Raw genomic sequence first — 71,537 nt, 5'->3', positions numbered from 1 at the left:
TGAACGGCTCTTTGAGGACATTTCTTTGGCCAGAACTTAATGTTTACTAAAATCTCAACACACTGAAGAGGAATAATGATCACTTTATGATCTCGACACTTAGGGTCAGTTTACACAATTCACACATTTTATACCAAATGTGATAAATGTTCACAGGATTTGTCCAGTAAAAATATAGAAATCATACATCAAAAGATGTTTGTGATAAAAATAAATGGAAGCTTCTTCTTTAATATTATTGATAAGACAGTAAGCACTTTTTTTGTTTGCCACAAGTTATGGAATCTACCAGGAAAATTTGTCTAAAGTGCACAATAAAAAACAGGAAGAGTATAATTATTAGGAGTGTTATTATCATATTTTATCAGTATTTCACAATTAAAATCATTCCAGAGGGAACAATTTAGTCCATGCACGCAAATACTTTTATTATGAAAGAGCTGAAAGCCTGTTTGGAGACGTGATAATGGTGCGATATAATGCCAAGGCAAAACTACCACACTTGTTTATACTGCATTAAAATTTAGCCAGCGGTTCTTAGAATGAGCTCCTTATTGGAACTTAAGCTATTCAAAAATATACTGTGAGCCAGTAACATTTTGTACTTTAGCTTCACTGGGAAGCATTGCTCTGAATGAATTCAGTTTATTTTTATCTGATCAAGCAGTGGATGGAATCGAGTTATTTGTGTGATTAAAAATGTTGGATTTTCAATGAGCGAAAAATGTTTTGAAGCCAATTCGAATACATCTGTGTGATAAATTATTTAACGTTTCATTCGGGTTGCTCTTCAAAAGGCACACCATCAAACATATTCCATTTACTCTAATCAAGAGGCTTTTCAGGTCCCAGAATGAAGAGAGAGATTAAGTAGAACCATGTGTGTGTTTATGAGAGGGGGTATGGTAAAGCACCCCAGAGTTGGAGGCTTGTTTTAGAGTTCTGGCATTTATCCCTCACACTGTAATTTTGATTACAAAGACAAACCCAGGTAAATTAAAAACGTGGCATCAATCAAGAGTCTCTACAAAACAGCGAAGGCGCAGAACATAAACTGGCTGCTTTGGCCAACTATACTGTTACTCATGACTGTTTTGGGTGGTCTGGCTGTGTTGGGTCCTTTGTTTAACTCAAGCTCAAAGCAAGCTTGGCTTTGTTATAAAGTGGCCAGGAATTGTCCAGTGGGTAGCTGGCCAGATAATGACAATGACTCACGTTTTTGCAAATTCGTTCAATATGGGGTTCAGTGTACGTCAGGTGAATGTTTCATTTCCAGCAACGTGGAGAAAACTATTTCTGCTTCTCTACAGCACCCCTGTATGTTTCTGGTTGGTTCTGCCTTCTGGTTTCAATAGGGAATTCTAATCACGTTAGAAAGCCATTTTAGGGAAACAAAACGGCAACTTTCCCCCCTAATGTGACAAGTTCCTGGCAGAGACAAATAATCTGCTGAATTTGAAAACATCAAGTATGCCTTTAACCTTGGCTCGTAGGAGAATTAAAGTCTTGCCGCCTGTGGTTAGTATGCATTTGGATTTTGGCCACATCTGTCTGGCCCTGTCAGTCCTTAAAGATTGGGCTCAGTGCACACTGGTTGAAGGGAGAAGCAAGGGCATGAAGTCATATGGTGATGCTGTAAACCTGTAAAACTGACTATTTAACACGAGTAAGGCCACTTTAGTCCATTGGATCTTTAGTCAATTAAAATCTTAGACAACAGTGTGAAAAAGCCTACGTGGCATTGTAAAAAATTATTTGCCCAATTTCAAGTTTCTAATTCCCCAAAAAGCAGTCGAGGGCTCTAATTAGAAAATATGATTTATGAACAAGAGGAATTAGGGCCAAGAGTGCACTAATTCAGGCCTGCTGTTGGCAAACACCCTAAAATGTGCCTGGATAATGCATCGGCTCTGCTCAGGAGACACACAGTAAAGTCAAATGCAGAAAGAATAATACTCATGTAAGTGGATGCATACACAAAGTCATGTTCTGGTTAGTGAGACCATATGCTGGAAGGGATTCATGTTTGCTTAAAACTGATACACCTCAAATATTTTATATAGCCTAACGCCAAACTACAAAAACATGAGGTTCAGGTCAAGATGGCACGCAGATGCGTGAGTGGATGTTTTATCGTCAAACATATCTTAAAGCCTGTGAATACAGAAAAAAAGAAGTGATGAAGCAGGGAGAAAAAAAAGTTATCTTTTTCATGTCAGCATGGGGGTCACCTGGAATGCATATCAGAAAAGCTGTGCAAGTGACTCATTAATCATGGCAAAGGGAAATGTCACTGCCGGTCTATCGTTGTGCCAAGATGTGTGGCAAATTTTATGGTGTTTCTAATCTTATTCCTTCATTTCTGTCTTAAATTAGCTCCAGAAATGAATTCAGGAAAGAATTAAAGCTTTCAAGGCCTCCTAGTGTGAGTTGAAGAAGGGGGGGTTATGAAGGAATAAAAAGTATATTTGAAAAGATTTTCCAGCTGAAATGTGCAAAGACTTTTCAAAGAGTGCAAAGCAGGTCCCGAGTTTGATGAATTATTCTCAGGTGCACCTTTTTTCGTGCCTCAGTCTGTGCCTCTGCTTCAGATATAACGACCAGCCACACATCATCATCCTGCAGCTGTGAAACTCAGAGATCGACATGAGCAATGACGGAGATTATCATAATGAATGTCTTCTTTTCTTTCTAAGAATCCCCCTGAACTCATGAAGACCAGCAACTGCGCCGTGACTGCGTGCCAGAATGCTCAGAGGCAGGTTGAAAATGACCTGTAAATGTTCATTTCCAGTGGGACCGAGAGTAAATTAGGAGAAATTAAGACAATTATTTTCAGTGCCTGTAGGATACTTTTGAGGAAAATGGGATTTTTCAGGGTCAGCAAAATGCAAATTTGTATAGGCTATTTGCCCGTGAATGAATGTCTTTCAACATACAACTTAGGAAAGCCTTGTAATATGACTTAAAAATAGCATAACAGTGCCAATTATCCCAGAGAAACACCGAGTAATGTGGTCAAGTGCCAAAATTATGTGGGTCGCTGATTTTTTGTTTTTGAAATGGATAGGTTTGAACCAATCATTTTTATCTAAACATTTCTATCATGATGCTAGATCGTGAAAGGCTTTACTTTGGGCCGCACAAGTGAGACGGGACTCTTCATCTAGTCATCTACTCAAATCTGAAATGATTTTAGATTTGGCATTGCTGTTTGATCTTGCGTTTGTATTTTTCAGAAAGTTCCATGTAATTCTCCCCAAGTATTTACATACAACTTTATATACTTAGTTTGTATTTCGTCTCCTCTCCCGAAGCTCTCGTGCTTTCCTCTTTCCCTTCCCACCCGAGCAGATGGCTGCCCCTCCCTGGGCCTGGTTCTGCTGGAGATTTCTTCCTATAAATTTTGATTAAGGGACTTTTTCCTCTCCGTGGGCTTGCTCATATGGGGCTGCTTTACTGTTGGGGTTTTCTCCTGAATCCTTAAGGGTCTTTAACTTCCAGCATAAAGTGCGTTGAGATGGCTGCTGTTGTGATTTTGAGCTATATAAATAAAACTGAATTGAATTCATTAAGTTCACTGAGTAAGTCCCTGTTGTCACATTTGCTGGTGCTGGACTCTGAACTGTGCAATCAAACAAGTGGGTTTATTTACAACACTGATGATATGTATATACAGTGAGGATGGGAGAAGAGGGGTCCAGGGATTCCAAGGGCAGGTCCAGGGCTGGGGAAAAGGGGAACACACGCTCACACTCCACTATGTACAGTCCAAATCCAGATTCCGCATCGTCCGCTCACGCTCAACTGGGAAGGGTCCAGGAAGGTCTATACAAGGGAGATGGAGAAAGACATCAGAGAAACACTCAGGAACACAGGGAGCTCAACAAGAGACTGAGTCGAGTTACACTAACCCTAGTGAGTACAACGCTCCAGCGAGGAACACCACTCCAACCAGGCCTTAAGTATGGTTGGCGTTATTCAGCCATGATGAGGCACAAGCGCATGCGTGAAGATCAGTTGACCACTGGAAGGCAGGCACCGCACCCCAGGACAGCCACTCGTGGATCATGACACCTGTGGTATGTATCGCACACTAATGCATACTTGGCAAATATGTATTTTCAGTACAAACTGCTAATAACTTTGGCTTTAAGTCACAAAAAAATTAACAAATGTGTATCTGGTTTATGTGTCGTTTTGGAAATGACAAAAAGACAAAAGAGGAAAAGGAGTTCATTTTATTACTGCACTCAGTACAGGTTGACTGAACAATGATTTACACATCAGTTACTTGTAAATGAGTACAAACACAGTATAGATTATAAGATAATTGTTAAATTTCATGTGAATCCTGAAATTCTGAGGGAATCTGACAATTTGTTTTTGCCAGCTTGGCAGATCAAAGCCAACTTTGCACTTATTTCCTTTAGATGTTGTTCTGATGTTCTGTTTAATTACTGATTAAGAAGAGAAAAGAAATTCTGTTACGATGTTGACAATGTTTCTATTATTCTGTTATTTTCTGGCCAAATGATCACAGAGCTATGTTCGTTTATCAGTCACAACCACGTTGATTAAACCATGCTGAATGATGCCAACTGAACATGGGCCCAAATATTATATTGTGCTTTATGAACCTATTGATCAAAGAGTGAATAATTGCTGGAGCACAGAAGACTCCGATTGCATTCCTCATGTTTTACATCTGTTGCGTGCTCAGAATTATAATTGAGAAACCTGAAGGGATTTTGTGGTTTTGGAAATAACACCGAATCTTTAAGTGGATGTATGTTCCTCTGATTGTTTTTAGGCGAATATTGTTTTATGTGGTCTTACGTTTTGAAGCAAGAAATTCCTATAAACTAGACAAAGTATGATATAGAAGTTTGAACCATTGCAACAGGAGAGATTTGGTTTATTCACACTGATCACAGACATGGAAAACAATACAGAATAGTGCAAGCAAACAGAACTCAGCAGCCTATTGTAACCGTTGATGCCATATATTGAACACAATGAAGCCAAGTGTCAGTTGGCAAGGCTGTGGTTGTGAGTCAGAGTTCCCTGGACCTCAGGGGGACCATCCAGAGGCTACAGAGATGCTATTCATTTGTTATGAAGTCTTTAGAGGTCTTCTGGCATTATGGGTCTCCTAATGGCAGCCGTTCCTTTGAGGCTCTCGTCTGCTTTCTGTTACTAAACAAGGACCAGCTTGCACAGAGTCATGAACTGCATGTAAGGCAAGCAGCAGCTTTGTGCAGAAAGATGGCACTCATTAAATCAGCTATGGTAATGGCTGTGTGAGGCTGTACAGGCTAGTTACAATCAGTGGTTTCCAAAATTTTTTCTGCCCCTTTCAAGGCACACCTCCATTTAAATCTACATAAGTTAGCCTCAGTGTCATCTAACCAGAGTTTTGAACGCTGGACCTACTGTGATACCTGCAAATGTATCTCTACTCCAGCAGCATAGAACGCCACCCCATCACTTTAACGCCAAGTTTTCCTTAGACAATAATTTGCTTTCTGAGGGGTTTGCAGTATTAATATTAGCCATATTATATTAAACGTTTTGGCTGCAGGCTGTTGACTTAAAACAGGGAGCGTTTGTAACAGACAGCTTTTCTCTTTTCTTTATATAGTTAATTGTCTGCACTGGTGGCCAACTGTTTTGCTCCACCACAATAAAGACATTGGTTTACCCACTTGTTAACCTCCTGACTGTCAGCTAGGGTCTCTCATAAGGTCCTTTATACAGAAACATTTTAACACATTCTTTAGGGGAAACGAGTGTATGCAAACTACTGATAAAGCAAATTAGGAAATCATTAAAAAGATTTTTGTTCATATGTCACTGCACCATGTGGAAACCACTGGGCATAGCACACGCCAACATGCTGATAATGATAGTGCTACATGTTTAATAACTGACTCCAGGCACTTAAACTTGGCATTTTTGCATTGCTGGTCAGTTAACAGTGTCATCAAGCATAGATGACAGAACAGAAATTTACAGTGTTGACAATGTTTGTGCCGAATTACGGGCAGAAATTCTGAACCTATTTAGTAGAGATTGAATACAGAAATTCAGGAACTGCTCATCCCATAAATATGATATTTTTCTTTCAGCTAGAAAATAGTAACTCTAACAGATCCAAAGATGTTCGTCTTAGTTTACACAGTGGTTTTGTGTGACCTTATTTTCTGTCTCCCTGGGGCTCCATAGCGAGATCTTGACTGATGAATAATTTTTTCATGTTTGCCGGAAACTAAATCCCCCTGCTGACACAAATCATCTTTGGTGACTCAGCTGGGAAAGAACTTGTCTTTAAACATTTGTTTAAAAAAAAATAATGCTGAATTGGTGAAATCAAAAAGTATTTGGGGTAAGGGGTATGTACTCTTCCATTTAGCCAGTACTAATTTATGACTATGATTTGAGGATCCCGTTATTAGGTAGCGTCCAGGCTCAAGGGTTTTTATTCATTACGACATCACTAAAATCTGCCTCACCGAGAAAAGCCCTTCTGGGATCCCTGCTCAGATAGGTGAGGGTAGCTTGGTTTAGAAATTGTTTTGGTCTTTGAAAGTTACACTTGATTAACTTCTGATTTGATTCAAAGGTGCCAGCCAGCTGGCATTTCCTAATATTTCAATATTTCCAGCTCTTTAAGTTAAACTAGATTAATGTTTCATGTATTTTATTAATAAAAACACAGTAAAGACATTATTACAGTGCACTTAAACTGCATTCCTCAGACTATACAGTTTGCTCACTACTGATGCAGATGACACAGAGCAGAGCTCAGCTGTGTCTATTTTGGGTGGATACCGATAAAGATAAAGCTCTATGAGAAAGTGCAAAAACTATTGCACTGACAGTATTTTTTTAACCTCAATCTCAAAGCCAATTTTAAGGCAGTGTAGCCAAGCTATTACTGTTGGACATAAATATCAAACATATGCTCTGTTTAGTGTCGAGAAATCTCCTGACCCATGCGTGTCTTAATGCGAGTCTTGCCTAAAGTAGAGGAGTAACAACATGGTCCAAAACTTGCCTGGTTTAATCTTACGAGTCAGAAAGATTTATGTTAATTATCATGTGTCATTCCAATCGACGACTGAAAACATCACAGACAGATCTTTTTCAGTCTTCTAATCTTATCTAAATTGCAAGCAATAAAACCTCCATTACCCCTGGATAATTAAATTTAAAGTCAAATGATGCTTCGAAACATAAAATATATATTAAGATTTGATATTTATTACTAAAGTAATATTGCATGTGAGTGTTGGTGGGAACTTTTCAGCCACATGAAAAAATATTTAGGCTATATTGTGGTTTGGAGCTTTGCCCTGGTTGGCAAGTGTCCCATTTCTCGCTGATAAATGTCCCTGGAGAGGTAGGTGGTCGAGTTGTTGGAAAACCCACAACTTTAGCCAGAGTTCCTTCAACCCGTGACGCGTTTATTTTAAATAAATTATGATTGATGTGTTTTAGCTGGGAACCTGGGAATAGTCCTGGAGTCAAGGTCATGACTTGGTGCGTTGGGAAACAGTTTTGGGAAATGAATTTATGTGAAGACTTTGAATTCCAATAAACAGCATTCCAGCTACATGGTGTGGCATGCCACAAAGACCAACAGGCTCACCAGTAAATGAACAAAAGTTTAAAGACTATCAAAAAGAGAGTTTCTAAACCTTAAACTTCTAAACAAACTTCAAAATTGGGAATTGTGTTTACAGTTGTGGAAATTTTACTTAAAAAACACAGTTTTTTCTAAAGAATTTCCATTCACTCATTTATTCACTTTTTGGCTGACCGATTTTATAGCCAGTTGCCTTTCCAAAGAAATCACCTACTGTCAGCATTATTTCTGTTTAGAATTTATTAATCACAGACAGGATTTGCTGCCAATGACAACAATCAATTTTGTTTCCTTTCGAAACAACCCAGCCTCCTCGTTGTGGAGACGACACATCTGTTTTAAAAGAATTTGAAAATGTCTAGAGGTGGGTGAACAGTTCACATTCAACCCTGTTACCGCAAAAAAGATCGAAAGCTAGAATTCACAGAATTATGACTTTTTAATTAATGTTGTTACGTCAGTGCACACTAGTCATTTATTTGTTTCATGCAGCCTGCTGTGCCTTGATTTGTTTTGATTGCACGTGTTCTATTTGAGAGAGGTTGTGCCTTGAAAATATTATATAACTTTATGAGCTATGGGAGTTTTTCCATAGCACAATTATGGTTTTATTGACATGAGAGAAAAAATATAACCATTCAATAATATATTGATTTTAAAGACATTATGTACAGAAACAAAGCGAGAGAAAGGACTATATAGTATATACTCAGGAGACTAGGTGAAGACAGTTAGCAAGACAAGAAGTAAAAACTGAAACAAAACAAAACCAACAGTCGATGTAACGCTACTTTCAGCTGCTCCTTTATTCACAAGGGGCCACTAAAGCAGGTACATAATATTGCTGAAGGTTTTACTCACCCATCCAAATCACTGAATTTGTGATTTCCAATCAATTCTATGACCACAAGTGTATAAAACCAAGCACCTAGGCATGGAGACTGCTTAAACAAGCATTTGTGGAAGAATGGGTCGCTCTCAGGAGCTCAGTGAAGTCCAGTGTGGGACCGTGATAGGATGCCACCTATACCACCGTGATGGGATGCTCCTTCCTGATCCAGCATGACCTTATACCAGTGCACAAGTCCATAAAGACATGGATGAATGAGTTTGGTGTGGAAGAACTTGACTGGCCTGCACAGAGTCCTGACCTCAGCCCGACAGAAGACCTTTGGGAGGAATTAGAGTGGAGACTGCGAGTGAGGCCTTCTCATCCAACATCAGTGTATGACCTCAGAAATGTACTTATGGAAGAATGGTCAAAAATTCCCATAAACCCACTCCTAAACCTCGGAAAGAAGAATTAAAGCTATTATAGCTGAAAAGGGTGGGCCGAGATCGTATTAAACCCCATGGATTAAGAATGCGATGTCGCTCAAGTTCACATGCGTGTGAAGGCAGACGAGCGAATATTTTTGGCAATATCGTGTAGCTCTGCATGTTTGATTTGGCTGACTTTTTTACACAGGATGTTCTTCCTGACACAACCCTAAAGGGATTTGTGTTTCCTCTTTTTCTCAAACTCAGGGCTTTTCACCTGTTAGGCAAATATGTAAATCATCACACTACTGAAAGCCAACTGTTAGACAAACAGGAAATAACCAACAACAAATACTAAACAGAGACAAGAAGACTCACATTACACTAATAACAGAAAGAGGGGAATGGACACTAACAGATGATATAGACTGGGACATACTGGGAAGACTAAAATAACAACAGAACTCATGACAAAGAGGTAAAAACGAGAAACCAGAAGGGAAAAATATCTGAAGCTTAACATGACTGGAATAAAAACACAAATAAAACTTAGCAACAATGAACAAAAAACCTAAATCAGACAAAACAGTGCGACATATACTTTCTGTTGTTCAGGCTTTCTGTTGAGAATTTTAATGAATTGTTATTATGTATTTATTAGTGTCTTTTTATTGTCTATTATGGCATCTAATTTTCTTATTTACCTTACTTTGCTTACTTACAAAATAATTTTAGTAACTGCTACAATTTTGTTGCATCTTGCCTGATAAAGCTTGAATAGACGTGTTTATTGAGCCTGGACGTCTATCTGACTGTGAGTCAACTGCTTTCAAAAAATTATGATTTTTTTTTATTGTAATACTTGTACTGATTTTCCTAAATCTTGCCTGTGACATATGCCCTCCAGAGGCAGAGCCAAAGGGTGGTAAACTTAACAGCTTCATATTTAGTCGCCCTTCTGGCCACCCTGTATCAGCAGTGGTAAAGAGTCTTACACGTGCTCATATAATAAAATACAACAATACAACGATTGTTGACTTTTTTGTTGTTGTTGCCTGCAGCGATTTTCCACATGAGACTTTGTGTCCCACCCTAATGTAAGTAATGGTATCAGACAGGATATTAATATGAAAGCAAACTGCTGTAAAAAATATGTGGCTCCTCAACTGAACCCCACAGGAACATGTAACAGACAACAAAACGTTTCATTGTAGCTACCCTGTTAAACTTTTCTACACAAATACAGCATGCTGAAAAACCACTTCTGTCATATACCAGTGGGGGGGAAAAAAGGAGAACTAAGAAATGAAATGAAGCATTGTAAGGTAGGACTGAATCCGGGAGGGAGCTTTGGCTCTGTCTTTTATCAAAGCCAGGACGCCCGATTCACAATGATTAATGTCTTCTTGCTCATGAAGCCATGCAAACATGGAACTTGGATACTATGAGTTGCTGCTCAAATGGTCAAACAAGCTTTATGTTCTTCATTAGTTTTTATGACATTAACTGAACATTTAAAGGAAAACAAGTGTTTAATTATTTTATTAAAAGTGTAAAAGCAGATAAATACTTGTATACTGAGTAAATTACAGATGAGGGCAAACGTATCTGCAGGATATTCCTCTCCATTGTGTCCTTCACTCAACACCACTGCAGTGCCTACACCCACAGGCTCTGTTGGGCTAGCTGCCAGAGATGTCAGTCACAGAGACCCAAGTTCATCCAGAACGGATGTGGATGTCTTCATTATGGCTGTCACAGCAGCTCAGGGACCTTTCAGCACACAGACATTTTTGTCTTAATGCAGGTGTGATTTTCACTCTGGTGCTGTGTGCCAGATAAGGGGATGACATCAGTGCATTAGTTCATGTCAACACAGGAAACAGCAGCAAGTGTCCGTCTATAGTGACGTCTTGTGACTTATTTCCTCTGATGGGATTCCTCTGAGAGCCTGATATTCTTTGATCTAAGCTCTCTTTTCTTCTTTTAATGATATATGTAGAGGTATATGTCAGGTTTTTAAAATTATGTGCTTGCTTAAGATGGCATGCAGAAGGGCATGTTTTCCTTGGCCAAACTTATTCGCAAATAGTAGAATAAATAAATACCATATATATATTTATGTTTGAACACAAAAATTGCTACCATATTTTTCGGACCATAAGGCGCACCGGATTATAAGGCGCACTGCCGATGAACGGGTCTGTTTTCATACATAAGGCGCACCGGATTATAAGGCGCATTAAGCCAAACAAAACAGTCAGATAAGTCAAACTTTACTCAACTCATCTTGCTTCCTCCACTTCCGTACCATTGAGTCTTTAATGTTGAATTCTCTCACAGCTGCTCTATTGTGTTGTTGCAGTATAATGGCTAACCTCGTACTGTGGATAAATTATCTCAGTTCATCTACTGACTGAGGTTTGGTCCGTTTACAGCATCCTGCCATGCATTGCATTTGCCCCTAACCATCTGGAACCCTCACGTTAAATTTTATCGAGTGGAAAAAAGCATTCATCCTCCAGCTTCACTGTGTTTGTTATGCTAACATACCTGTGTCGCTAGCGATCACGTAGCACACCATTATATACCAGCTACCCAACTTCAGTAACCCTACAAATGTCACTGCTGTTTAGTTTTCTGTCTTCATTTATGTTGGAAGTGAAAGCAGAGCTGTACGTTTTAATTTTTCTGAAATCTCTCAGTCAGAACATGCTATATCATGTTTAGGTGGAAACTAGCGAGCTAACTTCCTGCTAACTTCTAACTTTGTTAAATTTAAGAAATTCTGTTTTCATGGATGCCTGGATGTTAAACTTAATTGTTACACCTGTTAAACAGGCAACTTAAAGATGAAAGAATTTAGACAGTTTTTACCTTTCAGTGATGCCGCAGTGATCATTTGACTTTGGGACCTGAAGCAGACGGAGTTTTGGACCCACATTACTCCCGAGTCCGCGAGGCTCCTGTAGTGTAATGCTCCAACAATCCATCAAGCGGTGCGGCTTCGTAGCTTACCGAAATCGTACTAAAACATTTTTGACAGATTTTTGAGCGCCGTGTACCACATAAAATCGGTTTGAGGTCAGTAAACACAACCAGAATTCATACATAAGGCGCATTGGATTATAAGGTGCACTGTTGATTTTTGAGAAAATTAAAGGATTTTTAGTGTACCTTATAGTGCGGAAAATATGGTAATAAGTACATTTAATGTGTTCCAAATGATTAAAAATATATGAAGACTTACAAAACTGTGCAAAACTATCACCCATCTCTCTCTTCTTTATATTTTGCCTCCAATGAGCCAAACTGTCTTTTAAATTTTTTTTAAAGTGGCCTTGAGCCTTCTTTGGAAACTGGCTGCTTTTCATTCTAGTCCATGTACCTGACCAATTTTAGAGGAATGTTTGCTTTTGGTTGGTTTTTAAGCCACAAACCAATGATTCATTCAAACATATAAAAGGCACCAAACTCAAGGACTGAACCAGTGTTGTGTCTACACGTAACAGCCAACTTGGAATCATAATAACATGAGATCCTGACCCGCTTCAGTCATGGTTTAAAGAGAAGAATTTTTCTGACTAGAAATATTGCCTCCTATTGTAATTGAACGGAAAGAAAAAGGCTACCATGATCTCCTGACCTTAGCAGCATGGGTAGCAGTGTAACTTGAACATCAGTTCTGGGAAGTGATACTGGCAAAGCCAAATTAAATATGTAACCATATGGACCTACAAGTACAGTGGGTAACAGAGTTATGGAAGACTTTCCTTTTAACACATGGAACATATTTCTACTTTTTGCTCATGTTTTCACATTGAATAATAATTTAGAGCAGCGTACAAATTACAAAAGCAACTTTTCACCTTTATAGAAATGTATTGACTTTGGCACATGATTAAGTAGTTAAGAACATGGATTTACAGTAATTTGCATGAGTGTGGAGGTTGTCTGTCTCTCCGTGTTAGCTCAGCAATAGATTGGTGACCTGTCTAAGGTGCACCCCGCCTCTTAACCCATGACCGCTGGGATATTCAGCTGAACAGCTACCATGAATTGGACAAGAAAAAACAAATGAATTGCAGTTATACATTAATTCATTTTAGCATAAATGTGAGGTATTTTTGTGTGAAACAAATCCGCATCATTTGGTAGTGTTGAAGATGCTACATTTGTGCAAAGTGGAGTATGGTTAAGTAGAAAACCAGATACATTTTAACAGCAGGTCTTTGGATACACATTTCGAAAAACTGTACTGACAGTTGGTTGCTTTTCTCTGTTGAATAAATATTTTAGTAAATTAGTTGTAAGAGGGGTAAAAAAAGGTTTAAGCACTGAGATAAAGAAGAAAAAGGTCAATGCAGACTACTGCTGGAGTTACAGGAATTAGGAAAGAGAGTAGCAGTGGAATTTAAGAGCAACTGTGAGACAGAGATTAAGGTGTCATCAGACTTCCTGTCAAAGTTGACACGAGGATTTGGGCAGAATGAGCAGAGGAAAGCGGTTAGAGTGGTTAGAGGCTGAAAACCAATTTCTTGTGGGTAGAAACAAAATGTTCCTGGTTGTTTTACAAAGTTCACACCACACTCAAAAAAGAAGTGGGTCAGTTGAGAAGTGACTCATAGGCTGGAGTTGCTGTACAGGACTTCAAAATGAAATATCCATTCAAGCTCTCAATAGGATAAAAAAGTGGATATTGTAACTATTTTGTTTTGGCAGTGTCTCTATGCCTACAGCATGCAGTTATATCCTGGAGGATATCCTGCTTTTGCTGTCTTCCTATTATTCACTGGTAGTTTGAAAAGTGGCACAGACAAATGAACAAAGCATTTAGTGCTACCAGTATGTGGTGCTTGGATGTGTTTGAAATTGCTCAGTGGTTTGCTTTTATGCCATCAGTCATTTCTGGATTAGCTGATTTCAACATAACTATAATAGCTGCAGAAAAAGAAAAGATTTCAACGTCACCACATTACTCCACAAGAGGTTTATGAAATGGAGCTGTCTTAATGACCTGTTTCCACTGATTTGATTTCTCTACTGCTGAAATGTGGGGCAGCTAATGTTGCTGTAAAAGGTTGCTTTATATTTTCAGTGAAAGTGACAGGTGTGTATCAGCCAGGGCGACATCTGTAAGACTGGCTATGATTCTCCAGAAAATGACCAGGTAGTTTTATTTTTAAAATTTTCACCATCATCAGTATTTGTGTTTTAAAATAAAATCTGTGCAACTAAACAAGTAAAGTTTTGCAGTTACCTTACACTTACACACACACACACCACACACACGATGATTTATTCTGGAACTTCCTAACACATCAACCATCTGGTCGACCATTTCTTAGCCAGCTGGATATGAATTTCATTCAAATAGAGTAAAAATTGTAGCAGCATAGAAAAATGCTTTCTTTGATCACTTCAAGGTGGAGTTAAAATGAGCTTTTGGAATGAATATGTTTTATATTGACAGAGAAAAAAGTGAGGATGACAATAGAATAGAGTTAACAGCTTGGCTTTGTGTGCTTCTTGTGATGATGTGGTTCCACAGAGTTTAACCTTTTTATATACAGCATGTCATGGTAACTGGGTCTGTGACCCGGGGTTTTGAGTGTTGGGAATGTTTAGGAGTTTTCTAGTTTGTTATCCTTATATTTTAGTTCTATATTTTGTATTTATTGTTGTTCAGGATTTTCTTTTTACGTGTTTAGTTAGTGGTCGCCATCCTCTAGTGTCTGGTTTTCTGTGTTAGTTATTTGTCTGTCTGTGAGGTCAGTCGTGTCTCGTGTTAATTTGTCTGGTTCCTCTGTTCTCTCTCTGTCCCTCTCTCTCTCGCCCTCATTCTGTGTCTTCCTAGTCTTGTCTCCTCCCTCTGTTCCCTGTGTTTACTCAGTCTGAGCCTGTGTGTGTGTTTCCCATGTTTTCCTGCAGCTGGCCTCTGTCTGTTTCCTGTTTTATTCTGATAGTCATTTGTCCTGTGTGCGTCATGTTCAGTTTTGCTTCCCCTGTCTCGTCAGTTAGATTATGTCCAGTCTTGTTCCACGGGTGTTACCTCTTTGCACTGATACATTGTGTATATAAATAGTCTGCATTTCCCTCTGTTCCTTGTCGCAATCTCCTGCATCCTCTGGTTTTGTGTTCTGTCTGCTTAGTCTATCTCGGTTTAAGTTCCTTGTGACATCATTGGTTAATGTATTCGGTAATTCAACAATGAAGCTGCATTTAAGTTTAGTTTTGCATGTGAGTCCTGCACCTTTAGGTCTATTCCTGCTTGCCTTACACTGCACCATGACACAGCAAAATATCCAGTAATGAGTAACTGTATGAAAAGTAATACTTGGGTTCAAGAGCTCAGGCTTAAGACTGTTTTAAGCACTTAGCTTCAAAAAAATGTTTTCTTCTTATCTCTGCATGTCAAAGAGAGAGGGGAAGCAAGGCTAACGGTGCTTGCCCAGTAAACCTAAAAATGGGCATTGTCTCTCAGTTATATTTCTATTACCACATGACACTAATCCGCAGTATGCTATTATCAAGCAGACCGTTCTAGCGGTGAGCTCAGAAGCCCCACCCACCTGTTGTTCAAACCTTTGATTTATGAGGAGGAACCAATCAAATTAAAACATGTCTTAAAACAAAAGGCGTCTTGGTCTTAGTAACAGTAGATGAAAAGAGTGGCTACATAAAGGCTCAATATGAGATAAATAAGGATTATTGTAAAATGTAAACTATGCAGCGCTAGTTAAGTAGCGTCCAAGACTAAATATATGGACCAGAAATAAGCACAAAAAGTCGGATACAGATTATATGAAAAGAAGGACATAAGTGTACCGAGAATTTCCTAAGCTTACCACTTTTATTGGACTTTTACTCACATTTTTACTTAACACGTGTCAGTTGCTTGATGCACCAAGATGAAAAACCAAACTCTTACATCCTCATTTGCAAAAGAGCTCACAGTGAGGCGTGACCCTGGACTGAGGACAACAGTCCACTCAGCAAACACAAGAAATAAGCAAAGAAAAGTTTATTTGAATTCTTTGAGAGTGTGTATTAAGTTGCATGCACGTGTTATTGTGTATTTATGCGCAGAACAACAGCATAGGTCCAGAAGGCCCTACTGATCCCCGTGGTGCCCCGGTATCCCCACCCTCCACCCCCAACAAACAGACATAAACGCACTTTCTCTCTCTCTCTCTCTTTTTCTCTTGCACGCTCTTGCTCTCTCTCTCAGCTATGAAGACTAGGCGGACATCACCCCACCCTTCACCCAGTGACTCACTCACAGAATATTCCATTTTCCTCTTCTTATTTCTTTTTTCTCTCCCCAAAGCTGAAGCTAGTCATTTTATTTTGCAATTGCTTTCAAACAGCTGTGGTGTAACCCATTTCTATTCTGCAGAAAAATTACATCAGCAGTTCTGAAAATACAGCATGTAACACACTGTACGTTATATTCCCACTGTATTCAGCTTTGCCTCGTTCATATTTCTAACAGAATTCAGTGAAACGTAATCCGGTTTGGATTGAAATGAAAACATCACACCACAGATTTAAGCTACGCTTCAATTGCTGCTTCAATTTAGAGATCGCTCGATAATAAAAAACATAATCAAAGGTAAACATGTAACCTAATACATTTGTGCCCTCAGTAACAATGTAGGCAACAGTAACCTAGCCTTGCCAAACTGCAGTATCTGCTCTCTGTTTCCAACTACAGTGTAGCACGCAACAACTTCAGCCACCTGTGAAACTCATTAGCTAGCAGCAAATTGGTTCCACATGTAGAGATGCACTCCCACAAATGGTGTGTCACATAAAATGGAAATCTTGGCATGAAATCATGTAAAGGAAAAAAAAACATCTACAAACTGTGTGAGAAACACAGTTGGACAGCAGCTCATGAAAGAAGCGAGCTTGGATTTTGTTCCTTCTCTAAGAAGATTTCCTGAAAGTCAGAACAGAGATAGAAAACAGGGTAACATAATCTACACCAGTCCTCTGCACTAAATTTCATTCATATCATCAACATCAGTGGATAAACAACCTGCAAACAGTTAAAAACAGCTTAATGTTTTCTGCGCACACAGTGCAGGTGCACAAGCTACAGTGTGTTATACTTAAAGCAGCTGTCCTTTAATTTTTTTTATTCTTTTTTTTAGAGAAATCCTCAATTAACCCACTGAAGAAATTCTATAGGACTGTCTTAAACCTTTCATCTTCGCTCTATGCGGGAGGTTTATCTTATCCAAGATCAAAGCCTTCATTATAGTGACACACTTCCAAGCTGCTGACAGACTCTGGATCCAGGGAAAGTTTCACCTCCACTATCTTTTTATCTGCAGGTGTGAAACTGCCATCAGGTCCTACAAGTCCTGCATTTAAAATAATGCCCCACATTTGAGTTATCAGCAAGCATAGCCTCAAGCTGCAGCTGGAGCGAGCAGCAGAAGTCTGCTACAAACAATCAGACTTTGGTGAGTAAAATCACAGTTCCACACTAAACTATCTTAACCCTCTACAGCATAGCGTTGCCCTGAGGCAACAAACCACATTTTCATGCCTTATACTGGCCCTTCAAAAAAAACCCCACTTTTTTTTTTTCAAATAATGCTACCAGACACTTCTCTTTCCAATAAAATTATGAGTTGAAGGTGGTGTGACTTTCATTTTGGGGGGGGGGAGGACCCCTTTCTGCAAGCTGCACTACATGAGAGACATCTCCATTAGGAGGCAAGAAAAAGATCACTATTTTACATGTTTATAGTGAAATAAATGTATAATAAAAAATACTTGTATGTGCATGAATATGTTAAGAAGCATATTTGATTGTTTGTTCTACTTTTTAAAATTTATTTATACAGTAAAACTGTTAATTTTCATTCGTTGCCTCAAGGCAACACTGCGCAGTTAGCCCAATTTTTTTCAGGCAATATAATGCATTTGCATATGTGTGTACAGATGTGTTTGTGTGCATTTATATGATCATAGTATATGTTTTTTACTTTACAATCTACTCATAATTACAGGACATGGATGTAAATACCTTTTATGGAAGGAAACCAAGGGAATGTGCACTTTCCGTCCTCAGAAAGTGAGGACAGTGAGCTTTCAGGGAGTGACAGTGAAGTAGAGGAGTGGATCCCTAAATGAGGTTTGAGGGACACTTAGGAGCTCAGGGGTCAGGGATCAGTTGGTAAAGTAACTGTGCCTGTGTGTGTGTTAGTGCCCACATAGCAAGCAGGTCTGGCCAGGATCTGGTATCAAGTCGGCACTGCTGGCTGACTTCTGGCATGATAAGACGTATGTCATCCAGATGTGGGCCAGGCCTGGCATAGATGGCACTGTCTATGTGATGGCATGCCATATCTGGCTTGATTGTGGCTTGGTTTATGTGGCCCAGGCCTACAGAAAACAGGTCTGGCCCAGATCTGGCATCAAGCTGGCACTTCTGACTGACTGGTGTTTTGGCAGAGTGTATGTCAACCGGATGTGTGCCAGGTCTGGCAATGACGCCACTGTTTAGGCAATGGCATGCCATATCTCAGGTTGTAGAGCAGGTTACAAACTGATCGGAAGGTTAGTGATTCGATCCCTGGCTCCTCCAGTCTGCATGTCAAGAGTGTGAATGTGTATGAATGTAGTTAGGAAGCACTCAGTTAAGCAAAAGTGGGTGAATGTGGCATGTTATATAGAGCACTTTGAGTAATCTGGGAGAGCAGAAAAGCGCTATCAGTCCATTCACTGTCTGAACAGAGTTTCGGCATGTTACTTTTGCACTGTTTTGCATGTTCTGGCACATGTTGTTATTGCATGGCTTGATTAAGGTACACATTAGGCTGACATTTGGGGCCAGAGCTGAAACCGTTCTGGGCCAGCACAGGGCCAGCAGTGTGTCTACAACTGGCCCGTGGCTGCACACCACCTACAGATGGCCCACATACCGCAATGAATGATGGTCCTTTGGTGGCCCAGATCAGGTTTGCCAGAGGTAATCCACACATGGGCCAGCACAGGACCACCAGTGTGTCTGAAACTGGCCTTGTGCTGGCCCATGTGTGGGCCACCTCTGGCAAACCAGGTCTGGGCCACCAAAGGGCCGTGATTCTTTGCGGCATGTGGGCCATGTGTAAGCACATTGTGTGGGCCTGATCCGGGCCATACCAATTTTGCTGTGTGGGTGTGTGTGTGTGTGGTCGTGTATTACTTATTGTTGTGGGGACACAAATTTCTTTACACACGCACATTGTGAGGTCTCGCCTACTTTATGGGGACAAATTGCAAGGTAAATCATCAATTTTAGGGTGAAGGCTTGAGTCAGGGTTAGGGTAAGGTTCAGGCAGGGACTTGTGATGGGTAGAGTCAGGATAAGTCTCCAGGAAATTAATGTAAGTTCATGTAATGTCCCCAAAAGTGATGGAAACACAACACGTGTGTGGGTGTGTGTGGGTGTCTGCGCGCGTGCGCGTACATGGGGTTAGGGTCAAATGTTGGATGTATTTTGGTGTTTTATTGTTCTGTGAAATGTTTACATTGTTTATTTGTTCTTTATTTATTTGTTCATCCTTGTTGTACTAATACAACTTATTATAGAATAACTTGGCATTTTACTACCCTTGTCGCACAGTGTTGCCTTGAGGCAACAAACCAATATCTTTTTTGGGGGGGGCAGGGTGTCAGATTTTATGATTGATATATTATTAGTGACCCTAAAGCTCCCCCAAAATAGGGAGAAATATTTTTTTCCCCCAAAATTAAAAAGTCATGCAGTAGAGGGCTAAGTTTGTGTTCTTCTTCTGCAGCGCAAGTATTGAGTCATGTTCCTCTCCTCCTCTTTGTTAGAACATATTGTATTATTTTCCACCCTGACACTTGTTCAGCCCACAGTAACTGTTGACATGCAGCAATATTTACTCTCCAACCAATGAACTGGCAGAACTCTGCCTCCACAGTTGACGTTAGTAAGATTACGGCACGGTCTACGGTAACTGCTCTTAGTCAGGATGTGACACATCAGCACAGATAAATAACGAAATATTTTTGGGTCGGAAAGAAAACTTTATTCCAACAGCTGCAGTGGATTCCCCACTTTATGCAAGGATGAACAGTTCAACTGACTCAGATTAATAAAACAGATTAATAATAATATGAGTAGATCATGGTGTGTTTTTGATGTGTTTATTTCATATTCTTGTAAAACTTGAGGAAATTGCAGTTTTTTCACCTCCATTTGCATCAGATGTGGCTAGAAGCATTATGTATTTGAGTTGTCCAAAATATCTCTTGAAGCCTCTTGAATGTGACCTTTAAACTTAAAAATTGAACTGTCAAGGTCATAGGTCAACAAATATGTTATTTTTATTCAGTGACTGGTGTCAAGTATTCTAAATGCATTTTCAGTGATAACTCTCACACCTAACTCCACAGTTTCACACTATTGGCTGATTAGATGAAATGAAAAGCTCCAATTTTACATCCAGAAGGTCAAAGGTCAAGTTCACTGTTATATCATGCTCTTGAAAAATGGTTTTCTGCTTGTTATTCAGCATCAAAACTCAGGAACAGAACCATTCATGCTTACATTCACACCTATGGCCAATATAGGATCACAAATCAACCTAACATGCTTGTCTTTGGACTGTGGGAGGATGCTGGGGTACCTGGACAGCACAGGGAGAACATGCAAGGCTCCACACAGACAGGGCCCAGCCAGCCACTGAAGTTTACCCCAGGAGCTTTTCACTGAGGCTCCAGGGCTAACCACTGCACTGCTGTTCTACCTGAATTATTCACATTTGCTTATGTTAGTCGTGTTTAGTTGTGTCTACTGTTTTGATTGTACTTAATCTACATAATCTGCATTTTATGGCTACGACGTCAATGGTAGCTGTGCAATTACTGTAAATAACCTATGAAAATGTGGTTTATAAATACAGTTTTGGTTGCTTTTGTGGATTTTTTGATTATCTTTTAGTGAGAAGATACTTTATGTCTCCTGACTCACACTGTATTATGTAAGTTTGTTTGGGGAGGGGGCAGTAAGTTTAAATTTTATGGAAATGACTGTTAGCAGCAGGGAAGACTCTACTAAATGTAACACAGTGGGGCTTTAAAAAATTTAAATTACAGTGAGTTTGGTGGAAAAAGCCCATTCTACACCTCTTGAAATCTGTTAATGTTGGAAGTTAACATTTTTATTTTGCTGCAGGGTTTCCATGCGTAAACGGAAAGCATTTGATCTTTAAATATTACCATCCCTAATTTAATTCAGTTTTGGCTTTGTCCCACAATGCTGCACTCAGAACACGTAGGATCTACTTTTTTCCTGCCAGATACTGCAGTATAATAAAGCTGTACTAAACATACACATGGCTGAATTTGGACAGATAAAAAAACGTAACATCATCTCTGGAAGGATGACAGCAGTATTGGATTCACTCTCATTTCCATTAATCCATTAATAACTACATTAAGAAAAAAAGAGCTGACAGTTAGCTGGCAGCCGGTGCTTCTCCCTTGAAGGAGACGTCTTCATTTCTTATACTTTGTGGTTCCATACAGATCAGAGCTGAGATGATAATTGAACTCCTTCCCATTGCTCTCAACTTCCACAACTGAAAGCGACTCTAGATGGTGGTGACACTGACCACAGCTGTAATGAGAACAGCTGTGCTGAACAGACCTCTTTCTCACAGAAATTCTTTCACCGAAGTAAAACCATATGGATGCTCTGGATATGAGAAACATGGTAATGTCAGATGCAAAGGAGGCCTGAAATCATCGCCGTCATCGGTAATCAGCCAGCGTTAAAGGGGAATGGTCTTCTGGTTGCTTTGTTGGAAAACAGCATTGAGAGATGTGTGGAACTACAGATGGCGGTGACTTCTTCTGCCATTATATATGATCAAAACCTTATGATGTGCAATTGTACACAAAACGTCCAGGATTTCTATTCTGCTGCTCTGCACTTCAGCAGATTTCTTTGAGCACTTTTTCTTGCTTTATCAGTCCATAATGCAGTCTTACACTCCCTGCAAGCAGCACAATCTGGAGAGCTGGCAGAAAATAATGGATGTGGAGCTCTTCCAAGAATTTCTGCTGTGATATATCCCAGAGTAATGGTTAAACCAGGGAGCGGGTTTTACAATATGAAGCATAGCTGCAAGGCACAATGAAGGAGGCAACAATATATGCTAAATCCAAGACAATGAAGTGAGGCAGGAAATGTAAGATATACTGGTGCTGGGATAGACTTATGCTGCTTTCATACATTTATTACAAACAACAACATTTTGATGAGCTTAAAGTAAATCCATCAACTTACTAATAAGCATGTACCCTGTTTGTGCTTATGTAGGGCTATATATAGCAAAAAAACCTCTAAATGTAATATGTAAAATGTACTAATTATAGTTGCACATCATGTTCTATCCACATTGTTCCCCTCCTGCTCATAACCTTCACATACTTTGTCATTTCTAATTATGTGTAGGAAGCTAGTATATATATTCCCTTAGTTATAGGTGTAGGCTGCTGGGGGATTCCCATGATGCATTGAGTTCTTCTTCTTCAGTCACCTTTCTCACTCTCTATGTGTTAATACACCTCCCTGCATTGAATCATACTTGTTATTAATCTCTGGCTCTCTTCCACAGCATGTCTTTTGTCTTGTCTTCCTTCTCTCACCCCAACTAGTCGCGGCAGATGGCCCCGCCCCTCCCTCAGCCTGGTTCTACTGGAGGCTTCTTCCTGTAAAAAGGGAGTTTTTCCTTCCCACTATCGCCAAAGTGATTATTCATAGGGGGTCATATAAATGTCGGGTTTTTCTCTGCATATATTATTGTAGGTTTTACCTTACAATATAAAGCGCCTTGAGGCAACTTTTGTTGTGATTTGGTGCTATATAAATAAAATTAAATTGAATTCAAATGTTTCAAAAAGTTCCGCGTTTGTCCCTTCAGTCTACAGAATATTTTCCCAGATGTCTTAGGAATCATCAAGATGTTTTTTGGCAAATATGAGACGAGTCTTTGTGATCTTTTTGGTCAGCAGTGGTTTTCTCTTTGAACTCTCTCATGGATGCCATTGTTGCCCAATCTCCGTGTTATTGTTGAATCATGAATTCTGATGTTAACTGACACATGTGAAGCCTGCGGTTCTTTAATGTTGTTCTGGGATCTTTTGTGACCTCCTGAATGGGTCATCGATATGCTAATTTTGGTAGGCTGCTCACTTCTTGGAAGCTTCACCACTGTTCCAAGTTTTCTCCGTCTGTGTATAATGGCTCTCACCGTGGTTCACGGGAGTCTCTTAGAAGCCTTAGAAATGGCTTTGTAACCCTTTCCAGAAAGACGTCAGTGACTTTGATGTTGCTTGGTGTTTCTTTAGATCCTGGTACGATGTTGCTTTTTGAGATCTTTTAGCCTGTTTCACCTGGCCAAACAGGTTTTATCTAAGTGATTTCTTGATGTAACAGGTCTGACAGTAATCAGGCCTGAGTGTGTTTAGTGAAACTAAACTCAGCTTTCTAAAAACTGTGGTTAGTCACAGTTTTATGATTTAACAAGAAGTTAAAGAATCAATAATAAAATAAGAAAAAAACTCTGTTAGTTTCTTATTGTTGTAACGAGTATGGTATAAAGGCAATATTTTTTGGCATTTTAATCTCTTAGTTAACCACATTTACTTCCTGCTTATTTACCACAAGACATATTTTTACAAAGCACAATCACATCTGTTCTGGCCGCTCCCTCTTTAATTTGGTTGCTCAGAGTGTTGTTCTGCATCTAAACTATGTTGTGATTTTGTCTGGGGATACTTTTATGGTTATGTTTACAGAAAACTGGCTTTGTAATTAAATCACAATAACAATTATGGTAAATTTGTATATATATATTTCCTTGGCAGATGCGGTTTCCGTATGACCCCGTGGTACCAAAGAAGTGGGAGGATTAACAGATTGGAAGTCTTTGTGTCAAAAACAGCTGGTTTTAGGGTAAATATTCACACAGAGACAAACAACAGACTGCATGCCTCGAGGTCAGTGGCTCCACGATGCATGAAATAGCCAAGTTACAGTACAGATAATGAAGCTGAAACCTTTGTAGGCATATAAACAAAGATAAAAGTGATGGACATGAGTGCTGCTTGGCTCAACAACATCTGTAAGCAGCAGCATTTGGTGCTTTAACTATTTGGTCTCTTTATGGTATGCTCCAGATACTCACAGATACAAACACTGTGTATACATATTCAGAGAAATAACAGCTGCTGTAAAAGTTTCCTTAAAAAAAGTTGTTTTTATTTATTTATTTAAATAAATAGCTGAAGATGTGGTCCAAAAGAGATGGACTGTCCCAATCAGGCTAATGAAACCTGACACAGAGAAGTCTGATTACTAGCATCATGGAAAGCACATCTGAGCCAACAGAGAGCACTAAAACTACCCCTGAGCTCTGGAACAATAAAACGTCCTTAAGCTGTGGAAATAAAAATATGCTTGGACAAGAAGCACAGAAATATCTGAGGTTACGTTAAGCCTGGAGTTAAGTCACGTCAAATGATCCCTGCCAAGACTTCCCAAAGACCTTCTCGAGGTCTTCGTCTCACTTCTGAGGGACTCGTTTTTTTCAGTTTTACTTTTCTCTGGAATATTAAGTCATGAGGCCATAAAGCTGACTTCATATGCTCTAGGTGTCAATAAAACTGCACATATCACGATTAATGTTAGTAATTTAACTTTTAATAAATTGATCTCATTCTACGCTTTTAAAAAACTGATAAAAAGACAATTCGTGTCTGCTTCTGTAGAGTTTTGGCAAGACATTTTTTGTTTTTGTTTTTATAGAACGTTTGTACAAAAACACAAGATTCTTCATCTTGGCTCATAAACACGACGCAATAAATCACATATCCCTCATATTTATAGAGGATTAGATTTGGCAGCAGCACCCCTGACAGGACCATGAATCTTCGCTCTCCTCTGCATACTTCTGACAAAAGGGATTAGGAATAATAATCAACAGCAATACATGTGTGACAGACAACAAAAAGTAGGGGATTAGAGACACAGGGCTACTTCCCGCTTTGCATCACAAGCTGAAGGTTAACATGATGGACATGCTTAGCAGTATTTGATTATTTGTCCAGTTCATCATGGTTTGTGTCTGTTGATAAACTGCAAAGACAGAAGAAGCAACCTTGTTGTTTGAAACATGCATATTTTTTTTTATTAGATCCTTTAAACGGGAATGTGCTCTTTTCCAATTCTGAAAAATATGGTCTGGTATCAAGATGCCGTTTCAAAACAACGTGGAACAGAGATTAGAACACTTTGTCACATGGAGCGCTTTGGTGAAGCAGAGGAACAATTTAGGGCTCTTGTTTTTGGAAAATTGGGTAATAGGCCTTTAAGGGAGAGAGATTATTTTATCTTAATTATGTTTTGATGTGTGGATAGGAAAGAGATAAAACTCTGCCAATCTAAGGAGTGAAATTCCATTCACCTCTGCGACAAACTGAGAAGCTTGCCCAGGAATAGCGACCACCGGCATGCCGTAAGTGGAAACACCTGATGTTATTTGCTCAGATTAAAAAGAGGGATGGGGGATTGTTTAAAGAGGAAGCGATGTAGAGGTGTAAACAAACAGACACTATAAGTGTCTTAGGTCACCGCATATTTGTGCAATAAACCTGTGTGATGCAGTGTGGCAACGCTTACCAGCCGTAGCCTGTAAATATGAAAAGACAGTGTGCAAAGATCTATTGTTTTCCTGTCAATGCTTTTGATTTATTCCAGACCGATTATTCATGCTACTGTAAACCTATAACCTTTTCATTTAAAGCATATAAAGATATTAAGCCGTCAGTGATTTCAAAAGTCCAAAGAAGCTTTGACATAAATGTCCGTCCTGAGGGGAGAGTGTGGCTTTAATTAGAGCCAAAAGGCTTGAAAGCTGCCAGTGTTGTAAAGCTCTGGCTTGCCAAACCTTGGCGCCTGTCAGCTCAGCACAGCCTGCAATTTGTATTTCATGTGCGCCATCAGAGCGAAATGAAAAACATTAGTTCAGGCATGTCGCATGAATAAAATCTAAAAGTTGGCTAGGAAGAAAAGGGTGTACTTGAAAGCATCAAAATGTTGGGGTGATGATTAAACCGAGTTACAAAGTACATTAAGTAGAGTAAAAAGCATGCAATTAATCTAACAAATGAAGCACAGATCTTTTTTCTGGACATAATGCAAATGCACGAAGACTGTGCCATTAGCAGCAATAGCATGTTAAACACAAAATGATGAGGAAACTGATCAAAGAACTGCATGCGCAAGAGCCATGGGACTTGTAAGGGTTTATAGCAGCGAGCGAGTAAAACAAATGCCTTATATGGTTGCTGATGACTTATATTCCACAACCTGACAAATGAATGTATTCATATTCATACTAACAAACAAGCTCCTCACGGTGATCTGGATAATAGTGTGTAAATCAAATAAAATCAACAGCAGAGTGAAGGTTATGATGCAATACAGACAGAACACAGGCATTAGCATGTCTTTATTGGCAAATAACCATGTTTTCACAGGGGACTTCTTCTTGAATAAATTATGAAACTAGCAGGTTATTTCAGAACTTTAGACAGACATTTTCTACATGATGATATAAGAGGTCGACCTGAGAAACGTGCATCTAACGAGCAATCTTCAGCATGTTCTGCAGGTGCTGACCCCCCCGACCTGTGTGCTGCTTCTTGCTCTGTAAAGGGCAGCCCCACACATGTCTGAGTCGGGTTTACTATTTACTTATTATTTGACAGGAAACCCTTCAGGTGATGCTCTGTGGGTGACCTGAAGAAGCCAGTGGAAATTTACAGCTCTGTGTCGATGTGCAGACTTGTTGCTGACTTTTAGCCCTGTTTGGGGTTTTTTGTTTGTTTTTTTAAATAAATGATGGATATGCTAAACAGGATTCTTTACTCTAAAAAACCCCACCTGGCATCTTATTTGTCACTTGAACATACAGAGAAATAGAAAAACAGGCTATGCTTCTTGTAACTATTCTTCGAGTTAGTTAAAGACAAAAGAAAAGGACAAATTATACGGCGTGATTCTACGAATAAATTAAAGTTTTGGTTATAAATGTTTTTGTTACAATAATCTTTTATTCAAATAAACTGATATCAGTAAACAGAATTAGCAACACAAATTGTGTGTTATATGCTGTTACGCGCTTATGCTTTATGACGTGTTATTTAACAAGGGACTTAACTTAAAAGCTGAGAAATGTTAAACCTAAACTATCGTTACTTTCATGTAGTACACTATGTTTTGCCGTATTTTGACAGGACATGGTTAATATTCTATTAAAAAGTAGTGTAAGGCTTTCTTTTAGGGTTAAAGAACAAAGACAAAGCAAAAATCAGCCAAAAAAGCAGTTCACAAGGTAGAAATTAAGGCTACAATGCTTTAAGGATTTTTTAAAATCTTTTTACCTGCTGAAGATCAGACTCTGACTGCTAGGCTGGGCTAAACACTCAGCTTTAATATCACTCTTGGTATAAATAAGAAAGCATGTGATCTGACACACTGAACTTTTCAGGGAAACTTTCCTCAGTTGTGTAAGTGTTCCTTACGGTTTGTAAAGGAAGTCCTTGGCAAATATAGAATTTTATAATATAATAAAACCAATAATTTTATGAAAATGTACATTAATAGTATGAAATAGTATAATTTACAGCAGTGGTCAGAAGTTTACATGTACTCATTGTGCCATGAATTTGATGGTAACTTTGAGCTTTTTATGATTTGTTTTGTTTTTCCAGGGTGGAGCATGGAATGATTGTACAGCATAAATCTTTAATGACTTCTTTAATGACTTTCAAAAAAGAAGAATTGACTGCAAAATGTTATATTTTTTTGATTTTATCTAATCTACATTGGATCAAAAGCATGAATACAGGCTCAAACATATACATATGCTCAGTTATATTTGTTTATATGTCCATTAGCAAATTGCACCTTGACCAGGACACTTTTGGTAGTCATCAAGAACTTTCTGGTATAATTGTGGGTGCGTATTTGACTGCTCTTCTTGGCAATATTGGTAGGGTTCATTTAAATTGGTTGGTTTCCTGGCACAGACTCCACTTTTGAAGACCTTGCAGGTAGTCTTTATTTGTCATTATTCTATCCACTTTGTTGCAGTGTACCAGTACCACTGGCAGCAAAACAGCCCCAGAGCACCACGTTTGACAGCTGGTACAGTGCTCTGAGGTTTTAAAGCCTCACCTTTACTTCTCCAAACATACCTCCTGTCATTCTGTCCAAATAGCTCAATTTGCATGTCTTCTCACCATAAAACTTTTCTCCGGAAAACATTCGGCTTGTCCATGCGAGCAGCTGCAGATTATAGGCGAGCTTGACCGTTTCCTTTTTTTGAGTTTCTTTCTTGGTCGGCATGGTCTCAGTCCATGAAAAAGACTCACTTCACTGTGGACGGTGACGGTGCTGTTCTTGCAGTTTCCAGTTGCAGCCTTGGTGGTTCCTGGGTTGTTCCTGAACATCCTAACCATTTCCCTCACATCTGACAATGACAGTTTGGGTCTTCCTCTAGACCTCGGCAAAGTGGTGACACATCAGAAAAACGTCTTCTTCTGTACTCTTGTTTGAACTGATCACAGGTTTTAACGATCTCCAGTTGTTTAGAAATGGCTCCAACAGAGCTTCTTCTCAGTTCTTCTTCTTAGATCTTCAATGAGTTCAGTGTACACTCCTCTTGTTCCGAGTATTGGTCAATCCATTGGGTGCTTTCGAGAAGTCCTTTTCACGATGGCATAAAGAAACTACCAGCTGTAGTCAATTACTAACAAGAGGACCTAACAATGCCTTGGCCTTGTCAAGTTACAAGATATTGTAAACCAATATATTTGAGCATGCACTGTATATATACTTCGTACCTTGTGTGGGTTAGAGGAAATCCAAAATAAATTCAAACCCATGCATCCAATTCTTGTTCTTTAAAGTCATAAAAGATGTAGACGTAGAATCATTCCACCCTGGAAAAAAGACCCAGTTCAAATAAATCACGCAAAGCCCCAAATTACCATGACATTCATGCCATGATGGGTGCATATAAATTTCTCACCCCAACTGTATGTTTTATGTGAATCTTGCCACAGTGAGAAGTGATAAATGCTTAAATCCTAACTATGTTTCCAAACAAACTACAACGCTGCACTCTGACATCTAACAGTAATACGTAAGTGTAGAGCACCAGGAAAAAGCCCAAACCCTGCACAGTAGTACTGCTGCCAGTTTTAATCCCAAAGACAGCCACCACCCTGCAGGCCATTTCCTGAATTACCGTGGTAACTGTGTTGAGTGTGTAAAATCTATTGCCAAACTCAGGCACTTACTGATCTCTTACAGTCAGCAAGAAGCAAAACCCAGCAAGTCATCTGCAAGGCCCTACATGCTCAGAAACCAGCACTGCCACTACTTCACATCAACATCTAGGTCACTTCATGACACAGTTTAGAATTCCTTTTAACAGCCACTGAACTGGGAATGAATACAGCTCATGTCTTTTTGGCTGCAGCTCATTCGTTTACAGGTATAACTTGAGCAATGGAAAACATACATGCCTGCATGACCCACATCCTTTTCCTCCTACACGTCCTGTGAGAAAAGGAGAGTGAGCAGCCGGACTCAGCTGCAGGAGGAAAGTGAATACTCTCACAGGTGTTGACAGAACTTTATGTGGGGATAATATGAGACAGAAAAAACAAAGCACTCCTTACTTCAAATCCTCTACATTGCAAAGTTAGCCGTGTATTAGTTCATGAAAGAAGAGTAAACAGTGCTTGAGCTCTCATATTTATATGATGCTAAGAGGATCTAACTTTTAAGGTTTCGTATTTGAGACGAGATAGCCAAGGATGAGAGAAGAGTTATTTCATTATTGGCGTCATGGGTGTTGTGGAGGTTACTGAGCCCAGAAATTACATGAGCAGGAAATGGGAGGCCTAACAAAAGATGATGGTAAAAATGATAAAGAGGATGGAAGGTGTGAGCATAATACTAGAATCCTCAATGGACATCCTCCTTAGGATCAGGGTGTAGGCCAAAATAGTGGCTCCCAATCCTACTCTAACTCAGTTTTCAGTGTCTAAACAACATTAATGGCATAGAGAGAGAATTACAAAGGACAAAAGAAACCCCCCCCTCACCATTATTGTCTGTAAGGAAATGCCTATAAAAGTCCATCAATTTTAAATCAATGACTATCATACCCTTGTATACAGGATATCCACATCCCAGATAATGGATATCCTGTTTAAGACTTCCTCTTACATCTCCCGCTCATTGTTTAGGAATGCAGATACATTTAAAAAAGCTAATAAAATCCTTTAAAATTGTTGTGGGCTAATAGCTTAGAGCTTGTAGTTTTCCACTGCAGTGTTCTGCCTGTACACAAACTAAAGCCTGCTCAGACATGATTGTTCAATAGATGCTGGAGTATAAACGGATTATAAATGGACCGTAAACCATAAATCTTTCTGTATCAAAATCCGTGTCCTTTTCCAGCGGATTTATCTATAATTATATGCAGATATCTGTTGATCCTTTTCATAGCGTTTAAATACTTCCCTGACTCCCTGGGTGTTTTTCAGTGTGCTTCTTTTTCTAGTTACTTTTCTGTTTTATTTTAAAGGATTTCTTCCATTTTACCGCTTTCCTTAAGTTAAACAAGTGCTTTTTTTTTCCTGCTGTGGAGAGAGGCAGTCGATCTGTACATGACTTGTACATCTCTGGTCCACTGAAAAATTTTGGTTTGGACCTCTTAAGAATGACAAGTCAATCTATAACACACATTTTGCCATGCTTTCAAATGGCCCCCAGCCCCTGTTACTCCAGCTGCAGCACCCGCTGAAGAATATTGATTTCTTTCACAACACATATGATTATATATGAATTCAAACAATCATTCAATGTCACCACATTTGTCTGGTTACTGCCCTTTAGTCTCGCATTACACTTCAAACCTACATTTTCCCTTTTTGTTTGTCAAACAACATCTGACCAGCATATCAAGCTCCTATAGTGGCTCACGCAATGTAAAGAGTGAATGACTTTAGTCTGATGGTCACAATGCGATTGAAAAAAATAACTCAAATTGAACAAATAGGCTTTGAGAACAAAGACGAAATTCAATCTGAAAATAGCATCCAGTGTTTCGCTGTAGTTCATGGGTCACGCAACATGTTTCCTCCAAGTGGTGTGAAACAGTGTGCAATCGGCTTTGAGATGTGTTTTCTCACCTTTAGTCATGCGTCAGAGGTATCACAGTGTCAGGGGTGATGCGTATTTATAACATTCAAATAAGTACACACGTCATTATTTATATAACTAAAACTAAACCAAAATGAAGAAGCAGTGTGTGAAAAACTAACAACAGCCTGTGATCCAATAACTTGTAGAACCACCTTTAGCAATAGTTTTCTGTATGACTTTATTAGTGTTTCACATCATTGTGGAGGAATTTTGGCCCACTCTTCTTCACAGCATTGCTTCAGTCCACTCCTGAGGTCCCACCACAGCGTTTCAGCCAGTTGCGTTCTGGACTTTGACTGAGTCATTGCAACACCTTCTGTTGCAGATTTTCTGCTATGCTTGGGATAATTTTACTATTGCATGACCCAGTTTTAAATAAATAACGACGCTATAAAACACGGTGTAATATGTCACGTCTTGTTGTCCATCTCTGGTTGTATTTATCTTATTTTAACACCCGCTAAGGACAAGATGATGGTTTATTATGTTTTGATATGGCAAGCATTAATTAATTGAAAGAGGATCTACTTTCTTTTTTTTACTTTTTATAAGATTGTGTAAGACTATTTCTGCACAACTGCACTTCACTCTGAGCTAATCAGCTACCCTTGGGATTCCTTGTCTGGGTGCAGTACGTTCTGTTCTTGTACCTGGGAGCTTGGAGGATTTTATGTTTCATGTAATATATCCGAGTCGTTTTTTCCCTGAGTTTGCTCACTCTCACGCTTCTTGTTAAGCCTTTCTCTCCGTGTTTCTATCATGAAGCATCACAGTGGGTTGAAAGTCATTCTGAATGAAACTTCCCCACGAATGCAAAGGGAACAGGTCACCTCACAGAGGAATTTTAGAAACATCACTTTGTAATGATTACTTTCGGGTATTGCTCATCTCCTCATGAAAGTACCACCACTGACAGTCATAACTCCAATTTAGAAACATTTTTGTGTGCGATTTATTTCCCTGCAGAGTTCTCACACAAGGCTAATGGAAACATCTGTTTGCCTCTGTGCTATTTGCCGATGATGTCGTCCTTTGGGCCACATCTGCAATCTCTGGTGTACACTTAAGAAGTTTACTGCTGTGTGTGAAGTCAGAATCACAATCACACAATCCGCTGTAACTATTATTGCCACAGTGAGGTAAAGAATAAACAAAGGCGCCAGCTGTGACCCGTTTGTTATTAGTTTGCGGCAGGAGTCCATCATCTTCAGTTTGACATGTGGCTTTCCTCTGGCTGTCTTGGCTAACAACAGATTTTTAACGTATTTTATGTAAAATCATAAACTGTTGGAGCTTATTGGCTCTTACATTATAGCCGATGTGCCAGGCCAAGTGGAAGTGCTTCAGGGGCGCCGCTTAGCCCTGACATAAAGCTGAAGCAAAATGCCCCGTCATGTTTCTGAGGTGCAGCACGTTTGGCAGCTGATCCACGGTGTGCACTGGCTTTCTAATTCAGCACTGGTTTTATAGACGTATCAGTGCAATCAAGCAGTCGACTGAGAAAAAAGTCAGTTGGGGTTCCACATTTTTTAGGACTCACGGTGATTAAAGCATTTTTGTTCAGAGCGCTATATGTACTCACATCGAACCGGTATATTTAAAAAAAAACACAAAAACAAATCTCGATGTTGAGGTTTTTCAATCTGTGGAAAATTACAGAGATATTTATGTCCATGTAATGAGAATGTTTTGTGTAGTAATTGTTTGAGTCACTGAATCATTCCCTAATATACTTTTTTTTTTATTTCAAGCAGTTACAGTTATTACAAGTAATTAAACTGTTTATTAGCTGTAATCTGCAACTTCGAAACCTGTTCGACAGATGGGCTTTTAAGCAGCAAGTGTCTATAAATCTCCGTCACATAAACGTGATGGTTTTGTCTTAGAAAGGATTTGTTTTCATTTGTTTATGAGAGAAGTAAACCAAATTTCTAATGCCAACCTTATAAAGTCTGCGGTCGGGTAGTGTTTCATTATTTTTTCCTCTTTCAGCTCAGACTGTGAGGCAGGCACTGAGAAAAAATATTTATCTGTGTAGGCTCTAAGATAAAGTTTGATTTGCCAATTAAACAAATAAGCCAGGACCTATAAATTCTGAATACTGCTGATGAAAAATCCATTTTACTTTGCTATTCTGGCAGAAAATAAGTAATTTGATGGCAGTTTTTAAGCTCTGCAGAGAACCATGTAAGGATATTTCAGTCTGAGAGAAACTGATTGGAAACACCTGGTGGTAAGTGTATCAAACAGGCAGGTTGTCAGACTGTTCTGTTCTCATGGATGGACATGCCTTTTCTGAATAAATGCAACATGTGTATGTTATTCAATGAAAGTATCAGAGCTCCAGCTTGGGTCTCATTTCTAATGTCTCTGAACAAAGCCTCAGTCACACAGGCCCAGAGAAAGGAGGCAACCAGTCATTAGAGAATGTAATCCCAACCGACTGGCGAGTGGTTGCTGGCTGTCACCTGGTGAAATCAGCAATAATTAGGCTGCTACATCAACTGCAATTAAATTTATATAGCACATTTCATTACATGTAAACTCAATGTGCTTACCAACACTTAGATCTATTTCTGGGAACATTTAAAAGATCTGCACCTGATGGCCTGAGAGGTTTGACTGGTTGTAGAAACTCAGAGATGTACTTGTGAACATTCAACACTCGCCATTTGCTCTCCGAACTTGAAAAAGTGCAACACAAACTGGAAACAGAGAATGTTGGCCATCAAAATAAAAGTTTTTCCTTTAACAGTCTGTTTTCAATTTGAGCCCCACTTTTCACAGTTTCACACAGTTTGCAGTCAAGTCGGTGTCTTCTATACAAACTGACAGGGATTACAACAACCTACGATTGAGCCACCGAAGCAGTTGCAAGGAGGTTTTTGGTGTAGCACTGTATACCTCTTTGCAACCAATTTCAAGATAACGATTCCAGCAACCATTCTCCAACTAGTTGCAGATTACACACCATTTCTTAGATGCCAGCGGTTGCCAGCAGGTCTCTAGGACTGGATGAATGGGTCTTTAGCAAGTTCGAACATTTAATACAAATCTTTAAACTGGATAGAAATTGCCTGCCTACTGCTTTTAAAAACACGTGCATATATGATTACTGTTTACAACAATGGAAACTGCATTCAAGTTGTTTTACTGTCTGGAGAATCTATGCATTTAGATCAAATTGTAATGAGCAATTAAACCGTCCTACCTTAAGTTTACATGCTTAACATCATGGCAAACTGGCAATAATAACACCAACTGAAGGATTGCTTGCTGCCACTGAGAGCTGAACTTTTAAAAACTTTTACAGTATAACGTTTATCATCAGTATTATTTCATAAGCAATTTGTCTAATGAATAAAACCTGAAACAAAAGCTGATACAACCGCATAAAAATGGTAGGACGTTGTAGAAAATGTGAATAAAATCAGGAAGCAATCATCTGCAAATCACTGAGACCCTATATTTAATTGAAGACGTAAGATTTAAATGACGATAGCAGACAAACAAGATATTGGTTGCTAAAAAAACCAGAAAATCTTAATCTTTATTAAAGTGCAGCTGTACCTGTTAAAATTGTATTCACTGTAATACTGTGTGTGTGTGTGTGCGTGCTTTAAGGTGCAGATTCCTGGAAGACAGCACAGACAAGATGACCAGAGAGCCTGCACTTCAAAGCACAGAGAGGATGAAGTGTTTTGTCAACGAACTAACAGAGGACTCATAAAACCACAGCACCCTGCAGTGCGTTACTCAGACTGCTCTGCTGGTTTACTTCATAAAGCAGAGCTGCCTGACTGCATATGCTGATTAATTCCCCACGACGACTCTGCGAGCACATCAAAAAGGTCAGCTTTGTTTAAAATACTTCATGTGAACCCTTTCAGCGTAATCCATCACTGAAATGGTATGATGGTATATTGGGACCACTGTATATTCCCAAAGAAAAACTCCTTCGTTTCCAAAGTAAGGCTGTAAATTATTTAAAAACAAAACAGCCTCTGTGTATTTTCATCACTGAATGAATATAAAAGGTAGCAACAGTATCCTCACCTGTTGCCTTTTGAATTCCTGTTTTCAAGCCAGTCTTTCTGAATTTGTCCATTGCCGTGTTGCTATTGCTCATAAGCTCATCCATAGACAGTATGGCAGCAATACACACAGATACATGCGAAATTGTGCTATATAACATATAAACAAAACACTAGAATTTCACTCACTTCACTGTCACCTCTACAGCCAAGAGACTCCAGTAGAGCTGAGGCCCAGCAGATAGCTGTAAGTTGGGCCTACGAGTGACCACGCCCTTGTCAATCAAATCTCAAAAAGTTGATTCAGTTCATCTGGATGTAGCGTTTTCAGTGGGAGAAACGTTTCATCACTCACAGAAGTGCTGAAGAAGTCGCATTGGAGGCGCATTGGAGGCGCATTGGGCGGCAAGTGTCTGCCAACATACTCGATCGGCTGCGGCTGCTTCGGCCTCATCCCATGCAATGTCTATGGCGCATAAGTCATCGATGAAGGTCCTCCGCCATGTTGTACGGGGGCGGCCTGGTTTGCGTCTACCATGGGGAGGGTTCCATGTGATGGCAATCTTGGGCAGTCGAAGGGGTTGACGTAGAACATGACCTACAAAGCGCACACGCCGCTCAGTCACAATGTCCTTGAGGGGACGTGTGGCAGTTCGACGGTGTACTTCTTCGTTGGTGACATGGTCCCGGTAGGAGACCCCCAGGATCTGTCTTAGCCATCACTGCTGGGCCATATCGAGTCTTTTGGCATGCATCAAGACTTGTCAATCAAACTTGCTGCAACCTTTACTTTTAGGTTTGACACTGACTAGATGATCAGTGTTACTGTAATGTTTGTAGTCTAGGCATATATATATATATATATATATATATATTTATATATATATATATATATATATATATATGTGCCCTCTCCTCCTCAACAGGTAGGCTGATCTGTAGGAAACTGCAAGAACATTGTGACACATTATTAACCTATATGTTTAAAAAACCCATTTTTGTATGTATCATCGTCCCCCTGCGAATGTGTTTGTTTCATGTCTCACTTTCATCATACACCGCCTGTACATAACTTACATTTTTTTTATCCGCGATAGAATTTTGCTCGAATCACCACTAAATAGAAAATGAAAAAATAGAAATTAAGGCTTTAAGTATCACAGACATATCGCTTAAATGTACTATGTCCTTTTATTAGGTCTTTCAATGTTTCTTTTTAAATGACAGGTTATAGATAAAGTTTTTACCAGTGGTAATAAAAGGAAAACAGTTATTTCACACATCCATCCATCCATTCGCTTCCGCTTATCCTTTTCAGGGTCGCGGGGGCGCTGGAGCCTATCCCAGCTGTGATAGGGCGAGAGGCGGGGTATGTATGACTTCTCAGATAGCAAATGGGTTATAGGAGATTTTTTTTCTTTGTAAATTTCTCATTTTAAGCTATGTGTTTTTTTCAGGTTTTTGCTCCATCCTTCAGGGATCTATAAAAATTCTTTTAAACTACAATGACCCTAATATGCAGCCCTATAAAAATCTTCATTAGACCACAAACAGGCAGACATCACTTACTAGTGTTTGTGAGTTGGATGACCTGGTTGCATAAACACCTGAAGAACATGTTTTAATTCACTTACAGTGAACACACAATCTTTATGTTGTAGTATGATTAGTACAGTTAGCCCCCGCCCCCAATTTAATACGTAAGTCCTGATTCCTTTAACACCATCACATAGACTAAGAAAAAATAATATAAAAAACCAAGCTGACGTGTAGAGACAAAGGAAAGCAATGATGACATCCATGTTCCATATTGCTGTTAACTTATTCCAGTATGTGTAGACTCGCATCGCTCAACATTTCCACTGCTATCTCCCAGGAGAAAAGCTGTTGTGTTACTCAGCCATCAGCGTGCTGTTGTCATGGACTGACTGGCCCAACGCTTCAATAACAGCCTTTCTGGAGGTTTACTCACAGCCAGATTGTAAAGGAGTCAGCAATCCAGCCCAGCCCCACCCTACTGGAGCCCACCATGTCTTTGATGGCAGAAAAACAGCCATCAAAGCAGAAAAACCACATTATCTTTCTCAGGCTTCCCTTCCAAGCTAGTGAGAGAGAGACTGTGTGAAGAGGGGAAAAAAGGCTGGGTTGTTACTGGAAGCAGAAAATAAAGAAGATACTGGAGGTGAGGTATCAGTGCTAGGACAGCCATCTGGTTTTTTTGGTTTGTTGTGGCAACAGTAATCCAGATAGCTGTACCCCATCTAACATTTTAGCTTGTTAATGAAAAACAGGGGTTTTTTTTGTCCTGTTGGGAATGTAGAGTTGATGTCACCTGGGTTTATCTGCTTTCAGCGGACAGTCTGGGTCTTACCTTGAGTTTGATTCAGAAACTGCTGTTGTTGAAAAGTACCTTTGGTGAAGTTTTGCTGAGTAACTAGAGCAAAGTAATGGACAACATGAGTATTTACTGATATTGTTGAGCAATTAGCAATAATGTCACTCTTACTATGTGTGGTTATTGACAGTTTACACCAATGAAAATGTCAGAAAATCCAGCGAGCAGTTCCTCTGACTCTTATAGTTCTTCTTTGTTAAACTCATGAAAGTGTAAAAGTGGCGCGTTATTGTGCTAAGCTAAGCTATTTGGAAAGCACGTTTTCTCATCGGGTTTCTCTGTCACTGATTCCAGCTTTGTGGTATATTTTCGTAGGTGATTATATCAAGTTGTGGTCGCAACTAATGAAACACTCATGATAAAAGTGAAGTAACTGCAAGCATTCTTGCCTCAACACTCACACGTCTTTGAAAAAGTGAAATGATTCATTGACGTGTCTTTAGATCAAGGACCACATATTCACAGTAATAAAGTTATGTTTTCCAGACTTTCACTAAGAAAAAAAATCAAAACACAAATGCAAACCTCTGTTGAAGACTTTTTAAATTTTACAGTATTATGCCAAAGTTTTAAAGTAGTCTTGAGCGATAGTTCTCCAGATCTTTCAGGGCTTTGGGGGTTTTTTTGGACATTGGTTGCTTTATCAAATATCACAGATTTTTAGCCCAGCCCATGTACCTGATCATTTTCAGGATAACATTGTGTGTTAAGTAACTTAAAACTGACGTATAAATTATTCAAGCATTACAAAAAGGCATCTAACTCATCTTCTTTTTTTAGGTACTTTGTTAGCCTGTTCCATAAAGACATATTGCTAACATTTCTTTAACTGAATCTGCAAAAGAAAAAAAAGTTTGACAGACATAAAATAGTATAGTTTGAACTTTTGACAGTGTACCAGCTATTCTTATATAAATGGTAAGTTCAGAACAACAGTCTGATGGAAATCATGTTATTACCAGTCTGAAATCTTCTCCCTAATATTGCCTCTCAAATCCCTTTCACTCACTTTCAATCCAAAGATTTTCCAATTCAAATGTAGTTGGGGCTAAAACATAGAGTCTTTGCCCAGTTGCACAATATTTTGCAAAATGGTGCATGCACAAATTGAGAAAATGTGTTACACAACTAAGAGCGCTTTAAATTATCTGTGAAAATAAACTGAGTGCACTCAGGAGCGATTTGTGAGCTTGTAACATTGGTGGAGAAGTCCACCGATATTTGCGGTCCCTACTTTGGCTCCATCTGAGGAGAAATTTGAAAGAAGTAGCACAGAGTAAAACAAAATGCGTGACAAATGTGGCTCCGCACAAGAAAACACTTTACATATTTCTAATGAAAGACGATCTGCATTTGATCAGTGTTATTACTTGATAGTCAGATATATCACAGACACATGCTACTCTAGAAGGCATATGTTCACTCCAATATATGCAAAGAGCTTCAGCTTGACATCCCTCACTGAGCGATCAGAGCAGTTTGTTAACTTTAATAAAAGCCTTGGAAAATACAGAGCAGAGAGACATCAGGGGTGTTGGCTCTACATAGTTCAGAGTTTTCTCATTTGAAGTTAAGCTGAACTTTGTTCTCTAACTTTATGACTAAACTGGAGTATTTATCTTCATTAACACCAACTACATTTTTAATTAGGGACCTCATCTAATATTTATTCTGTAATAATCATTAATTAATATTTAGATCCATCAGTTAGATGTCTTAAAACTACTTGCCAGTCAGTTTTTAAGATGCAAATGGTGTATGGCGTGTATCTGTGTACAAGAGAATCACATGACCTGATGCATTCATTTATCGGATACTATTCAGAGGAAAAGAGCCAGCTCACAGACACATGCACACTCTGTTTCTCACAAAGAAGCTAGTTAATAAAACAATTTGGAAAGTTTGCTGTTTCTTTAAGATGCTTGCTGTTGTCACCAATAACCACGAGTAAATCAACCAACAAAGAAAGCAAAATAAAGCTGTAACTGCAAACAGTTACAGTGTTCATATTAAACATGGTGAAAGTATGTGAAAGATCACTGTGAGGGAAAACCTCAGGCTTCATATTGCCCTAAAAGCTTGACTTCCATTGTTTTTTTCTACTCTCGAGCCAAGTTAACATCAGGCCGCCACAGATGAACTTATATGGTATTATCAAATTCCTTTTTGCAGGAACCAGCCATGGGCCAGCGAATCAGAATAAAACAGGCGTTTGGGGTGGGGTAAACACAAGCTAGAGGGAGAGAAGAAACTGAGGGGCTGCAAAAAGGGCTGTTAAAGATAAAGATACTCAAGTTGAGCCCAAGAATTAAAAAAAAAAAAATACAGAGTTGGAGTATACTAGGGTACTTTTAAACTTTACCTGCTAATGGTGTAGTATTCACTAGATCTGAACAGATCCTCTCAACTGTGAATATGTCATATGGTAACTGTGCTTTAACCCAAACACACATTTTTCTTGCCTCCCAGCTCCCAAAAGTCTGAATCCACTATAGATCATTCAAACATAATCTTTCATTAAATACAAACCCGTAGACACAGCAGACATTTCTGTATACCAACACAACACCTGGCTTTAATAAAAAAGTTTAAGGCAAGAACCAGAAAGAGCACAATTGTCAAAAAAAATGTTTGAACGTGTACTATATGAACATCTGTACGAGAAGGAAGGCTGACGTGCATTTTCATGTGTACGCATGGGCACCTTGACCCCGACTGTCAGTAAACATGCTCCTAGTGTTGTTTTATGACTGGAGCTCCACAAGCTCAACACCTGTACAATAAATCACTAACTTACTCGCGTAGGTATCACATAACCCAGCAGGACTTTACTGACATCCACAGAATTACCCATGGTGGAGGGCCTGACATGGGTGGCAGGAGTTGACTCACATGCTTGTCATAGATGGTGCTTCTCAGGTAAGGAAAACATCCATCCATTGTCTGTCGTCTATATAGGCTCGAGACAAAATGCTCCGAACCCTCTTCTTGGCACCTTCCTCAGCTCATCTAGGGGAAGACCAAGGAATTCGCCAAACTAGCCAAACGAGAGACATAATGTCTCCAACATGTCCTGGATCTGGCCCAGGGCTTCTTCCCAGTAGATCATGCCTGAAGAAGCTCACCTATAAGCAGTAGAAGAGGCATCCGAGGGAGGTACCCGAACCATCTCTACTTACTCTCATTTTAAGTAAGTAAAGTAAGTTTTATTTATATAGCAGCAGTGTTTTTAACAAGAGGTTAAAGTATGTATTTTGGAGCTTGCCAATTTAGTGCTCTGTATGTCAATATAAATTTTAAAACAAATTCTAAAATCAAATGGGAGCCAATGTAAAATGGAGTGGTGCGAGCCTGCTTGCTAGAGTGCGTTACGCCCCTTGCTCCAGCATTTGGTATCGCTTGGAGGTGCGAAAGAGATGATTTATATTAGCTAGTAAATAAGGTATTACACTAACGTATGTGATAAATGATATGTATGTGCAGTGCTTTTTTTTTTATTTTAAAAAGGCAATTATTGGAGAGCCAGTCACTAATCCAGGATAAACAGTCAGCTATGGTGGAAAGGCTATCCAGCTGCTGAGACTTAAAAAACATATAGGAGAATATCATTGACAAAGAAATGATAAGAAATGCCGGAAAATGATTGAATGACACAAGCTAAAGGAATGATGTAGAAGAGAAACGATTACGGATCGAAGACTAAACGTTGTGGAACTCCACATCAATAATGTCTTTGTCAGGTTTATTGCTTCTGCTCAAATAAACCTATGGTATAATAACATTTCCCCCTTTCCAAAATAATGTTTTAAAGTAAGTTTAAAATCATGCTGATAGTGTTTATTTTAAAAAAAGGATAATTTTGCCTTTACGTTCATAAATGATTACCCCTTTCATAGTTAGTATTTACAAGGGTTAACCACAGCAAATAGATCCACATATCTGATTTAGCACAGATTTTTACACCAGACACCATTTGTGACACGACCTTCCCAGAACTTTTTTTGGCCCCGGTCTTAAAATACTCCACTGAAGCCTGTTTCATTGTTACTAAACCTTCAAAACTTCATTCAACAGACTGAATCTAAAAGCTGTAAATAATTACCACCTGACCTCTTTATATATTTGGTTCTAGTTCACTAGCTGAGCTAATTTGCTTTGTTGTTATTTTAAACCAGTTTGTAGTGTCTCCGTAGTGTACTGGTTTACACATTTGTCTAACACATGAAAGATTCCTGCTTCAAGACCTGAAGCAGACAGAATTGCCTGGAAGGTTTGCAAACTATATCAACTCAGTTACAGACCAAAGATCATTTTAAATTATATCTCTGCAGCTTTGGATACGGTGGCCCTGAGAGGCCAAACGGACTGCAACTCAAGAAAACACCAGCAATAAGAAAAACGCTGCAAAAGCACACAAAACACAACGGAAATAGGAAAAACGAAAACAGAAATAGGAAAAAACTGATTTCCAAAAGCACAAGGGAAGTGTTTCTGGGGAGACAATAACCCGACGGACCAGTTGCAGGAACCCAAAAAATGGTAGGCGTGTTTTATTATGATTCATATAATACTGATGATGGATTTTTAGGCTAATAGTTATGCTAACACACTTACCTCTCATCTTTTCTTAACTCAAAAAAACGATAGATCCTCCACTTCTTTTAAGTGTCTCTCAGCGCAATTCTTAGCATATTGTGGTTCCTGCATCTGGTCCGTCAGGTTATTGTCTCCCCAGAAACACTGGTGCTGGTGTTTTCTTAAGTTGCAGTCCGTTTTCACCTCTCAGGGCCACATTATTTGTAACTATTCGGTATCTAAATATATAATATGTAGGTTAAGTGGCAACCAAAAACTGCAGTTCTCTAAATGGCCACTTGAGGCTGACTCCAGTCTTGTGTCAATCACTACAGATGGCCGTGTTAAAATGCCAAATTTTACTGTAGAAGTGATGACTTCATGATAACAGCACCGGTTGGGAATGTTTTGATAATTCACCCATTATTAAGGATGTATTAAGGAAAAAGTATTGCATGACTAGGGGTGTGGTCACTTGAAATTAAAGGTGGGTGCTGTTTGTCATGACTTTGCTCTTAGGCAGTTTTTCACTTTGTGGACTGTCTCCACTGAGGAAAAGTTAGCGTCACAATGGCTATATCCATTTAATTTGCTGACAAAGGTTAGTTTTAAACTATGCGAAGAAAAGTGACCGTATTGTTGTAGTTACTGAATAAAAGATGCTGTTTCTGGCCAAATGGATATGACAGAAAAAGAAACGTGTGAGTTTGATTCTGATTGCACAGAGTGGAGGTACACCAGTTCTTGTTTCCATACAGACAGTAGAAAGCATCCAGGGAAAAATTTATGTGAATACTTAAATAAATCAGACCAAACTTGAGGGTGATATGAGATCATGAAGTTTTATCTCAGCAATCACAGTCCAATCAGTGCCATGGGAGTGGGTCAGAGACACTTAAGGAGTGAAGACCAGCTAAAGCCTGCACAATAACATGAGGGGGAACACTGCATCCACTGCACTCATGTTTCTGGCTGTTTTTGCTTTGTTTTTGCAGACCCCATCCCTTCAGCTCAGAGTGTTCTGAATCGTGGCATGGAGCAACCTTCCAAAAAACAGGAGAAACATTTCAGAAAGTCCCTCTGTTTGGAGCCAAGTGTTAATGCAAACCCTTTGACTCTACAGGAGGCAGTGAGGAGGAGGAGGTGAAACCAACCCAAGCTGAAGAGCAGCACAGGCGAATGATATCACTTCTCTCTTCATTAGTCCGGCTTGCATGTGATCTCACCCTATATTCACAGAGATTAAATATCTATTTTGCATTAAGTCAGAGCACAACACATAATGTCAAAAGTTACTCTTTTAGAGGAAGCTGTTTATATACTCAAGTCTAAAGTGTAAAGAAATTAGCAGAAAAGAGAATCTTTTTTTCATCTAAAGTTTCATCCTAACCAAAAAAGGTAGGTTTTAAATATATTTTCTATTGTAACGGACTATTGTAACTCTGCTGCCAGAGTTTTCCAGTCAAAATGCTGGTAGCACCCACAAAGAGCTTTCTTAGTTTGGTCATGTCAGTATAGACCATATCTGTGAATTGAAGACTTACAGAGAAAAGGGGGACTTCAGTGCTGTAACACCCCACCCACTCCCACGCCCCTCCACTAGTGTGGTTGTTCTTTCTCATGTCAGCTTAATGTTTTGCATTCAACAGCTCTTGGCTGCTGCATTTAAAGCCAGAAAGATCACATGCACTGTCATTTTCAGTAATAGATTTTGCCACTTTACTAAACACACACATCAGTCTGTTTATCATTGCAAAAGAACAGATTTGAATCATTGTAGCGTCCCACAAAGACTTGTGATCAAAATGTGATTGCTTTTTGCAAAATTAGACAGGACTTTTAACTTTATTCAAACTGCAGCTGCCATTTCGTTTGTAGTTTATTATGTCATCTGCAGCTTTTCAGGGGTTTATTTCTTGTTCAGTGAAGAAAATTTACTCTGTTTTGTCTTAGATCAAGTCAGTTAAAGTCAGGTTCAATGTCTGAAGTGGAAATGCAACAGCAGACATGTGATCATCACTGACCAGTTGAAGTTTGATTTTGTTAAACTTCATAATTGAGACTGTTTCTTCATATGAATGTAGATCCACAGAGAGGCATTTTCTCAGCATGTCTCATTATTTGTGGAAAATCCTCCTCTTTGAGAGAAGAATAAAAATCCAGCAGTCATACTGACTTGAAGTGCTCTGCCAGTGATGTAAAGTAAAAGTAAAGTGAAACAAACCGTCTGTGATTCAATGCGCGTGTCCTGATGAAGTTAACTACTACATGGTTAGTTTATTAACACTTACGCAATACCTCCTCATGTATGAAACAATGCAAAAATAACAATTTCAACCACTTTATCTTTCATTCCCTTCAAAAGTCACTATTTTAACCTTAGATGTGAAGAGCTATCGATGGTTCCACCTGCCAGTTTGTCCCATTTTAGCCCAAGACTATCCAAGCATGCAGTTACATCTATGAACAAAGTCCCTTTCATTGAGTGTATTGCTGCCAGCTTCTCTGTAATCAAAAACTCTAGATGAGTAACTGGTCTCTGGTGCATACATCACAACTCTGGTCCAGAGCCAAGGAGAAAAAGTCAAAATTGCCCACTTCATTTCTCGATTGAAGCTCCAGATTTCCTGCAATGTCCTCGATCCATTTTGTTACAGACTTACTGGAGTTTCTGTAGAAGGGCACATTTCCAAATGTTTCTTTTTTCAGTGTATATTAGCACAACAGAGTCCACCAAACACTTTATGATAAACTCCTCGGGAAAAAAGTGGCTTATGGTTTACAGTAATTTTGTGGGAAATCATGCAATTGGTCTTGACTGCACCACCCCTGGATGTGTACAGCTCGGTAAAAAGCCCTTGTTGCTTTTGCAGATTTTTTTTTTTTTTTTTTTTTTTTTAGCAAAGTTTCAGATGTCAATCCCCATTGTGCAACAGTCACGTTGTTGTGTTTCTCTGCATGTTTAGGTTCATAAAGGCAATTCAAGCTGTAATCTCTAAACACAGCAATCTGCTCTCCACAAACTAAGGTCACGGCTTTAGCTCTGACTTCACCACATAAATACTGAGAAGTCCATGTTTCAATAAAAACTCGACATTCTCAGGCTTTTTATTATTTATTTTTTGCATGTGTGTGATTTTCAGCGTTAGCAAACTCGCATCTCTCATAAATGTGTTGGCACTGACATCACAAACCTCAGACCCAAAACATTCATGGTAAAACTGTGTTCACTTGCACACATCTACATCCATAAATTGAAAAAAAGCAACAACAAAAAAACAGCAGTCATCTTAAAAATAAAAGAAACAAAGTAGTGTTGTGATTTACGAAAAATTGAGAAAGAAAAACAGGAAGTCATTCTCTATTGGGGAGTTTATCAAAGAGTGTTCTGTGGTTGAAATGGGACAAACATGATCTATAGCATTACTATCCATTTATGCTTATATCCTAATTATCCATTGACCTTAGGAAGGTCGGTCAGAGAGAAACAACTGACTGAATGTGACCCGACTGAATGTACAATGGCCACTTAAATACAATACAGTTTAATGTTTAGCTTAATGGCTTCTCCATATATCCTAAGAAATGCTATACAGCCAAAGCAAAAGTACACGTGAAAAACTAGTGATCAGATATACAAATAAGACTGATAAATGAAGTTCATTTCAAGACAGAAATCTTGGCCAAAAAATAAATAAATAAAATGAAATAACATTAATTATACAGACTGTGTGTGTCAATCATATTTGCGGGAAAGTTAAGAAATAGCAGGATAATTGTTTGCAGCCTTGTTCCAGGTATTTCATAGTGTTTGCCTCACACCTCAGGAGAGCATTCACAGCCTAAATCCAATTATAACCATTTTCCAGAAGTCTCAAAGCCCCCATTAAGCCATCAGACCTCATTTGACGCAGGTCACTTAACAAACAGAAGTGTCAGGAGCCGACTGCTTGACTTCCACTCAGGTGTTGATAACGATATGATCTCAGCCCTTTCTTGGGGTTACTGCAGATGGGTGAAGGGGTGGGCGTCAGGAATAGTCCTTTAATTAATGTTTAAACAGATTAAACAGGCGTCTGCAGCCACTTTTCAGATCACAGTGAAAATTTTGAAATGTAAATGAGTTTTAATGACAGCCAGACAGAATTTGTACGGCTTTTGTCTTTTTTTTCTTGATTGATATGAAACTGACTGTTTGTCACCATTTACCAAGATGACCTCATTTCTGCTGTGCAGCTTCGTGCTGAGCTGCCTGGGGCAGGCTCAGGTAACAACTCCAAGGAAGTACCTGGGGAGCAATGCAGTCAAACGCCAAATCCAAGCCCAAAGGGGGGGGGGGGTCTGTTTTGTAGCTGTCTTATCTGACTGATGACATTAAATGAAACTCCTAGATGTACTATTGCAGATATATTTTCACAGCATAAGAAGAAGTGTAATGCACAAAAGTTTTGGAGTTTCTGTGCTGCAGCTAAACAAGAGAATTATTTCATGATCAACTTATCTAAACCTCTTCTAGCCCCTTGTAACACTTTCTCAGGACATCTTACTCTGCACCACATTTTTGTTCTTCTAAACTAGCTGAGTGCAAGACTCCAATCTCTCATAATGTTAGCCCGAATCCCCCATACACTGATTTACACACTGTCCACACAGCTCGGTCTGCTCTCTGTCTGCACAGAGATCAGAATAATGACTTGCTGTGATTCCTGGATGCAGGTCAAATATGACTGCCTTTCCTGGGGCTGATATAGTGTCTGCCGTTTCAACACTCCTCATTGACCTCATACATGGCAGAAAAATAACAAGATTTCTTCTCTGTGCAGTGCATGTGAATTCTGATAAAGTGCAGAGTATTTTCTGAAGTGGCTACTGCGAGCATGCATTAAATTATAGAGCATTTTAACAAAGATCGCCTACTGAGAATTTTCAGTAATATTTGAAATCTTATTAAACTAATTCTATCTTTCCTTTTATATGGTCTAATGAGGCATGAAGAGTTTTCACAAAAACTCAAAACCAGGCCTCTGTAACGCTGTAACACTCTCTGTTTAAACAGAGAAGACTGCAACTATGAGCCTGGTCTTCGCCCAGGGCTTAAAAAAGCTACTTATTAAAATGACAGGTTTTACACTTCCTTTGAGCTACAGGCTGTATACTCTTAGGTAAAGAAAGTGTACTGAGGTACGGTAAAAGGAAAAAAACTTTACGAGCATGTTTCATAATGTTCCGTTTTCAGGGGGCACCTTTTTCCCCCGTCGACCATTTACAGATGAAAAAGAGAATTCAAACTGACATGTTTCGTTTCATCGCCATGAGACCGTTGCAGTCTTGAATCTGCAATGTAATCTCCACATGAAAGCTGCAGTTTTTCTCTTTAATCTCTTATCAGCAGTTAAGACCATAATGTACAGATGTATAATTTTATGGCTATAGATGTGTAGCTATAACAACTATACATCTATCTGTATATCGAGCACAAAAGAGCAGATGGGCGACTAATGTTATGCACCAAAATACTGGAATACCAAAAACAGCACATTCTTTCACTGAGATTCAGAGAAATGGCTCTAGTGATCATTACCTTTTCAACTTGAAAAATTATAAGCATTTCCATTTCGACTGGGGAGAGTAATGACCTCTTAAGAAGAGCTATTCAACTGATTAGCACAAACAAAGAATTGCCTAAAGACCCCTGTTTGGCATGTGCTCTATACCCATAATTTCAAATCTCTTTCAAATAAAGACGATTGATCTTGGAGTAAAAGAGCTTAGATTCAGGACTCTAAGAAAGAAAAAGTCAACATAGGAAGCAAACGGAAGTAGCAGAAAAGCATGCAGCTTATTAGAAAATGTTAAGTATAACAGGGGGGCAGGCTGACACTGACTGAATATAAGGGGTAGTAATTATTTTAAAATGGGTGGAAGCACTATTTTTATACAGGTTGGACAGAAGGAACCATGGATACAAAAGCAGCTCTCAAAAGCTTTAACCTAGCTCTGCAAACTGTCCAAGGTGTACCTAAGTTGGATAAGCAGAAGTGGATGGATGGATGGATGGATGGATGGATGGATGGATGGATGGATGGATGGTCGGATGGATGGATGGATGGATGGATGGTCGGATGGATGGATGGATGGTCGGATGGATGGATGGATGGTCGGATGGATGGATGGATGGATGGATGGATGGTCGGATGGATGGATGGATGGATGGTCGGATGGATGGATGGATGGATGGATGGATGGATGGATGGGGTTGGTGGGAATAATCTTTTTGGCAAACATAAACCTGCTCCTGATGAACTTCCAGATAAACCACAGATAAGGTCAACAGTTGTTAGAGTTACCAGAACTCAGTGATAAATGCTTTGACTCATACAGTTGTTTCAAGTTGGGGTCACTATGAGGTCAACATCACCCTTTTCACTTTTCCCTTATCCATTGTATCATATTTCTCCTTTTTAGCCTGTTTTAAGTTTATAATCTCAGAAATACATTCACAGCATTGTTGCCTACCACTATGACCGCTTCCATGCAACCTCTTTCCTTCTACTGGTCAAATAGTCAAATAAACTAAAAAAGGGGTGGAGTACAGGCAGTAGAATTGCTACTGGATAAAGTCATATAGCAAATGCAATTCTTTTCGAGAAAACAGATTTTTTTTGTAGTCTAAGTAGATGGAAGTAGGGCAGGGTGTGGGGTGTAAGAGTTCCTTAAAGGCTTCACTGCACATCTGCACTGTGCAGCAGAGGACACACCACTAACAGGAACCAGATTGGCTTCATTGCAAGGTCACGTACTACAATCAGCAGTTAGGCTTGCTCACGCCAAAAGATTAAATTCTGTGTCATACAAGACGTATTCTTACGTCATTGGATGTACGGGAAAATGGCAAAAGGAGTGATGTACAAAGATTTCACAAGAATGCTGATTTTAATTACAGATTGAGTTTGAAAACAAAGATTTAGCTTAAAGGTCAGGAAACACATTTGTTAGCTGGTTGTGTTCACTTGCTGTGAATAATCACAACATGTGGAATGTTTGCACAAATGTCCATGAGACTGTACATTAATCATTACAACACTGAAATTCCACTGTAAAACTGAGACAGTTCATGATGCTTCAGCAGGTGCTGGGCTTTTCTAACACTTTCTTAGCTGCGGTTGGTCATGCCTCATGTCACAACTATTGCAAACTCATAAAGAACATCTGTTATTTGGGACCATGGTGAATTATAATGAAGCTAATTTAATACATCGTCATTATCATCGTGTTACAGATATGAAACTCACAGCTTCTTTCTTAGGTACACCTTGCTGGTACCAGCTTCTACCTCATTTTGCCTTCAGAACTATGTTAATTTTTCATGGCATAGATTCAACAAGGTCCTGGAAACATTCCTTTTGGTCCATATTGACAAGATACTATCACGCTGCTGCACATGCATGGTGTTAATCGTCTGCTCCACCACTACCTAACGGTGCTCTATTGGATTGAGATCTGGTGACTGTGGACACAACTCGAGCACACTGAACTCAATGTCATGTTCAAGAAACTATTTTGAGATTATTTGAAATTTGTGACATTGACCACTGTGGTTTAAAGGGATGGACATGGTCAGCAACAATACTCAGGTAGGCTGTGGTATTCAAGTTGTACTCAGTTGGTTCTAATGAGCCTAAAGTGTGCCAAAACAGACATCCTGCACAACATTTTCGATCAAACACTGATCATAACATTATGACCACGTGCCTAATATTGTGGCAGTCCCTCTTTTGCTATCAAAACAAGCCTGACACATTGAGGCATGGACTTCACTAGACCCTGAACGTGTGCTGTGGTATCTGGCACTAAGAAGTTAGTAACAGATCCTGTAAGTCCTGTAAGTTGTGGGGCCTCCATGAATTGGACTTGCTTGTTCCCCACATTCCCCAGATATTTGATTGGATTGAGAGCTGTAGAATTTGGTCAACACTTCAAATTTGTTGTGCTTCTTGTGTCTTTGTGACAGGGCATATTGATCCTGCTGAAAGAGGCCACAGCTGAAGGGGAATACAGCTTCTATGAAAGGATGTACATGGTCTCTAATAATGTTTTGGTTGATGGTATGTGTCAAAGCAACATCCACGTGAATGGCAGGACCCAAGCTTTTCCAGTAGAACTTCCATTTCTCTGTGGTCCAGATCCCTGACTGGTTCCTATGCAGCCTCATACCCAAAAAACTTCAATGAAAAGTGCAGTGTGTATTCTGATAACTGCTACCACAACCAGCATGAAATTTTTCAGGAATTTGTGTAACAGTAACTCATCTGTTGGATCAGAGCATACTGGCCTTCACTTGCCATGTTCCCCACAGTTTCATTTTGGAGGATAGTCATAAACCAAAGCATTGGACAAATTGACCTGATGAACATCCAATGAAGATTATACCAGTCACCCCGAGGAAGCCCTACAACCGTGCACAACAAATTTCACTGTTTTCACTAACAATTAAAAAACTCTAAGGGTGGGGGGATGACTTTTATCAGATAAATCACAATATTTTACAATATACTTTAAATGAATAATAATGCTTATTTGGAATGATTCAGCAATTCCTGTAATGGATCTAAGTTGTGAACTTCCGTGTATAATTGTTGCACTAAGCATTTTGTGGTTAAAATACAGCTGTTCCCACTCATATGTGGCCACCAGCAGTGCAGTTTAAGCATTTAATCCCCCCTGGTTTCCAGTCACAAGCAAGTCCCAAAGCATGAGACAGGAGGTGGGGCCCCACCAGTATCAGACCATGATCTCATAAGAAAGGAAGTGAGATGTGCTAAATGTTCCTAACATTAACTTTATGAAGTCCTGCTGACCAGCAAGTGGAAACAATAGGAGTGGATTTACACCCTGACGACTGACAGTTTATATGTGAGCATATGTGAACAACTCCCCTGTTGTTGGATCTGAGCGCATCCAATATACAACTTTTGCTCACACTGTGGTCTGAGAGCTTTATAAAGCTTGCGTGTGTTACAGGATTATTCCACAGAATTGTACTCGTACACGTATATGGTTTTTCATCTCGGATTTCCACCACAAAGCACTTCTAAAACAGAAACAGAGCTGGAAACACAATAAATTGGTAGAAAAGTGTTTTACATTGGAAGAGATAATTGCAGAGCAGGGAAGAGCACGCATTTTTGAGACTTTTTCAATCACCATGACAGAACTGCCAGATTTTTTTTTCTTTTTACAGACGAACACCCTCTTTGAACTGATTGTAATTATTTCAGCATTTCAGAGATTGTTTGCAATAGGCTGGCTTGCTGACTATGTAAGGATGCTTGACAGTTGTCCGAGTACCAACCACCAGTGTCCCTGTTTCTGTCGTGCTTAACACGGATAATAAAGCTTTCAGTTCAAGTACAGAGTGCATGCAGATACCAAGTGATGCAGATTTTTTTTCCCTCAATGAAATATTGAAAAATTGCAGAATTTTCTTTTTAAATATTTAATAAAATTATGTTGCCACATGGAAGCACTTTATAAAAAGTGGTGATTTTTTTCCTTACTTTTTTTTCAATTTACCATTCAAGCAAAACATAAAGTGGTTTTGTAAATCATGCAGTTAATTTATCCCTCATCAGGGATTTTGGCTGTGAAGAAACTGGTATTTTTTTAACTGCTCTCCGGATCAAAAGATCATGGGAAAACTAAAACACAATACTTATCGACGAAATATCAGTCGATCTTTAACTCCTTTCACACAAATAGTGTTTGTACAGTGAAAGAATGTGTGAGAAGAGCTGGATTATATGAATAAGTGACCTGACACAGAGGAGTAATCAAAGAAAACATCAACTAGCACAAAATCATCTTTATGACTGCTAAAATCCCACAAGTTCACTCTTTGTGTTGAAGACAGGGGGATTCCCCAACAGTGCTCTCAACTTCAAACATTTATTGATTCAGTCAGTACACCTGTCTGAAGTTCCTAGCTTTCATCTGAGCACCTCCTTCACACTGCTGATATCACTCAGAGATGTGAGAGGGCTCAGCTGAAGGCACTAATTGCACTGGGAAGCACAGTGAGACCTGTAGCAATCATTAGATAAAGGGCGACAAAAGACAGAATAAAACTTTATATAAAATCCTGGAAGAGCCTCCTTAATTTCCTTTCAAGCCCCGGCAATCTGTCGAGTTCTACATCTGTCGAATCATCATACTTCAGGTAGCTATCATGAACATATGCACTCATGCCAGCTGTGAACTTACCAGGCTCCAAAGTAGGAATGTGCACGATTTGCAACCATATCAGAATAAACAAATGCATCAAGAATAAAGACAACAGTAACAGTGCATGTGTTTTACACAGCGAATAACTGTGTATTTGTTAAGCATATTAAACAACATCATATGTTGTCTGCAACAGAGCCCAAGAGCCAAAAAAAATTAGTTTAACTGGGTGACATGTTAACCAGACGTCAGTTTGCGTGATGATATAAATATGAAGCCAGGATCACTCCTTTTTCTCATTAATCTGCGTGGTTGATGCCGCTTTGTTGCGCCATCACCCTATGGACTCCATTGACTACAAGCTTTTATGAATATGTCACATCCTGCACAAGTATATGGCAAGCTGCATCTCCATGAACTGCGTCCACCAACGAGGCATCACCTAATCATCTTATCACTCTCCAAAAGACTAAAAATGGGGCAAAAGAGTAGGTTTTGGATAATGTCGGACACTTTCTGAAACGTTAACAGATTTAACTTGAAAAGTAAACAAATGGAGGCAGAGGACAAATACATTATATTTTACTTGGATGCAAACTTTCTATAAGGTGAAATGGAAGCTAAAGCTTGTTTTATGATAATGAGATAAGATGAGAAATCCTAAGTCTATCACACACATGGGAAGTTGAAATGATCATGAAATAATGATAGGAATTAAACAAATATTATCTGGCAGACAATCATTTGTCAGACAGATATACAATGTTATAGAGGGTGATAGCTGGCTCACAGAGCCAGCCTTCCTAATCAGTTTCTTCAGTCTGTTGTTGTTCCCAGCTCTGATGCTGCTCCCACACAGACCACAGCAAAGTACACTGTGCTCGCCACAACTGAATGACAGATATTTGTTTACCTGTGTATTCCATTTATCTATCAGACAAGCTGCTGAGAGTTGTGACTGTTATTAAGACCCGAGTCTGTCTGGTGATCAATTCTGGGCTTCAGCAGGCACATTTTTGTAAATCATCATGACAATCATTGTTGTCTCAATATGTGTCTTTGGTCAGGCTCTGTAGTAGAGAATGCTGGAAGTTCTTATCACACAACTCGGGGATCAAAAATTCCAGCAGCAGGTCACAGATGCAGTAAAGCAGATGCCTGCAGAAAAACACAGATGTAGGAAAAAGACATTAAGAATCTGACATTCTTAGATTGATGATATAATAGTATAAATATGAAAGGTAAGAGGAGTTTTCAGTTCTATCTGAAACATTAACATTGTGGTTGTACTGTTTAGTGATAATCAGAGACCAGCACTGATACAGTTTCTGTTCTCCTTTGTTAAAACACAACAGTCAGACTTGTTTGCTCAGTGGTTTTGGTTGCTGACTCACTTGTTTATCTGGTGGTCCTGCAAAGACTCCAGCATAGTCTCCAAACTCAGTCTGTACTTCTCATTACCCAGCATGTCAGTGATGAGCTCTGCTCAGAGACAAACAGTGAAACATACTGTCAGAAGCTGTGAAAATCAGGGCAGCATTTAACAGCTGTAATCTGATTTGAACAGCTGTTATTCACCTGGGAGCAGCTGCATCAGGCAGTCCAAACATTGCTCCTTTGTTTTCTCCTTTTGTGCAGCACTTCGCTCAGGCTGTGGTTGTGCAGGCAGAGTGCCACCGGGCCACACAGCTTCCTGCAGCACTTGTAGGTAAATCACCCAGCAAGGAGCACTGGTAAGGTGGGCGACACCTACATCCAACCATCTGATACAGAAATCAGTTCAGTACTTTAGTGAGTGCGTCCATGTTCAGGACATATGCCAGTGTGTCAAACAGACGGAAGGGGAATTAAATGCAAGCTCATGAAAAAGCGTGCTTTAACCAATTAAAGGAGAATGCAAAGCATGAACCTTAAGCCAGAAGTGAGGTCCCAGAGGCAGATATCAAGCCACAAGTTGTGACCAGTATGACCATTTAATGATAGCATAACATTAGGGGTAGGAAAAGCCCATTTCCCACACACCATGTGGTAAAGTGGGTCCAGCAGTTATTTAGTTTAGCAAGTAAAGCACAAAAAAACCCATAAGATTTATGTGTGTGTGCTAAAAAAAAATCCTGAAAGACAATCAGAGAGAAGATCATGCACCATTAAAATCCAACTAACCACCACTGATCTGTCCTTGTGCCCTCTAGATCTGGCTGAATGAAGGACAAATAAATGACTGTAAATATGTCACCTGCTCACAAAATAGACCCCATAGCCAACTGTTGAGGCCTTGCTGTGATTTACTGTAATAAATAAAAATTCAATAATTTTTCCTGCAATGTGAATAACAGAGAATGACAGTACAAAGACTGCAAACAACCAAAAGGACATCACACTAACTATGGCAGAGAGTAGACAAACACCAGTGATAATAATGGCAGATAAATGTAGCAAGAGTGAAAAGAGAGTAGTCCTCTAGCAGAGTCACCCGAGGTATAAGTTTTATCAAATAGGAAAGTTTGAAGTTTCGTGATCAAGGTAGAGAGAGTGTCAGTGTCCTGATCCCTAACTGGGAGCTGGTTCGACAGGAGAAGAGCCTGATAGTCGAAGGCTCAGCCTCCCATTCTACTTTAAGAAACTCTACCCATATAGTATGATGATCATTTAGGACTTTGTATTCAAAGAGAAGAATTTTGAATTAAGTTGTGGTTTTAACAGGTAGCAAATCAAGAGAAGCTAATATATTAGCACTCTCACTGTGGCCTTTGAACTGAAGGTTTTTCGGGGAGATTTTTATAATAACGTGTTTACAGTAACCCACTCTAGAAGTAACATCTCAAACTCATTTTTCAGCCTCACTCTCACAGGATGTTTTTTTAATTTGACAATATTGCTCAGATGAAGTGAAACAGTCCTAGAGATTTGTTTAATGTGTGAGTTGAGTGACATATCCTGTTCAGAAATGGCTCCAAGATTCCTCACAGTGTTACTCGAGGCCAAGGTAATGCCATCAAGATTAAGTATTTGATTATACACCATGTATCTGATATTTTAGAGAGAAATAACACAATCGTTTCAGTTTTGTCTGGGTTTAGAAGTAGAAAATGACAGGACATCCGGTACTTTAAGACTTGCCTGTAGTTCAACTAATTGCTATGAGTCATCTGGCTTATTATCACAGGGCGTCCCAGGGTGTCAGAAGTTATTCGCCCGTTGTGTATGTGAAGTGGGAACAACAGTTCACAAACAGCTGCAGACGCTGAGGAACTCTTACCTCTCGATGAAAGTCCCGAAGAGCAGTCGGATGGCCTTCTGGATGTTCTCAGTGCACAGCCAACTCCACTGATCCTTCATCAGCAGACACAAGATGTTCAAAGCGACATCTGCCACAGCTGTGTCTGTGTACAGATGTCGTACAAACACACACACACACACACACACACAAACCCCCAATAACTATACGTTTATTTCAGCACAAGGATGGGAATCTTCACAAATGAATTAAAAAAATATTTGACTACTTGTAAAAAGGCAGAACACACCATTAGTGGTAGTGGGCAAAAACATGGAGTTACCTTTGTGTTGTTAATAAACAGTCAGCCAAAAAATGTTTTTAATCAGAAATATCTATTAATAGATGCTGTGGTCAAGATTTTTCACTGCAAGTCAAAAAAAATTCTTACCAAATGTGGATTCAAAAAGTCTGTGTATTGTGCCCTATTGCTGCAAATCTACTGCTGAGCTACAGCCACCACAGACATTAGGTTTTGCTGCACCCATGTGGTAAAACTGTGTCAGTGCATCTTGCCAATGTGGATAAATCTACTTCAGACAAACTCAACCTGTGCCGTGAGTTTTCCCTGAAGTCTTCTTCACATCTTGCTCACACCTCTGCTTGGTCTCTTTCCCATTCTGTCCGCATAACAGTCTTTCCTGCTCACCAACAAAATTCTCAAGGTGGGACAGTGACATGCCAGTGAGGACCTAGAAAGTCAGAATAAGCAAATGATTTCTGAAGAAAATGTCAACGCTCTCCCACATTAGTCTGAAACACATTTGTGTTGATAGTTAATGAAGAATAATAACTTACAGTGCTACCTTCACTGAAGCAGTATGTCACTTTAGGATGTAGATCAGGAATGTTGGGTATATTGAATGCTGGGGAGATTTTGCTTGGGAAAAGCCTCCTGAAGCACAGAACACAAAACAGGAAACCCCAGGTTGCAAAAAAAGTGAATTAAATCCAACACAAAAGAAGCTGAGAATTAACTCGCTGAATTAATAATAAGGAAGAAAAGTCGATTTGAATGTGTGTGAAGATTGGTATCGGGCAGATAGAGCTCTTACCTGTATTTTCTGTTGTCCATTGTTCTTCCATCAGGATCTCCGTCGATGTCCTCTGTTGGGCTGAGGGGCTCTGGATGTGGGAAAGCTGTCTTCAAAGTGTCCAAAGCATTTTCCATCATCTTTCAATCAATCAAACATATGTGAAATAATTAAATTCAAGTTGTAGAAAAAAGAAAAAGCCTCCAGTTTTTGTCTCATTCTGAACATGATTAGCTTCTTGAGTATTTTTTCTTCTCTATTTTGTGCATTCTTGAGTATCACAATGTGGAATTTTTTTTACAGATTTACACAAAAGGTCCAACTCTATCCTCAAGATTGAGGCATAAAGCTTCTTAGTTAACTCTTGCAGTGGAGTAATAGAGTAAATTTCACAAAATGCAACTACTTATTAGTTTAAGTTTCTGTTGGCTCATTCCTACCTTATCAATTCTTGACTTGGCAAAAGGTTTTCTTCCAAAATATGCACAGACACCTGAATTGAGATCAAGGAACTCCTGCATGTCTTCGTTGTTGGCTATCTCAGGAATGCTGCTTAATTGCTAGAAAACAATAACAATTATAGCACAAGAACAAAAAAAACCAAAACCCATGTAAATCCTGCAAATGAAAAAAGTTATAATCCAGACGCTTACTTTTAGGAAGGCATCCAGCTGGCTTTTACGCACTTCAACCTTCTCACCGTCTGGACTGCTGAATGAGAGATCAGGGAAAATCCTCTTTGGGCCCTTGACATCTGAAATGCAATAAATAAATAAATGTGGCATTTCTTCTTGGACTACTAGGGTTTGGTGATGTCTTCAAGCAGAGGACGATGTCTTACTCTTGATTAATTTCTTCATTTCGGGCTTCTCCTCTAAACGTGTCTGCAAGTTGAGGAACTCGCTGTATCTGCGATTGACGGCGTGACAGGCAGCAGGCTGTGGAGTGGCACTGCCGTCACTGGTCGGTGTCTCAAACTGTTAAACAGAAAGAGGTGTGCAGTATGCAATCATCAATAATCCAATTTCATAAGCCAGCTTCATTGTACCAGGCTGTGGCATGACTGTACCTTTACAGTGTAAAGAATATAGGGATGTGTGCCGGTGCCACGCTGCTCTTTTGCGGTGATGGTGCCACCAATTCTGACATTCTGGATGTTCACAGGTGCCGCTGCGTTGTTGGGGGAATCCAAGCTATAAGAGGGTAAACAGAGCTTTCTTCTAGGGCAACCTGGAGATTTCTCTTGAGCTATGCCTGCCGGCCACTGGGAGTCCACCGGCACCACCACCTTCTGTCCTAGATTTCTCAGAGGACCAAAGCATCCATAGGCTTCATCATCTTTTGAAGTGAGCATGCTGCAGAAGTTGTTTGAAGGACCACACTCGCAAAAGCCTCCTTTCAGATCATCATCAGAGTCAGCCTGAGTTAGCGAGTCCAGTGAAATTATTTTGGACTCTGACGAGTTGGAGTGGTGGGCAGATGTGAGCGGACAGCAGTTCACTTTGTATGGTGTGAGCAGACCTGGGCGACAGCTTTGAAATTTCCCAGCTGACGCCAAGCTAACCATGCTGCTCAGTGAGGACTCCCTCTCATGGATCGTGCTCCGGCTCTCATTCAGGTCATCAAGGTCAGAGGTGCTTTTGCTGGCGAGACCAGCTTGATCGGAAGAAGACAGTGACTTGCAGGTGGCCCAGGACTCCTGGTCGATCTGACATTTGTATAGGGGATCTACTGGGAGGTCATCCACGTTGATTTCCTGCTGTGGTTCTCTGCATCTGGTAAGTATGTCTACAATGGTCTGGTTGAGCCAGTCAGGATCAGATATCCTGCTTATGAGTGGTAGCAGCACGTTGCAGGTAATAAGTTCTGTAACCATGTAACCTCCTGTCCTGGTTTCCATCTGTGGGTATGGAACCAGCACATGTAGTATAAGGTGAACTAGAGCTCTGGAGTAGCTGAGCTCAGCAGCTTTGCTGCTCACAGCTGGATGAGGGGTGTCTACCTCACTGTAGAGCTGCCAGAGGCTCATGCTTCCCTTTTGTGTTGACTGTATCTGTCTTACTGTCATATAGTTCTGCAGGTGACCCCCGTACACCTCCAGCAACCGCTGAACCATGGCTTTTCTGTCCACTCGCCGGGCACGCTCCTTCAGTTCCATCACTGACTCCAGCATCGAATTACGCACCGCACGCTCAAACTCGCCCTCCACCTCGGGCAGCAGAGTGCGATACCACGAGGACACGAAGTCACGCACTGCTTTGTGGACAGCGCTGTGGATCTCATGGTTCAATCTCCACTCATGCTCAGGTGAATACTGAGGTGGGTTAATGTTGCCAAGAGGCAAAAAGTGCTCCAGGTGGAGAACGCTGTTGGCATCCAGCAGAGCCCGTGACCCAAGCCAGCCTCCGAGAACCACCAGGAGACTGGTGAAGACGCAAAGGAGCCAAACATTAACAAGAAGGTGGAAGAGGACGAGCCACACCAGCAGAGCTCCGACCCCCAACAGCTTCCCCTGCCCAAGAAAATCCAATAAAGACATTATGATCGGCAGTGGAGATTTGTCCTGTTGAAAAAATATATGCATATACTGTTAAATAACAGGCAATAAGAACATTATAGTAATGACTAAATTTCAGTATAACTGTTTAATGCAGGGGCAGGGGAACTCCAGGCCTTAAGGGCCGGTGTCCTGCAGGTTTTAGGTGTGTCCTTGATCCAACACAGCTGATTTAAATGGCTAAATAACCTCCTCAACATGTCTTTAAATTCTCCAGAGGCTTGCCAATGAACTAATCATTTGATTCGGGTGTGTTGACCCAGGGTGATATCTAAAACCTGCAGGACACCAGCATTTAAGGCCTGGAGTTCCCCATCCCTGGTTTAATGGCTTCAATTCTCACATGATAAAGCCAGCCAGCTACAACTCTCACTCAGATCTATGTTTACACAGTGTTTGTGTCTATGCTGGGGCTTTTCCATATCACTTTATAGGCCTGCCATTAACAAATATTTGCATTATAATGTAATCTAGTTCCCTCAAGTTTTTTTTTTTTTTTTTTTTTACAAATTTCCCCTTTTCATTTGATAATTTCTTGTAAGTTAAAATCTAAAAAGAGGGAAAAAAAGAAAAGAAATAGGAAGACTAGTCTCTAGTTTCCCACAGTAGCAGAAGACAATTAGTTTACTATTCAAAACCAAAAAGATATTCATAATACATTAATATCCAACAGAGATAAGAATCTAAATCCTCATAATTAAAACGATAAGACCAGAATATGCAGGGAATTAGAAAAATAATTTAGCATTTCATTAATTTTTTTATGACATAAAGAGAAATTGTGTTGTGTTTACTGGAAATGCACCACATAATTTGGAGGATGTGTGATTTAATTCCACTGATCATAATACATGTTAAACTTTAGATGGGTTAAGTGCTGTACTGGATTCAAAACACTGACCCAACAAAGTTACTGTTCCAGAGTACAATCACTTATACTGAGAGACTGTTTTATATTTGCTGCCTTCATGAGAATAATAAAAAATGATCAGATAATGTCCGAAGTCATTTGGAAGCAAAAGGTCCATATGACAGCTATAAACCTATTATGTTGTTTGTATGGAGTATAATGTTATACTCCATTAACTGCCCTGTGACAATATAATTACGCTTGAACGCACCATCTGTTACAGTATCATGTCAGAGGACTTTCTTCCATGTCAACAGTAAATTGATATAAACTTTAATGGACAGCGAGTCTTGCGCTGCCTGTTGTTGAACTTTTTTCTGCTTTCTATATTTCGCATAACAGTCAAACCTCGAGAGAAATCCAGAGCGTGTTTACAAAAGTACTGTGGGCTAGCAGCAACTAAGGTCAGAGCAGAGGTCAGTGAAGCTCACCTATTATATGCAGCTAGCCTGCAGCCTACTGACAGTGGATTTCTATTAGTTTAGGCTATGAAGCAGAAAAACACACATTACCTGAAAGGTTAAAGGACCCTCTTTGGACAAATGCAGGTCGTGTTGAATGTCTTCCTGCTACGGTCTTAATCCTCCAACAAAGATTATCTGGATAGAGACACAGAGCCCATATGGACAGCTCCCTGGCTGCTGGTTGTCTACTTGAGACAGTTAAAGAGCAATACGGTCATCTATGTGCAGCTGAAAACAAATGCTAGCGATAAGTATGCAGATTTTAGAGAATAAAACTATGTGACCATAAATAAATGAACAGACATAAAACAAGCATACAAATGATACACATTTAAGAGCTAGTAGCTAAATCAGCATAAGTTAAATTCCTTTACTCCATTTTTACAGTTCCACACATTTAAATATATTTTTAAATTCATTATCTTTACATTTCTTCTTGATTTAATTGCGTACTTCTGTGTTTTCACCAGTGTTTTCTGCAGAGTAATGAGAGTGACTTGACCACCAGTGCTTTTGATCTGTTTTACAAGTTGATCAAAAACTATATATATCTATCTATCTATATATATATATATATATATATATATAGATATATATATATATATATATATATATACACATATATAGATATATATGTATATAGATATATATGGATACACATAAATGTAGGAATAAAGTGATCGGCAACCCATAACTGTAAAGTAAAGTTTTGAAGTCCTGATTCATATATTCTATATTGCTCTTATTGGTGTATATTAAAGTAATATTTTAGTCATGGGGGACATTGGGGGACGACATGGAGTAAGCACTTTCTTTGTCTGAGCTCCTTAAAACATTATTTTTTCTATTTGAGATTATGTCACATCACAATGACACAAAAGATTTGAATTTACTACAGTAGATTTATATATTACCAATGCTGTCATCAGCATTTTTATGTAATAAAAACATCAAGGCTTTAGTCCTTAGCCCTTGACCTTCAGGGGGAGTTGCACTCTCTGAGTGGTCTTGTTTTATGTTTATTATCCTCAATAGCCTACGATATTCTATTACACCTACACTATGGTGTAGGTGTAAATGAGGAGAGGCAAACCTTAACTTGGAGAACAGTTAAGATAAATTGCATTAACATAGATGCTACTGCCATAGTTTGTCAGTTGCTTGCTGCCAAAAACATTTGGAGGTAAATAAGTTATCTAAAGTGCTCCTAAGAAGTACTATCTCTCTTCTACTCATATCTTGGTTGTGCAATATTTAGTGATTTCCCTTCCTGTTTCCTTTAACTCTTTCCCATGTGTCATCCTTTAGTGTCTCCTTGTAAAGTCAGTCATGTCTGTTTGTTTACTTTTCTTTATGTCAGATTCCTGTGTCTTTGTCTCTGCCTCGTGTTTTATTGTAGTAGCTCCTGTCTTTTGTGCACTATTTTCAGTTTTGCTTCCCCTCTCTCTTACTCTTGATTTGTCCTTGCTGAGTCCTCATCTGTCTCCACTTTCCTAATCACCTTCCTGTGTATTTGATTCTCTCAGATTTGCCTTTGTTGTGTTTGTTGTGTGCTGTCTGTGGTCCGCGAGTGCTGTGGTTTCATCCTTATGGCCTTAGAAACACATTTATACAAAAACAGAGTATCAGCAGTATAGCTGTTTTAGTTTATCCTTTGTGTTCTCCAGTAAATTGGTTCTACTCTGCCTGCCACACAGAGAGCCAACGCAATTTATTATTTTTTGTTATACAGTATAATCTCTTTGCCAGTCCTGTTGACTACAGCTTATTTACCAATATAAGCAAAGATGTTAGACATAAAACATAGAAACCTGGAAAATCACCTGTTAGCACACCACGTGGTTTAAGCAGGTGTAGCTGGCCCAGAGTGTAGCTTATGATTGTATAGGCCTGCATGTAGCTGCTGTTGTAAATGCTTATTCATTTTTCTGCCTACCTTATTTCATAACCTCTGTTTTGTGGGCACTGTGTGTGACTGCAAGCCCAGGCGGGCACAAGTGACTCTCTCCCTCTCTCCCTCTCTCTCTCCCTCTCTCTCTCTCTTATAGCTTACATAACGCAGTTTATCGCTGCAGGCGGCTGTCACAGCTCCACGCACATCACCGAGTGGGTTTCTGTGGTCTAGCAGGACACGGATATAGAAAACAGGAACTGCATCCATCACCTGTCATGTCATCTGTGAAGCTCGAGCGTCCAGGTAAGCTTCCTCCTTGCTGTGAATACTGTACGGTAATACTTTTCAGAGGACACAGAACGGTGCGCTGCAGGTTTCATAACTTACAGGAAGCAGCACGTTTTACAAGCCACGAGCATTTGAAGAGCACTTGATAAAATCGCATTTATCATATTTGCATCTCTATAAATCAGCGGGACTGTTGAGAGCGCGGCGATGGGCGCTTGTGACTGTATGTACAGTAATATCAGTACAGAGTGTTCTTTCAGCCTTACGGTGGTATGTGTGGATTTAATTTCACAGGCCTGTGGATATGAAAAACTCGACAGGCATTACACTACCAGCAAAACAGAGTAGAGCTGAGGCTGTACTGGGAGACTTGGATATCTGCTGTTTAGCTACAGCACAACCGTCACGTTTATGGGGATTTTGTAACAGCCCGTCTGCTGTAGGCCAAATATAATTAGCCATAACTTATAGCAGAAAATTTCCCTCCACATCAAACTAATTGTTTCAACACCGGTTTATTCAAGGTTTTTCTTTGATTTGTCACCCCCCTGTAGTACAGTACAATATGATAGGAAAGGGGCACTGGGTGTATTTGGATAAAGCTTAAAGCGACATGTTTGTCATTGTCTCAAACTCCAGAAATTAAACTTTTGTACATTGTAATTTGCCTGAGTGGATCTCCAGGATATACTGTTGTTTAAACAATCATGTGCTTTTACTTTTGTAAAAATGAAGCCCTTCCCTGTCAGTAGTGGCAGGGGTGGATGGTAACTGTACAGCTGACTGTTGTGAATAATTTAAGTCATGCGTCTTTAACACTGGAGTCAGAGGAGCAGTTGGTGGCTTTTTCACTGAGGATCTGAAGCGGTTAAACAGGGTTCTCTCTAAAAGATCTCAGCAGGGCACTGAGCTGTTTGTTGTAGCTTTTCTGCAAATACAGGACACCCTAAACTAGAACAGCAGATTTCAATGTTACTGGTTATTTTATACTTTATATTTTATGTTTTAGTAGCTGTAAATGAACTGTAAGCAAGTAAATGAACACTTGAAAAAGTAATGGCAGGTTTTAAATGTTTCTTAATCATGGTGAAAGTTTACTTTATTTTTATTTTTTTTATCCCCCAAATGCTGTTTGTTTGTCCTTCTGTCTGCATTTCAACAGTGTTACGTAAAACTTACCAAGCCAAATGTCATTAAACTCTGCTCAGAAGCAAACCTTGGGCAACTAAAGAGCTCTAATGTGGCACAGACCCCGAGTGCCTGTTTTCATTCCTTTCTAAAAAAAATTTATTGAGCTGCATGCAGAACTGTTTCACCACAAGAAAAGTAAAGTTTATACTTGGGTCGTCTGTTGTTTACAGCAGTTACTAAATAAAAGGGAAATATTGTCCATCTGTAAGAAGTGTAAAGCAAAAGTTGGACTAAAGAAAGGTCATTTCTGTCCATTCTTTCATTTAGGTTCAGATCAGGCAAAAAATGCCCACAATGGCAAGGTACTGAAGGGGCTGGAGACAATTGCTGCCCTGGTCCGCTCTGTAGAGGAGACCCCTGAGCCAGTAGCTACCAAAGTAGAGGGAACCATTCCCTCCTGGATCAATGGCAGACTCCTCCGCAATGGCCCTGGGAAGTTCGAGTTTGGAAAAACACAGTGAGTTGTTTAGACCTGCTGCAAAGCACAAAATGAACGTGTCTATAACAATGGAGTCGAGCCTTAACATCTGTGTTTCATGACAGCTACAACCATTGGTTTGATGGGATGGCCATGCTGCACCAGTTCAAGATTGAGAGAGGCGAGGTGACGTACATGAGTCGGTTCCTGCAGAGCGATACCTTCAAAAAGAACAGCGAGCGGGACCGGATCATGATGTCTGAGTTTGGCACGCTTGCCATGCCTGACCCCTGTAAAAACTTCTTCCAGCGTTTCCTTTCTCGCTTTGAGAAGTTTGGTGAGTAAATAAGACAGTGGGATGAAGTATATGTGCATAATAGAGCAAAAAGCTGGTTTTCTCCTGCACTTTACAAAATAAAAAAGAGCAGAAGAGCCACAACAGCTAGAGATAAAATCAAGTTTATACTAACTTTGCTTTGCTAAATCCTCCTGGGATGGAGCCTCTTAAGTGTTCTGTATATACCCAAGTTACATAACAAGGCTTTACAGTGGGGAACCAGAGGGGGAGCACAAAATGTTTTACATTCCCACTGGACCCTCCAGTATAACTACAAACTGTAAATCATATAGTAGACCAATTTCTTTAAAAGGAGAAAAGCTTTCAGTCCTAAAAAAACATGTCATCCTTTGTTTGTCTTTGCTACAGAACCCACAGACAATGCAAGTGTGAGCTTTGTGAAATACAAAGGGGACTACTATGTCAGCACAGAGACAAACTTCATGCACAGAATGAACCCAGAGACCCTAGAAACTTTAGAGAAGGTAATGTCATTTGTTATGTGCAGTAAACACATTTCTTTGTCATTGTGTAGTCTGGTATAAACACAGTATACATCCTTATCATTCTGTTGTTTTGCAGGTGGACTGGAGTAAGTTCATTGCAGTAAATGGAGCCACTGCTCACCCCCACTATGATCCAGATGGTACCACCTACAACATGGGCAACTCCTATGGAAGAAGAGGTTTGTTCCTTGAGTCAAGTATCCACACTTAAGTCTGCACAGTTACATGGCTCTTTTTAAAAAAAAATAAATCTTGATTTAGAAAAAAGAAATGAGCTGTACTTTGTTGAAAGAAAGGAGATGCGGCAGTTATCAGTGTCAAATCACAGCAAGCGTCTGGATTCAAATCCACTGGCCGACTTGGGTCTTTATGTGGAAAGTGCGTCATCGCTGCCTCTCCAGGCATTCCAGCTTCCTCCCAGAGTCCACAGACATGCACATTAGATTAACTGGGTTGGGTTAATTAGGTTGATTCTAAATTGGCCATAGATATCACTAGTTGTCTGTCTCTGTTATCCTTGCAACAGATTGGCAAACAGTACAGGACGTACTGAAAAATGGATGGATGGAAAATGGATGGAACTATGTTTTGTAAAACACTTCTCCTTCCAGGAGTCCTCTACAATATCATCAGAGTACCTCCTGAGAAGACGGAAAGCAAAGACACTCTGCAAGGAGCCAAAATCCTCTGTTCTATTGTGCCTGCAAACAAGTCCCATCCCTCCTACTACCACAGCTTTGGTAAGCCAGCACACCAGGGTACCACTCATTATGCTTGATTTCTTTTCCATTTGCTGCCCTCAGCTGCAAAGCTTGCTAAACTTTTTCTTCCTGCTTCCAGCCATGTCTGAGAACTACGTGGTGTTCATCGAGCAGCCAGTCAAGATGGACCTGCTGAAGATAGTCACATGTAAAATAAGAGGAAAGGCTCTGAGTGATGGCATCTACTGGGATCCCAAACAAGAGACAGTCTTCCACCTCGTGAACAAGCACACAGGCGAGGTGAGATGTGACTGTTAATATTTTTAACTGCACTTCAATATTATATTTATATACAATAACAACTGATGTTCCTGTTGATTGATTATGCAAGAAATAGCAAGCCTGCATGTAATGTAAATGTAAAAAGAGGCAAAGTGTGGGCAAAGACAGAATCCATTTAGATTGGGTGTGGATTTGAAACATTGGTTGAATTCCACTCCAGGCCATTAGGGGGCGACCTACGCTGAAAATGTCCATCTCTGCTTTGCGCCACAAATTTGCAATGACATTGCAGTAGGAAAACTCCCTAGAGTGGCCCCATTTAAAGGGCTACACAGAGAAAACTAGGTGATTCAGAATGTAATGTAACAGATGTAATAAGCATTTTGTGTATATATTAAGATTTTATTACTCTATGTTGATTTTTTTTTTTTTTTTTTTAATTTTTAACCTAATTTGTCTTCTGAATAAGTGACGGTGATGTTGAGAAGTACTGTCCTTAAAGGAGAGTGTCTTTGTAGTTTACAGCTAAATTAAGTACTTGACAGAAATTCTGTAACTGTATACACTGTACCGCAGGTCAGCTCAGTGAAGTACCACACCAAAGCCTTCTCCACCTTCCATCAAATCAACGCCTTTGAGGAGGATGGATTCTTGATGCTCGATATGTGTTGCTCCGACGACGGCCAAGCCATCAACAACTACCTCATCCAGAACTTGCGTAAATCAGGAGACGCACTGGATGAGGTCAGTATAATTGCATGCACACATGGTTACAAAATAAATGTAGCAAGAAAAATAGATTGTTTTTTTTTTTGCACTGTACTTAAGTTTTGGCGTAAATATTTATAACGGGGGAAGACAATATTGGCTTTGCTAATTTACTAAATGATTTAGTGAGAAAGATGTTCAGTGTTAGCTTTATGGATTTCAGTCTGTTCAGATTTGAATGAACCAAATATCTAAAATGTACAAATATTGTCCCTCTCAGGTGTACAACACCTTGTGCAGGGTTTTCCCTCGGCGTTTTGTTCTGCCACTGCATGTGACCAATGAAACCCCAAAAGACCAGAACCTGAACACTCGACCCTCCAGCAATGCATCGTGTGTCAAAATCGGTGACGACAAGGTGAGTTGACTTCTTGCTCATGCCTTCATTTACACTTCACCTGTAGCACACATGCTGGAGGCAGTGACTAGAAATGAGCTGTCTTGACAACTCATACAATGTTGTACAAGTCAACAAGCAGGCAGTGGAAATATTAAGCTTCTTATTTTGAAATTAATCTAAGTGGCAGAAGTAAAGCAGATGCAGAAAATTAAGTTAATAAAATGAGTACTAGGATTTTTTTTTTTGTTGTTTTTGTAAAATTTGTAAGGTTATAGAAAAGCCTACTTAAAAGTAACCGCTACATTTGTAAAACTAGTGGGATTGTTGGATATGTGAATGTAATTTGGGATATTTATATTTAGACTAATGGGTAACATCAGCACAAAATCTATTCTGTTATCTTAAGAGATGTTTCTGTAGTGATTTTTATCATTTTTACAGTTTGTGTAGTTTGACCTGTGTGGATGGAAGTTTACATAATTTCTAGTATGTTAGAACAAATGTATGCAATCAGAGTTCACATAACTAGGTTGCAGAAACATGAGCCCAGTTAAAGGTGAAGCTCGTGGTCACAGAGCTCGCACGCTCTACTGACCTTAGGTGGTAGTTCATCCTCTTTTTCAATAGGTGTTCTGCCAGCACGAGGATCTCCATGGAGATGACCTCCATGAGTACGGTGGAATGGAGTTCCCGCAGATCAACTACGCCAGATGTAACGCACATCCGTACCGTTATTTCTACGGCTGTGGCTTCAGACATCTGGTGGGAGACTCTCTGCTCAAGATGGACCTGAAGGACAAGACATTCAAGGTGTGTATGATACTGTGCAAAGGGCTCCACCTCATTTAAGCATGAGACAGCGTTAGTGAATTTGATCATATTCACTGCTATTATATTGTGTAAATTATTAGTTAACATCATTTAAATGAATCATCTAAATGGTCTATTGGCTTATTGCAGCTTCTTTCTGGTTAATATCAACTGTCTTCCTACACTGCTGCAGACAATTGTCTATAAATTCAACCACATCTGGGCTGTCACAGTAAAAGCTCATGATCTTTCAGATTTAAAGTTTTATGTATTGTTACTTAGTAAAAAATATTTAAAACTAGGTAAAGGATGCCTCAGATGAACTACACATGAAATATTAAACCATTACTTTTGTTAAAAGTAAGGCCAAAATGTAGAAGTAGCGTTTGGGAAAAATTAACTACATCCTGACTGCTTCCATAGCAACTGTGATTATGAGTGCGAGCAATTTGCTGCTCTGGGAGCATTCAGTTGTGTGTTTAACAAATACCAGACTGGAACTGAGCCAGTAGTTGAAGGAGCAAAATTAAGATGCTGCTATTGGCTTGTAGTATCATTCTGCTCATGTCTTGATAAGAACAAGATCAACTTTAAAATCTGGAGTTAAATTGAAAAACACTGACACTTGTGAAAATGATAATCCACAGGTCTGGTACCAGAAGGGTTTCTACCCCTCAGAGCCTGTGTTTGTGCCGTCACCTGATGCTGTGGAGGAAGATGATGGTGTCATCCTCTCGGTGGTTCTCACCCCATCACAGGTAAGACTCTCAGCTGCACAGACGTAGCAAATACATCTGCCTAATGTGCTGATCATTGTGCAGCTGCATCAATTTTATAGTTTACCTCTTTGCTTGTATTTGACTCAATAAAAAAATGTCCCTTCAAACCCTGTTGTGTCTCATGACGTTATCAGAGGTTTATGGTTTCCTGAATTTGAGGTACCAGCTTGTCTGCAAGTCAGCCTAAGCTCGATTCGTTTCCTCTTCCAGTTCTTTAATCAGCTGGACACGATCTATCATAAATATTCATGTAGGCGACGAGCAGAGTCATAAATATTCATTGCTGAATTTACGCGAGTGAATTTTTGGAATTAAAAACAGAACTTTCTAAAGCCTTCAAGATTAATGGCAGAAAGTGCACTTGCTGGCAACATTAATGGTGCCAGTAAAAGGTTTTCTGAGTAATATAAGATTTTTTTTTTTTCCCCTAAAAATGATGTTCTACTACATCCCAGTGTCCGTCTTACTGACAGCACATTGGGCAGCCTGAATCTAAACTGAGCATTGTGCTATTGTGTCCATCTCCCCTATAGCAAATGTTAATTGTTCATTTGCCCTGTCTGTTTATTTTAAAAGATCCTAATCAGTTTTAATTACCCCTGAAACACTGGATGAGGACCCTTTTAATATTCTTTTGTACACACAAAATGCGTTCTGGTCCTTGAATTTAATTAAAGCTGCTTTTCTAAAGACATCCACACCTCTCAAGCATACCTCCACCTGGTGTATTGAACCTAAGTGAAGTCTTTCACCATGTGGTGGTGTGTAGAGAAGTGTGTTGTTTTGTGTGTGTGTGTGTTAACACCATCAAACGTTTCTCTCCAGGATAAAGGGACCTTCCTCCTGATTTTGGATGCCAGGACATTTGAAGAGCTAGGACGAGCCTATGTGCCTGTTAACATGGCTTATGGCTTCCACGGTACCTTCAGTGCCTCTGCATAAACGTTTTGTCTTTTAGACTCCCCATGAATACAACGCATCGATAAGCATTAGACAGTTATATTATCAGATGGTACTGAGTTGCTGCTGCTTTTTATGCTTACGTATACTGTCTATAGATATTCACTACAGGTGGGGATCACCACACATTATATGTTATCACCATATTTCACTGACAATACAAGCATGTTGCAATTAACATTTTGCAGTGTGCTGAATGTTACAATAATCTGATTTATGCTATCTCTCTTAAGTAGTTTACTGCAAATAGACGTTGGAGTCCCGTTTTTACTCTTATGACTGAGCTGTTAGCTTGTTCTGAATTAGGAGGTAGGTCGCTTTGTCAAGCGAAGTGTGATCAGTGTTGGACGGTTTTTCGACTTGGCTGATTTAATGCAAGTTTGCTTGGCTAATGTCATCTCAGGAAGGCGGCGCATGAGATGGTAGTGTCTCCAGAGTCCTTTCATTTAATATCGATACAAGAATACCAAAAATCCCCCCCCCCCCCCCCCCCCCCCCCACTATTCACCGTGTGTTTCAGAGGGAGGACTCGTAAGGTACAGCTGGAGGTAAATCTGTGGTCACCCAAGTGCCAAAAAGTTTTTTGTTTGTTTGTTTGTTTGTTTTTTAAAATAAATTTTAATATTCCACTAATTTTTACAAATCTCACTTTTGTACTGTTTTTTAAATATAATTTTTTAATTAAAGTTTCAACATTAACACTTTTCAGAGGTGAAGTGTCTGGATTCTTTTCACACACAGAATCGGTGAAAACACACGGTTGAGAATAACGTGCATAAGTACGATTTCTCACATCAAATATTCTTTTACAGTCTTTTACTGGCAAGTGGTACGTTTAAAGTCCCAGGCTTTAAAGTCAACATGTGTTGCTATTTATAACAATTTGTATAGCAATCGAATTTGCATCCTTGACATGAATATATAGATATTAATCCTTAATTTCTTATTACCTTTGTTCAAATTACTTGTTTCACGGCATAAATTAAGCCCCAAAATAGACTGAATGGCACACAATAAATCACTTAAACTAAACAGACCCCATTTTACATAACAATGGGGTCTTTTTAATTGAGAATTTAAAATTGTATTAAACTAAGTGGCATTTCTTTACCATACAGTTTTTAATTCTGTTAACTTCTGCTCCACTGTAGGGAGAAATATAACTCTTAATCCACAATTTGACAGCTTTTAATTTCCAAATTACCCCTTTGTGTTACAATAAAACATGCTACAACATGTTTAAACATTTAAAAGACACATCGAGGTCTCCAGCTCCTCAAAAGTAAGGATCGTCTTTAAATAAATAAATAAAACACAAATTTAAATTCCATTAGTGATGGTATAAACCTTAAAATTATTTACAAGGGCTCAACTAGAAGGCTAAAAAAATTGGTGCTAATAAAATCATTTTGTCACAGTTAAATAACACGTTTCTGCATTAAGTGCCTATTCTGATTATGTACATCTTATGTAAGCACATGTATTTTACATGTAAGTGATAACTGTGTGTGCCATTTGTACTTCCTCCACTATTCTAATGCATAATACACATTTATAGTGG

At 39.5% G+C, this 71,537-nt stretch overlaps 2 protein-coding genes and 1 long non-coding RNA gene across 15 annotated transcripts; 2 read left to right on the top strand and 1 right to left on the bottom strand.

The window, feature by feature from the left end:
* Positions 1-36,594: 36,594 nt before the first annotated feature.
* On the top strand, positions 36,595-45,268 carry LOC112848051 (uncharacterized). 3 transcript variants are annotated; one of them, XR_003221957.1, is made up of 5 exons: positions 36,595-36,638; positions 37,146-37,451; positions 40,509-40,583; positions 40,669-40,854; positions 43,235-45,268. It is a non-coding gene; the product is annotated as an uncharacterized LOC112848051 (long non-coding RNA). The 3 variants fall into 3 exon arrangements; XR_003221956.1 differs by having other exon boundaries at positions 40,509-40,854; XR_003221955.1 differs by lacking the exons at positions 36,595-36,638; positions 37,146-37,451 and having other exon boundaries at positions 40,337-40,583.
* A 3,338-nt stretch (positions 45,269-48,606) lies between these two features.
* snx19a (sorting nexin 19a) lies at positions 48,607-68,138 on the bottom strand. 11 transcript variants are annotated; one of them, XM_005472056.4, is made up of 13 exons: positions 68,023-68,138; positions 60,751-60,887; positions 57,841-59,334; positions 57,613-57,748; positions 57,425-57,525; positions 57,212-57,331; positions 56,793-56,911; positions 56,536-56,632; positions 56,288-56,429; positions 55,720-55,843; positions 54,039-54,223; positions 53,855-53,942; positions 48,607-53,618 (listed from the first exon to the last, which is right to left on the bottom strand). In XM_005472056.4, the coding sequence occupies exons 3-13, from the start codon at positions 59,308-59,310 to the stop codon at positions 53,507-53,509; spliced, it is 2,694 nt and encodes an 897-aa protein (XP_005472113.1). In that variant the 5' UTR covers positions 59,311-59,334; positions 60,751-60,887; positions 68,023-68,138; the 3' UTR covers positions 48,607-53,506. The 11 variants fall into 11 exon arrangements, 7 of the variants coding, with proteins under 7 accessions (XP_005472113.1, XP_019219369.1, XP_005472114.1 ...); XM_019363824.2 differs by having other exon boundaries at positions 60,751-60,837; positions 68,023-68,119; XM_005472057.4 differs by having other exon boundaries at positions 60,751-60,890; positions 68,023-68,104.
* bco2a (beta-carotene oxygenase 2a) lies at positions 62,743-70,382 on the top strand. The gene is made up of 12 exons (XM_003446796.5): positions 62,743-62,899; positions 64,343-64,532; positions 64,619-64,830; positions 65,200-65,315; positions 65,413-65,515; positions 65,948-66,076; positions 66,177-66,337; positions 66,896-67,063; positions 67,308-67,445; positions 68,055-68,237; positions 68,885-68,995; positions 69,842-70,382. Exons 1-12 carry the CDS (start codon positions 62,872-62,874, stop codon positions 69,956-69,958), a joined length of 1,656 nt encoding a protein of 551 aa, XP_003446844.1. The 5' UTR covers positions 62,743-62,871; the 3' UTR covers positions 69,959-70,382.
* The last annotated feature ends 1,155 nt before the right edge of the window (positions 70,383-71,537 follow it).

The sequence above is a fragment of the Oreochromis niloticus genome, linkage group LG10, assembly GCF_001858045.2.
Source record: "Oreochromis niloticus isolate F11D_XX linkage group LG10, O_niloticus_UMD_NMBU, whole genome shotgun sequence".
Classification (NCBI taxonomy): domain Eukaryota; kingdom Metazoa; phylum Chordata; class Actinopteri; order Cichliformes; family Cichlidae; genus Oreochromis; species Oreochromis niloticus.
This window is presented reverse-complemented; position numbering and strand designations above follow the sequence as displayed.

Coding starts and splice junctions, on each gene's coding strand:
- snx19a (XM_005472056.4), bottom strand. CDS start 59,310: ATGTCTTTATTGGATTTTCTTGGGCAGGGGAAGCTGTTGGGGGTCGGA. Junction 57,526..57,612: donor AATGAAGAAATTAATCAAGA/GTAAGACATCGT, acceptor ATTGCATTTCAG/ATGTCAAGGGCCCAAAGAGG. Junction 54,224..55,719: donor TTCGGGACTTTCATCGAGAG/GTAAGAGTTCCT, acceptor TTTCTGTATCAG/ATGGTTGGATGTAGGTGTCG.
- bco2a (XM_003446796.5), top strand. CDS start 62,872: ATGTCATCTGTGAAGCTCGAGCGTCCAG. Junction 64,831..65,199: donor TTCTCGCTTTGAGAAGTTTG/GTGAGTAAATAA, acceptor TCTTTGCTACAG/AACCCACAGACAATGCAAGT. Junction 65,316..65,412: donor CCCTAGAAACTTTAGAGAAG/GTAATGTCATTT, acceptor GTTGTTTTGCAG/GTGGACTGGAGTAAGTTCAT.